This window comes from Conger conger, chromosome 8 (assembly GCF_963514075.1).
Source record: "Conger conger chromosome 8, fConCon1.1, whole genome shotgun sequence".
Lineage (NCBI taxonomy): Eukaryota > Metazoa > Chordata > Actinopteri > Anguilliformes > Congridae > Conger > Conger conger.
Genome location: NC_083767.1, coordinates 10,424,846 through 10,496,934, shown reverse-complemented (window position 1 = coordinate 10,496,934; position 72,089 = coordinate 10,424,846). Strand labels below are relative to the sequence as shown.

Here is a 72,089-nt window from a genome sequence, read left to right as displayed (position 1 = left end):
GCGGTACTCAAGGACACCTGGCTGGAAAATAAGTTACAGTAGCTCTGAAAACAAACAAAGACTTTCATTGACAGGAGCATAAAATATGACCTCTCTCAACCACTTAACTTAGTACTCCACTCAAATAGACCACTTATGTTTGGCTTAATGTTTTACTGTGGTTTTGCACATGATGAATACATGGGAATACTGTTTAATATCAGGACATCTCTAAAAGAAGACACCTCAGATGATTTAATGTACAATCGTTATGTTTGTTTGCTTCTGCAGAAAACCGCATCAGGGAACAATTCTGAATCCAAATCTAATCAAATAGACACACATTTGTTATTCCCACCATTATAGAAATTCCAAATCACCGTATAACACCAGTTAATTTGAAAAAAATGATTCTTTTTTTTTTCTTTGAGGAGAATGCAATTTTCTTTCAGTGCTGTGACTCTTAAAAACGTCATTTATTTTCAGTGGAAACATTATGAAAAAACATTTTCCACATGCTTCATGATAATTGGGCACTTTTTCAATCGCAATGGTAGATCACACTGTAATTCGCTTTTGCCAAACAGTGGAATCCAATTTTATTTCACTTCAATGGGCTGCAGTGCTGTGTGTTAAATGAATGAACACTGGGGAACTTTATCTTTGTGCACACTTATTAAAATAATGCTTCTACAGGATTGTATTACATATAGATGACCCTATAGACAAAGCGTTTCACACATACTTGTTACGACAATGAATGCATTGTATTTTATATCCATACTGGAAAATGTATGTAATATGTTACAATATAGTTATGGCAATATAAAACATGAGTAAGCCTACTATATATGGAAACTAGATAGATATACAAAGTTATATCTTTACCAGATCTTTAAGGTGCTATTTATGAATACTTTAGGTTCTGTTTTTTATGTGTGACTTTTGACTGTGTCTTTGAAATGTAACAGTTGCAAATGTTTAAAAATGTGTACCATTTAACATTGATAAAATTCAGCATTCAGTTTAAAAAATAAAATAAAAATAAAGAAATAAAACAATTTTCCTAAACACTTGAGAGGTGCTTAAAAAGAATATTGAACACAAATGAAATAACTGTAATCATAAATGTAAACATAATCATACATTCCCATTAGATCACTTAGTAATTAATGCACTCACACTTATGCAGTTGTTAATTTTAGTTGTAGTGTCCCCTCAAATTAATAAATGGTACTAGTGCATTGAAATAGTAATTAATCCACTCACACTATCATTTGTACCCTCAAATTACTACAATATTATTTCTACATTCAAATTGAACATTCCTGTTCATCATATTCCATGGCAAAATAAATACAAATAAATAAATAAATATAAATATAAATATAAATACACAATACTCAATACTCTGATATTCAATGCCTTATAACTTTATATATCTTGCAATATCTTGTATATATCTATACTCAATGTATTGCAGTTTTAGTGCAGTTTTAATTTGTCCAAATAGTTTTAATCTGCAATGAAGGATATCCAGATATTTAGACATTGCTGGTGACATGCTGGGTTTAAAATGGCGAGTAGGCGGTAGAGCATTTCAGAGGCTAAAGCATGAAACTCCACCTGTAGGAGCTCCAAAGCAGCTTTCACAGTAGTATTATGTGTACTGTATATGACCAGATTGATTTCATGCATTTATTCAGAATTATAAACATTTACACATTTTTTATATTGTGCTGGTAACTCTTTTCAGCGGAAAATAAACTACCCCTTTAAACCTGAGTTAAAGCATTTATTTGGTTCCTAGAGAGTTCAAATGTTTAATTTCAGGGCATCATTTAACATGCATTGGACAGGATGTTCAAGACAACTTGCAAGTCAAGAAGGAAGCTGTATACCCGTAATGAAGCAAATTCTATGAAAGCACTTGCAAAAAAGTTTGAGATTGTGCAGTGCAAAGTCTATTCTCATTGTAGACACTGTTTGTAAAAGGAAGAATTACACTGTTTCAGGGCTAAGTGAGAATAAGTGTGTCCCATTTGTCTCTGCTCATCATCATTCTGTGCATGTATGAATCCAGCTGAGGGAGCACATTACTAATATGAGGCTGCACATTATTAAATTGGTAGATAATAAATATTCATTTTCTGGATATGGATTACTAATGTGATGATAATTTATTCATGATATTTTTTAAGACATCTGAATAAATAGCCTGAAAAAAAAATAGCCAGATGAGGTTTCTTTTTATCCTTTTCTATATTTTGAAGGTAGAAAAATGTCAGTTATGGCACTAAGTGTATTTTGTCTGCGGGGCTGACAACACTGATTGCAGCCGTCATCAATTTACATTATAATATGCCTTTTGGCTCGTGGTACACTAAAAAAATACAAACATTGATTATGAATATGCTTCATCAGTGTCAATGGACTAGGGGGCATTCCTAAAAGACAGCTGTGGGATGTTGGCCGGCTTAAGCTAAAAAAGCGTTTGAGTCATAGGGGCAAGTAGTTTATTAATCCAGCCATATGTGGTGTATTGGAAATAAATTTAAATCAAGATAATGTGGCATTCCGTAGAAAAACTGAGCATTAGGCCACTCGAGCAGTTAATATCTCGTATATATTAATATAACAACATAATATATTAATATCATAATATCTCAAATCCAAATCCAGTCCTGGTTTTATTTTCCCCTGGGTAATTAACGGGACAATGAATCCTACTGATTGGCCGTACTGTCTTCCACCACCTGTCTCCCAAGTAAAAGGAGAGTGGAAAACCAGCGGTTTAACAAAAAAATTTTCCATAGAACAAATAACAACTCAATATTGCATTTTGAACGAAAGGCATATCTTAGGAATCCTTTTTTCTTTCCCCAAGACGATATGTTACGTTGACCACCTTTGTGTAAATAATGATAAATTATTCCCTGTACAAGACAAATGAGCAGGAGCAGCTGTCACCGATACCAGAGCTGCTGGATTGAACATTACTGGACGCTGTGGCAGATTTATCCAAACAGGATTTGTTACACCGTCCCTTTCATTACTTTTTAAAACCATGTCTGTTTGATTACCGGTGCTGCTCTTTGGTTCTTGTATTCCACTGGGAAATAGATCATTTTCAAATATGGATTTGGATGGCATCTCGCGTTGTCTTGGAAACCACTTGTTTTTGGGCATGGACTTACAACCATGTGGCCATCTGCAACAGCCCCTGGAGAGAAACCACTTATCCTGCTTCCAAGACAAAGACACAGTGCAGGTAGAGATCCATTAATATAAGCAATAACAACTGTTCTTGTCTTAATATATTCTGTTTCTGTTCTCTAGATATTTTTAACATTTAAATAGAGAACGTTTTATTATCCATATTATTACTTATTTCTCTGTGCATCCATTGTTGAACACAGATGGAAATTGTGCTACGCTATGGGTCAGAGAATTCATCAAGTAATAAAGTAGAAATTATGTACAAACAGATTTGACATGGGCTATGAGGTAGCTGATGGCCCAGGTGAAAGAGTCTCCTCTCAATCGCAGCCAAAAGTGCACTTCACCAAAAAATGCTGGCTCACAAATAAAATCACAACATTAAAGATGGAACCCATATGCAAAAACATGCACACAATCCTCTGCACACAATCCTCAAAAGATTTGGGGAAAAGCATCATAAGTCAAAAGTATGATCATCATGAACTGAATATCATCACTTTTTGAACATTTTCTTGCACGTATGTATAAATATCGTTATGTCTGTGGTTCATACAGGTTATGGGACTTCAAACTTAGGACATTACTGAGAAATGTCAGAGGTGAGCTCTAACAGAATGATATGAGTGTGCAAGCCCTGATTGATTGTTACATTATTGCCTAAGAGATTTTCCATTGGATTGTGTTCCAGTCAATGCACCTTTATTTGTTTTGTTTTGCACTACACGTTTAAAGGAGCCCAAAGGAATGACCTGTGTAAATAAATCATTTCAGTTCATCAGTTCAGCTTTTACAGGTAAGTTTATCCACAGAGAGAGAGAGGGAGGGAGGGAGAGAGAGAGAGCACTAGTGCAAAATGGAGCCCCAAGAACCCAGATAGGCACCAATGTGAGAGCATTTGTCAGCCCCGTCCGTGCTTGTATCTTTGGAGATAACTCCAGCTATTTAAAGATGCAATTTATAGCTTTGTGTAGCATGCAGGAGTAGGTATAAATTTATATTTAGACAGCTAGTATTCACATAAGTAATTAGCTGCAGTTGTTAGCATAACAGATTTTGTACATGACTTTCACATCCACAGAGTGTTGATTTGTTTCATTTGCAGGCGTTAGTTATCATTCTCATTCACCATACAGGATAGCAATTAACATTATCATTCTCATCCTTCCCTACTTTAACATAACGTCACTAGCTACTCCATCAACATAAGAGTTGAACTCTTCACATTATGCCTAACCACATCCATGGGATACAGTTGTATAAAAAAACATTTTTATTTAAATTAAATAAACTAATATTCTGTTCACTCAACCCCTCAAACAATATTGAACATAGGAATCAACTTCATTGTTTTCAACCAAGCCTTAAAGACTAATGAACAGTACTTCAACCTCACTGAAGGGTGATTTTCAAACAAAAGTGTTCGTTTTTTTCCTACTAAAATTGCAGTTTTTAGCTCATCCCATCACAACATTGTCTTCTGCCAGCTAGCATGCTTGACATTCAAAAAGCACTCAATCAACAGCTGCTCTGTTTTTCTCAGTGCCATATCTCAGGCTGTGAGTAATGCACATCAACCAGAGGGATCACAACTGAGCAACAGACCAGGGGAGTTCCCTGCTGACACACAGCAAGCCTGTCCTCCCATAGTAACCATACAGCCAGTTCCTCATGCCAGTGTATGGGCACTAGCATGGCCAGGATTCAATAGCAGGGCACAATAACCAGGATCTTTGACGGCAATGCAAGCCAGGTAGCCAAAAAGCCCTCCTGCTACAGTAAAACACTTTTCTTGCTAAGCTATGGTGTCATCTTAATGGCATCACAATAAACTTTTAAGCATTCACCCTGCAGTACAGTAAATGAGTGTACAATATGCGCAAATAGCACTCCAGCGTTGCCAGATTTCTGTCAAACCAGGTAAATGCGTTTAGAAAAATGTATTAACATGTGGCATTTGGTCTAAAGCAGTTTCACCTTTCTTAAAAGTACATTTAAAATATACAGAGTCAGTTATGTAATGCATTATAGATAGGGCCTTGCATTTTCAGTGACTGCGATTTATAGACCATAATTCCTTTAAAAGCCTCCTAAGCCCTCTTGCAGCTTACTTACAGCACCGCCTTCTCCTGAGCTATCTGCAGAATTAGTATTATCTGTGCGGTACCTGAGCAATATCAATCATTCATTTAATGATTGCTAATTATATTCCACTGCAAGTAGATTAACTGAGCAGTGATTATGGCTACTGGCAGATATTTTTGTGTTTTATTCAGCAGTATTCAGAATAATGTGGTAATAACACATTTATGTTTACTGGAAACAGAATTTTGATTCCTTTTTTGCGTAATAAGGAAAGGTAGAGGCATATTCCTAAATCCCCACTGACACTGAGAAATATATATATTTTTATTGTTTTGGAATTACTTTCAAACTTGGAAAAAGGGTAAATTAAATATTTCATACAATTGACATAGTGCCGGTGGCTCAACAGTGAATCATATTTATACAGTAAGTTTGCAAAAGGGGAAGTACAAATATTGAAAAAGATAGCTCTCTCAGAAAGATCTATTTCTGTTACGATGAAGGACTTGCTGTCAGAAGTACATCAAGATCTTTTGGTTTTATATAGTAGAACTAAATGTTTTTTGCACTCAGGTTAGGCCTGCCTTTTTATTTGTTTATTTTTGACATCCTCAAATTTAACAGCTGCATGTTGCCTCTAAAATGTAATGTTTTTTTTCTGTAAAACACTTTAGATGTTGTCTCTTCCTTTCCATCCTCATCCATTCAGCCACTGACCTCGTTATGATGAACTACAGTATAACAGCAACCGTGCAGGAGCATGTACTGTATTTCAACAGAATTACAAACTATTAAACCAGATCTCCATAAAATAGAGCAGTAATTAATGATAATGTAGTTATTCATGAATTCCAACTGTATCCAGTTGTGAATTATCCAGTTCTGAGGAAGAGATAAGAATCCAAGGAGTTTGGAACTTTGGCATGGTGTTGAGGGTAATTAAAGCAAGCACACTGTAATTTGGTTAAGGTGTATGTCTGAGGCTAAATTTAAACTCGAGCTGAAAAGCCGGGGAGGGTGCCAGCACTTTTGTGTGGCCTTCAGTAGATGCAGGTCCCCAATTTTCCAGCCGGTATACAGCAGCTGTCAAAGTTGACATGAAAGCGTAGGGTAATGATTTGGGATACAAGTGACAGCTTGGCTGGGAGACTGCAGGAGGAAAGCGTCGCCGAATGACTGAGTACAGATGGTGACAATAGCTGAAGGTACACTCGCTTTGCATGCTCCAGAGGTGACAAGCGTAGCTGCAGGACTTGGAGGATATGAGCTTTATGACTCACTGTCTGAGGCCCAGCTGTGACAGGGGCTTCTGGGAAGACTGTGGTCGCAGAAGTTGCCGTGACGATGGCAACTGCATCACTGAATGGCGGTACAGTGACGGTTATGGTTCGAGACAGCAGAAAACTATAACGTCGGTATTACAGCTATAAATATTTGAAAGCGCACATAGAACAATGTCTATCTTCAATCTGGAATGAATAAATAATGGGGAGAAAAATGAAAAACGGACCAGCATGAGTCTACAGTCTGAATGACCAATATCTCAGTAATGTCAAGGGCAACCTTACATAATGATTGTTATTTAATTGTGCAGCTTGAGGAAACGTCGACTGTAAAAATGTGTAAAAATGGGCCTGATTTCAGGAAAGGCTGTATTGTTGCTTGCAAAAATTGTCTGCACACTGTAATAATCTCAGATTCAGAGGTCTACAGTAGCCAAAACAAAAGACATTTCATCAATGCTTACCTGACAAAAGGTTGCAATGTTTCTGATCAAAGTGCAAACATACAGTAATCTTTGTTTAACCAATGCTGTCATCTGGTTTAAATACCTGTAAACTATTTCAAATTCTCACAACAGCACACGAATATCAAGCATGTATGCTGTGCCAGCACAAGCCCAATGATGCCATGCTGATGTGAATAAACAGGTCTATTGTAAATCTGGATGTAACATGAAAAATGATAAATACATTCACGCTTTTAATACTGGAGACTCAGGTCATTTATGTGGAACAGCTTGACCATAAGTATAAAGAAAGATATTTAGAGAGTGAATATTTATACACAGCACACTACAAATGATCATACACTGTACCATGTATTATAAGTATTTACTACTTAAGGTACGGAATTGGAATATATAGCTAGTTTTGCAGACACAATTTAAGCCTAGATGAATCACTACACTTTGGGTCATAAACTAAATTCAACTTTGGATGGAGATTCTTTTTCTTTGAAATAAGACAGATTTTTAAGAGAACTGTTCTCATCTCATTGCAATCCTACTGCATATATGTATCCACTGACAGAGGAATGCAGTGTATGTTATTCAGACACAGCATGATGTTCAAATGAAAAAGAACTACAAGCTTCCATTTTGAAAAACACCTGCAGTGTTACCCTCCCCTAGCCACCTCAGCTCGGAGATGAAAACGTGATGTTGTCAAACGGCATAAAGAATGGCCCAGAAGAATTCCTGGAAGGCTGCAGTTTGTACCTCTCCTCACACACACCTGGAGTGATCAATAAAAACACGTGAACACTTGTCAGAATCAAACCATCACAGCAACTGTATTCTCCTGGGCTTGCAGTGTATTAACAATTCACACAACGGCCAAGTATGTCAGGACACTTGTAGAGAGGACAGTTATCCACTTGTACAACCCTGACTGATATTAGTCATGGTAATAATATACATTCATGAGTGCATATTTCAACAAAAACCTAGAAAGAAACTTATTGCATTTCGCTTGCCTCAGATACTCTGCAATATTTCAGTGCATCTGGTCATGTACAATTTATAACCTGCATTCTGTATTCTGTATCAACAGTATTCTGTGATGAATGTCTAAGTTTTGTGTGTTTTGAAGGCATGGTGACTGGCAGACAGCTCAACCATTGGAGGCAGAGTGTGTTATACAGGTACGTGTTTCTGAAACTACATACTACCCAGATAGGTACAAAACAATCACCATAAATATTAGATACAAACTCATACTCCTAAAATGCAAATGAGTACTTTCTGTATTACATCTATTCTCATACAATGGATTATATTAATTATAATTATATGAATTTTAATATTCATATGAGAGCATATTCAGGCAAGTGCAAGAAATATACTAATAAGTGTTGAAAATTATACACATTTGTATTCTCAAATTAAACATACTGTAGAAGGTAGACAATCACACAACCTTACATTTTAGCAAAGCATTCTCAAAAGGGTACATTTTGGGTAATGTATGTAAAAGACTGCAAATACTGTTGTACAGACCTCATTTACTCCATAGTTGGTGCCAACTAGTAATATGTCCTTGGTAGGCCCCTGCAGATGTACTAAAGGCAGATTTGTGCAGCACATCCGGCAAATGAAGGCCCATAGACAAGGGACATAGCTTGTGTTTGGGGCTTTCTTTACGAATTAAGCATGAAAAATATCCTGCTGTAAAACTGATCTTGGATCAGAATACAGTATATATTTTACATTGAGTGGTTGGGGTCAGGATTACAGGTAGACAAGCTGATCTGGAATCTGCTGTCATGCACAGAGAGTGACAGGAGTTACAGTTTAAAGCAACTCCATGAAGAAATGTATGTATGCACATGCCTTAATCCTGTTAATCTGTTTTTCCAAATTACAAACCGAATGCTTATCAGAAACTTACTCAAAGTGCACACCAAAGAGGTTGAGTGCACGCCAAAGAGGCTGTCCATGGTAATATAATATATAATATTATATTGCATAATATATGCAAGTTTACCATGGAAAGAAAATAATATGGAAATAATACATAATAATAATATGTTGGACTTAAAATATATTATCCAAAATAATATGTTTGGTTAATTTGTGAAAAACCCATAAACCTCACCCAAATCTCAGAATACTTAGATGAATGATCATATTCATGTGCCGATGCTTAGATCCCTCCAGTCAGTGGCCTCTGGAACCTGTTCTGTGACTACTTCCAGCACCACTGTTTTCATCTCCAAGGGATGATTTCACCCAGAGACATTAGCGTTTTAGGATGTAGACAGATGACAAGTTAAAGAGTAACAATGTACAATACTGTTTTCCTACCCTTTATGTTTAGAAATGGATAGCTACTTTTTTCTACACGGTATTAAATAACAAGCCTCTTCCACGTGAATCAGCTGGGACGGATAACGCTTCCACAGAGAGAGAGATAAATGTTATACAAAGTGCACACCACTGTCACCACAAGACATTGCGAATGGGAGTATGCAGGTTTTTTGTAATAAATCAACATTAAAACAGCGCTCTTGGTCAAATACAAGTTTGCCCGCGGCTGCATTACCGGTGTGCTTCAAGGACAACAGTTCGCCAGCGAACGAAATGAGAGAAAGAAAAAAGAAAGAAAGGATGAATCTCCATGTGTGCTAGGGTACGGCTACCTGGGAGAAAAACATATTTCATCATTTTAAATCCTGCAGCCATTCAATTATTAATAAGAGAAATGCATATAGAACGCTTATAAACGCTTATCGAATATACATCGAATGCGGTGAGGGGTGTGAATGTTAGCATACATAGAGTTTTTGAGTGTTAGCATACATTCAGAAACTATAATCCAATGTCTTTTGTAATAATTGGTGAATGTGTTTACTTGAAATAGTTATTAAAGTGTCAAGACTGCTCCATCTACGTTTCTGCTTTCAGGCTCATTAAGTCTGGTGTGCTTCAGGGTGGCAATGTTTCAAGTTTGGAGGACCAAAACTTTTCCCCCTGTAACAATACGTAATACCTCCTAGATTAGCACATCCCTGTGAATATTCTGCCAATCAGTGTGTCCTCTATCAACCCACTAGGACATGCTCAATAAGACAAACTGTATGCACAGAAATATATTTCACATTGGCTGAATAATGAATACTAAATTAATGCTGTTGGCATGGGGGTACTGTGATCAAATGACAGCACAGCAAAATTAAATTTGGGTAAATTAAATTGAACAGTATTTTTTCTCTGTCTCTCGGTACAGAACAGTATTTACCCCTCAGGGGAACATTTTGAAGGGCATTGCAGGTATCACTCAAAATGTTTCTTCATGCAAATGATAACTCTGGAATTCCTCCTGTCAAAATTATTCCATTTTGCTTAACCACGGAAAATATATTTCCAGTTATTAATCTACAGTTCTGTGAAACACAATCTTTTAAATCGACATTGGTCTCAAATAGATTTTTTGCCCTCCTAATATAAAATTACCACATCGAAGAGCAAAGTGTGCATATTTACATATTTTCATGCATATTTTTAATACATATTTGCCATGTACTGAAATATCGGTCAGATAAATATTTTCCATAGCAGTGTCTGACCTTTGTGGAAATGGGTAAGCTTAATAGACATATAATATTTCAAACTTACTGTGTACCTTCTCTACTATGTACATTAGCTCCATCTCAGAGTAGTTCACTGTCACCAAAACAGAGTAGAACTCTCGTCCACTAGTTCAACTTTATTAGCAAAAACTACTGAAAGGGAAGAGTACAATTTCATAAAGTTTTTAAACTTAAATTTCAAGTGAATTGGAATATAAATCCAAGAAACACACAGTTCTACATTTGTTTTTCTGAAGACACGTAGGTGCTGTGGGTGTAGAGAGCTGAAAAGCCAAAGCAAACAGAGGATTGAACTCCTAGTGAAGGACACGTTGAACTCACCATGCCTGCAGACCAATGTTCTTGGACTACAGGCCAATCTACAAGCCAATGACCCAACACTGGGATGTTTTTACCCTGCTGTATTTTAACTGGGTATGATAAAAGTAGTTATTGTTCATTGGCTGTGCTGTACAGTAGGTGCTACGTGTTTGTGCAGTGTTGTCCTTCCTGTCAGTCCCTTCAGCGAATGGGAATGAGGCTACATGAGATGACACCCAGCTGGCTGTAGCGTTATTCATAAAGAGTTTCAGTCAGCAGTACTTCCCCCATTGCCCGGCCCACACTGACTCCACTGGCTGAGTTTATACCTGCAGACAGCCCTCACCAACTGTGCATGAAGTGGACTCTGCCAGGCCAGCACAATGACCGCACAGCTGCCGGAAGATTGAAAAGAGCCTGCTGGCTGCCTATGCTTTGGAGACGCACGTGGCTCTTTACTCTCTGGACATGGTGCCATTGTCTCCAGAAATATTAGCAGTAATGTGACAGGCCTACTAATTATTGTCTTCCATATTTGGGGAAACATTGAAATAGTGGGCACGAATCGGCCAATTTACGATTTGATCATTTCGCTGACCATTTTAGCCCAACAAATTTACAGAAGTGCATAGTACAAGGTAGCACCATACCAGATGTTGCCTATTTTGAAAAGACACTTGTGGAAGATAGGCCTACAGAAGTACATACTATACGTACGTATCGCTATGGATACAGTATATCTATGCAAGTGTCAATTGATAGTATTAATCCTGCTATTATAAATGAGATATACAATAATGAACATTTTAAGAATGACACCATAAATGCAATAGGATTGCCAAAGCACACAGTTGTACGTATGTACATGACATGGGGGATTGGCATAAATCTAAGACAGAAAGCATCCTTTGCCAGTGAATTATTTGCCTACAAATTATGCGAGCAAATGCAGTTGTCGGGGGAGAAAGAAATCACATTTGTTTATTCTCATCTCATCCACATTTTCATAGAATGAAATAAATAGGGTTATGTAGTCTATGCATTATTTCTGCCTTATCTGTTAACAAGCAGGACATGGTGCCGTTCCGACTCTTTGGGGAATAGGGAGTAAACTGCTTGGCTGAAGCTAATCAATTATGCTGCTGGCATGGAGCACTGACAGGTAACCGAGCATTTTGGAGCAGATGGAGACTCTTAACTCTGAATTAAAGAGATTAATAAATTGATGTGGCTGAACTATTCGACTGGCACAACAGACTTGCAAGCCCCTTCTTCAAATCTGAAATAATGAGATGCCATAAACAGTCCTTACTACATTTTGAAAAGGCGCCAATGAGAATTGAAAATAGATGCCCTAGAAAGTGACCATGTCACACTCAGCATCCTAACTGACAAAAGAGGACAGTGCATAAAATGTATGTGAACCTAAGAAAATATATATCTACTTTCTATTGGCCAAACTATGGTTTAATTCTAATGAAAATAAACATGACACATGACAATACCTCTGTGTGCAGGATAACGTGTAGAATAGAATCATAAAATGCTGAGAAATTCTTCCACTGTTCTGCTTTTTTCTGTTGATTTCTGAAAGCCAAAAATTCCTACCTCCTCCATAACTGATTAAGTTAAATGAGATGTCCTAGCACTCACTCACAAAGTATTCTTTGACAATAGAGAATACTTCCAATGAGTGAGGAGGGCTGTAGCAATTGCATTTATCTGCATAATGATTTGTTTTCATTTAAAAAGCAAAACTGAAACATAAAGAGCTCTCCGGTGGTAGGGGTGCATGAATCACAAAGCTTTTGATGAATATCTCTGTACATATGAAACAGAGATGTACACAATGTTGAATTCAGTGAGTGTGAGGTTTGAAAAACTCAACTAACACATATAACAATCAATACCTTCAGTTGTAATCTTTCACCTTGTAAAACAGCTTGAAGCGGTCAATATGTTGAGAAATCTGCCATTTGTACTGTAGCACTCTGCAGTTGATTTCACACCTCTCAGCATTGTCTGCAGCTAGTGGACAACAGAAACATACAATGCCCCTTCACAGCTGAAGATTGTAGCTGCTTTTGAGTGGTACATCTATAGATATTCTCACTTCATTGCGGAGAGGCTTTGAATATTATGTATAAAAGTTGCCATGGTCATTTCATCTTCAGAAAAATTTGTACTTAATCTTTTTGTGAGCTGTGTAATACTGTACTGTATGAAGTGGGGATTCTGGGTAAGCTAGCTCGCACATTGGTCCCCGAAACTTCAGGTCCCTCGATGTCACCTTCAGGATCAAGCCTCTCTGCTTCTCTGTTTTGTAGCTCATGAAGTCTGCCTTTGACATCTGCCTTCATGACGAATTGTCCACCAAGCCCTTACAGTACGTACACAGGTTCTTACACTGGCTCAGGTCCCAGCATTAGGTGGAGTGATAAAGATTTTTGCTTCGCCAAACTCCCCAGACTCCATTAAAGCAGCCACTGCACGGACAGAGAGTGGGCTATTAAAGGGCCTCCTCTACTCTGCCATTGCCAGGCGATTCCAGTCTGAGCAGAAATGCAACTGAATGTTTGCCTGCATTGTCTCCTTCAGTGTTAAATGGTCAAAAGGAGATGCCAAAATAAGCATTTTATCAAAGGCTTCACAAAAAAATAAATGTATCTCAAAAAACATCTGCTTATTTATTTGCTTATTCCTTTATGTTACAGTTGCGGAAACAAAGCTGTTTGTATTTGAGATGGAACTGAGATGGGTGTTCACACCAACAACCAAACTGACATGTTTTGTAACTACAAATTAACTGTTGATTGACATCACTGACATGCATAATGACACGAATGGAAGATATATCAAGATGAGAACAATGGGCATGTCTTGTAGCATGAGAATCATTTTGAGCACTTTCATCTCTTAATGTCAATATTTGAAATAGTATTTATTGTTCTCATCTCTTAGAACATTGCATTTCCTCTTTTCGCTTCAAACCCTTTTAATGGCATTGTACCACACATTTTTCTAACAGGCACCCATTGTAAACACAGGGCCATATGGCTGCATGGTGTCCTTTGGCATTCCACTGAATCTGAGTGAACTCACAGGTTGATCTTTCTCCCAGGGCTTGTGCTGGATTGGTTTACTAACTGAAACAAATTTCTTAACCCCAGGCTTACTTGGCATATTCCATCACAAGTAATGGTGTGGAGAATGTTGCCCTGCTGCTGAAATGGCTTGTCCCAGTCTACTGAACGCTGTCTCTTGCTGTATGCACGTCTTATCACAAAGGCAAGATCTGGCTTTTTCCACGGCCAAGCAATCTTTTTCAATAGAGAAGGGCTAGAAAATCAAATCAGTCAGTCGCATTGACCCCTAAACATATAACTCAAAAGAAGAGAATGTAAGCTTTCTAATGATACCAAGGTTATTATGATAGAACGGGTCACATATACTGTATGTTGGATTTTCTCAATACAACAGCTGGTGGGTATATCACGAAGCAAGATTACGGAGTTAGCTGGATAAGTTCACAGAGTAAAACCCTGAGCTGTGGAGCTTACAGTCCGTGTTCCAGTTTTAGAAGGGTTCCCGGTTTTGCTTGGTGAGTTTATCCAACTCTGTAATCCTACTTCATCATATACCCCCCAGTCTTCTTGGAGGGATCACAGGAAGATAATACTCCGTAGCAAAGCACATACAAGGATTTATGGTGGCAGCCATGCTCTATATTGTTCACGAGAGACTGACAAAACCAGTTCTCATAAAGATTTTATGTCTTTTTTGGGCTGAGGTGTAATGTCGAACAGTAGCTTGTGCCAGAACACCCGTATTGACCTTTGACTTGTGTAATTTAATTTGTTGTGGGCAATCAACCAATTAACCTCCACTGGGTATTCGAAACAATACCGTTTGTGTTCAGCATAAAGTATTATCAGGCCCACTGAAACATCGATAAACTGGAGCTTGTGGAATCAATCTCAATCAAATGCCTGCACACTGGTGCATAATGCTAACTGTATGTTACATTCAAAGACTTAAGAAGGAGAATTATGAGTTTGTCAGTCAGTAGAAATCAAACTGAGAAATGTCCCTGCACATGCCCATCAACTTTTTTTTCTGCCTCATCGCTCTTAAATTATACAAGTAAAGAAAGGAAAATCAGAGCCCTTGGGCAAAAGCAAAGAAGGAGGAATCATGCTGAAGCAATTTCCAAAATAAACAACAATGCTTTCTGTGTCAGCAACCGTGATGCAAGATTACACCAACAGACTTGCCAGCCCAGACTTCGCCTGCTGATTTAGTTACACTAATTGCCTCAGCAAGTTATGGAAACATATTTTAATTAATGTCATCTTGAAATTTTGTTTTGTGCTGAACTTTGCTGATCATCCAGTATTCAAATATGGAGAACATTTCCTGGGAATAAGAATAGGCTGTATTTCTGAGTATGATTTCAGAACTGTGCAGCTATACATCTGGCACTATTGCTTATATTATCCAGGTGAATGCTCTTATGTATTTTAAGTCATTATGGATATGACCATCTGCTAAATTAATGTAATGTGATGTGCATATCATTATATACTCTTGTACACACAAGCACGCACACACACACATACAGGCACACACACAGGCACACCTTGTTCAGTAACCACATTAATACTGAAACAGCAGATCTTAGAAGAAATGGGATCTAGTGAATGCATTTCACCAAGTTTAGGCAAGAAAAGGGGCCTTTGCACACAATGATGTCTCCAGAAGGCCTACATATATTTCTTTCATTATATTGAAAGAGATGTATTCTCTGTGTCCTCAGACAGCATGGGTGGAAATCATGTTGACTTTCTTGTCGCAAGCAACGTGCAGTCAGTGAGGAAGCAGTGGGAATTTCATTAGAGTAACTCAGTGTGAAAATGTGCCGGTTATGGGCCCATAGATAGTGCTTCCAGGACTTTCCTGCAATCTTCCAGCTATTATGCTGCCTCTCTTTTCCTTGTTAGGGTAGAGTTCACGAGGATGTTTGACAGTGAAATAATCCCACTCGTAATGCTCCAAACCTTCATAAATGTGACCTTTTGGCTCTCTCTGATCATTACCGATGCTCAGAACCACATTCCCATGTGATTTGCTCATCATCACTGTTCTTTCTTCATGTTTGACACCGACACTGAATCTACAACAACAGCATGGTTACAGGTATTGTATTTTTTGAAGGAGAGCACTGCCCTTCTTGTGTATTTTCTGTTTAATTTAGATACTATAGGTCGACAGCAGAGGGGATAACATGCAGAGATCACAGCCCAGAATGTCACGTTTCAGGTCTGTCTCGCCATGTTTTATGTTTATTCATGTTGTCTTAGTCACGTAGTGTCTTATCATGTATTATGTTAGTCTAGGTTCGTCATGTTGTTTAGTTATGTTTCGTTACGATTTATTTTCTTGTCATGTTTAGTTATGTCTCGTTACGATTTATTTTCTTGTCATGGCTAGTTATGTTTCGTACTATTATATTACCTTGTTATGTTGAGTGATTATCGTCTTAGTTTCGCTTTGTGTCATGTTTTGATTTATGTTTATTGTTACGTTAACTGGTCACTGTTTATGCATACACTTTTACATGTCTTTCCGCAAACCTTGCGTTCCGCCTTTTCTCTCTCTCTCTTTCTGTCATTCACTCCCTAATTGTTTCCTATTGTCTATTTACTAAAACTACTAACGCTAGATCAGGATTGGGTAGAAACTAACAAACTAATCATGTGTTCATGTTACCTTACGTTTCTCGTGCATGTCATTTACTAATTTACTAATGCTAGGGTAGGATAGGTTTATTACTAACGATTACTAATCTCCTTGTTAAACTTGTCATCCATCACACCTGTTTTCCATTTCCTTGCTACGCTCTAACTAATTGTCTACACCTGTCTACACCCGCATTTATAGCCCAGTCGCGCAACTGTTCACTGCGAAATTGTCTGCCTCTGTTTACCACGCAACTCTTGAGCATTTACCACTATTGATTACACGTTACGATCCAAGCCTGTTTACCGACCATTGATTATTGATTTCTGTTTTGTGACCATCGTTTGTTTTTTGACTACGTCCTCGCCTACCGTTTTTGTACTTTTGCTTTGCTGATTGTTTCATGGTTTCGACTCCCGCTTCGCCCACGACTACGCCTCTGCCTGCCGTCCGTCTGTTCATCTGCCCCGCTGACAGCTCTCCTGCTACCAGACCTCCCTGCACGTCTACCGACTACGAGTTTGCCTCTTCCCTCGGCACCGTGCTTTTTGTTTGTTTACTTTTTGTTTGGCTGGATCTACGTGTATGGACTTTGCTTGTGTTGACTACTCTCCTGGGATTCGTCCCGAATAAAGCCCTGAGGGGTCTTTATATTACTATTGTTTCTGAGTCGTGCATTTTGGGTCCAACCCCCATGCACCCGTCTCACAGAATGTGCCTTACCAGGGGGTCAGACCTCACCCATACAGGAGGACCCATGTATGGCATGATGGTCACCTGCCCTATGGAGCCATGACGTCAGGTATTGAGTAATGCTGGTCTAAGGTACATGAGTATGACCCAGAAGGTTGGTGGTTCAACCCCCGGTGTAGCCACAGTAAGATCTGCACAGCTGTTGGGCTCTTGAGCAAGGCCCTTCACCCGTGCTCCAGGGGGGATTTTCCCCTGCTTAGTCTAATTAACATTTAGTTGCTTTGGATAAAAGCAGCGGCTAAGTAACAAATTATTCCTACATCAGATTCTAGATTATAATATGTTAAAATCTCACCAATGTAAAGTATATAAATCTCCCTGCATGTGACTTTAAAAAAATGTCACTTATTCTAGCACTTCTGACTTAATGGCAAGCTGTAATAAATGGAAAGAGTACCCTCATTCATCATTTTCATATGTTTTCAAATCTTAAAATTCACATTGAAGCTGGAGGATAATGATCATTACATTCACTGAGCACACATACTCTTGGCAAAAGGATATTGCCTATGTATTTGCAGTGGATCTTGCCGTTTGATTTATTATGTCCCCAACAGTTCTGTCACTTACATTCTTATTGGAAATGTGATTGTGGAGTGTTTTGGGGAATACATATTCAATCAAACACATTACAATTTCTGTTTTGGTCAGTTTCACTGACTGTTGGTTTTCAGTTTTTGAGAAGTGAAACTCTGGAAATATTTCACCAATGATAATTGTAGTACCATTAATGAATGAATTATTCTGTACTGTTTAATACTCAATGACTCATGTTTCTTCTGTGAAATATCTGTGCCACAATTACTTTACTTTTTTGCTTTTTACATATTGCGGAATTTAAATTAAAACAGGACAGAGACCATGATTTGTCTTTGGACACAGCTTACTGTATGTTATTAAAGTATCAATGCTAAGTGCTTGCACTCTGTCATTCACATTGATTTCATGTTCTGTCCCCGTTAATTAGTGCACATAGTACAAACAGCCTTGCCATTGAATCAATTTCACTAGACACATTATTCATCACAGAGTGCAATGACATTGCTGCCATTTTTCAGAATATGAATTATATGTAAAACATAGGGGCAACGGGCACAGAACAAATAATTATCTCTTACTTAATGAAACGTGAATACAGCAACAGTATAATTCACCATGTTTGGTGGAATGATATACAGTAGCACACTGATTCTGCTGTGAACAATGTGTTATTTCATCAAGTTGAAGGATAAGCACTTCTGAGAAGGCATAAAGTATATGCCTGGAATGAAATACATTTTAAAAAGGCAATGGAAACCCACACCCATAAGAATTCTGATAGGGCCACACAATGCGCAAACATGCACACAGACACAAATGGCACAAACTCGCAAAACATAAACATCAACAAACATCCTTGTGTAGACTCACAAGCACTCTGATTTATACTGTACGCCTGTACTGTACAGTCTTGTGAAACAACAGACACAAGCACATTACACATTGTTTAAGACAATGACACAATTATGCATTACATAATAGCCTAATAATAATAACAACAACAACAATAATAATAATAATAATAATAATAATAATAATAATAATAATAATAATAATAATAATAATAATAATAATAATTATTATTATTATTATTATTATTATTATTATTATAAAAGTCAATGAACACAACTAGTATTTTGTAGTAGTATTTTCATGATATATAGGCCTATTATATGTTATGTGCTTGTATGCGAGCGCATGTCCTGCAATAACTGTTTGAGTACAGGTGTATTAATAAACACAGATAGGTCCCACGTCGCAACAGTGTAACGTGTGCAAATCATAGCCTTTGTGTTAATAAATAATAATAATTGTTTCGCGATTGGGGACTCCATGTATTCTCGTAATTATCTTTCCACTTTCAGAAACACGCTTTGTGTTTGAGGGCTTCGCTGCGGTGTTTCCAGCGTTAACTTGCCACGTGAGCCAGTTTTCAATATTCAGGGGTTAAGGAAATAAGCACGGCATAGTGATACAGGTTGCCTGTAATGCCACCGAGCAATGTTGTGCACTCTATTATCGCCAGACTAAAGTACTTATTCACATCACATTCCGTTGTCTTCTGACAGAGGCAGTTCTCCGACCGCACTACTGTACTGCACGTCTTAACAGCCGGGGAAATCTATTTTATCTTCCAACTTACCAGCTTCCAGGACTCCTATCACCGAGTTTTGTCAAAGATCCAGGGATGCTGTCACGGTTACTTCGTGGGGGGATTAGACAAAGGATCCGCTCGCATGTCTTTTTGACAGACTTCAGGCGTTCTTAGAGCGAGAAAGGCACCGCCAGACAGACAGTTGCAGTGACAGAGAGTGCTCCAGCCTTCGCTCAGAACAACTTTCTATGAGAGTAGCCTGCAGTAAGCTAGCATTGCTCCTACACGCTGCAAAGCAAATCCCCGCTCCGCAGTGGAAAAAGGCGCCGTTTCAAGAGGTACGTTTTTTAAATATATATATACATTTTTTACATGCCGTATTTATAGGGAGGTCTGAATCTACCAGATATTATTGGAGCGAAATGCTCAATATCCAACATTTGATGGACATTCCTAACAACTTTTCACAAACTTTTAGGCTGGTTCAGAATTTCACACGTGCACTGATTAAGATTAATTAACATACTAATAATCAGATATGCTCTTTATTTACTTATGTGGAGTATTATTTATTTGGGACTATACAGAAGAATGATTTTGCGTCAACGTGCACCTTATTGGTGTATTATTATCCGCGACAACTGATAACAAGCACGCCCAAGATTGCTGACACCAGGCACCACAAATCTGTCTAAAGGAACATTGGCAATATAACCGGTTGGTGTTTGATTAGTGACTAACCTACGTCGAATTGGGAATATGCTTTCACATTCGATGACAAAGGGGCGAGACATGCATTTGCCGTAACAGAACTTGTGGGATGCATTTCTGGGCGCTATGTAGTCCTCGGTCTGCCTCAGCGTCACTCTAGTGTCATGTATGCAGGCAATGCAACTCGGGAGTTTACCAAGACGTTCTGTGCAATTGAAAAGGTTAGGTTGTATTTGCATATTTACTTTGAGCATGTAATATTCCAATATTGACTGTTGACTATTTACCTGTTGATTTGATTTAATGTGCAGAATGAAAGGTACCATTGCCATTGTATATATTCTGTGGATACAGTCCGTATTTGAACAGTGAGGTTCAAATGCAGACTGTGTGGTAACTTAGATATCACAGCCCTTTTTACACTCCCCCATTTTTTTATCTGCATTTGAGAGGAGTCTGTTGCTGTCTCAACATGAGGACCAAAGAAGTCCATCAGAGACTCCATCAGCTGTTGGGGACATTGTTAATATGCAATAATGCTTGACCACTGTAGTGGCTGGATGAAGAATACTTTCAATTGTGAAGAATTTTTACTCTCAAATAGACAGAGACCACTCTCCATGATGTAGAGTAGGCATACATGTTTCAAAGACTGCCATAAATGGAAGACTACAGGAGCATAACCTCAGAGAGAACACTGCAAGATACAGACCACTGGTAAGCCACAAGAACAGCAGTTTAGAGTTTGCTAAAAATAAAAAAAACTACAGGGTTGTACAGCACTGCAGTCTTATAGACAGATGGGATAGGTATTAACCTATACTAAAGTGATTAAAAGAGGGAAGTGTGGAGGAAGAAAATAACTGCTCATGATCCAAAGCACTCCGCACCCATATTATCTGAATGTACCCTATGAAACATGGCAGAGGTAGTGTTATGGCTTGGTTCTGTATGGCTGCAAGTGGAACTGGCTCACGTCTTTATTAATGATTTGACTGCTGATCGCAGCAGCAGGATAAATTCTGAAGTGTACAGAAACATCTTATCTGCTCAGATCCAACAGGCTCATTGGAGAATAGGGAAATGTTGGGCAATGACCACAAACATTGTGCTAAAGCAACCAAGTGGCTACCACTGGTTAAGTCAAATACCTGACCTGAATCCAACTGATCATGCTTTTCACTTGCTGAAGACCAGACTGAAGACAAAATGCCCCAAAAACAAACAGGAAGTGAAAAGGGCTGCAGTACACGCCTGGCAGAGCATCACCAAGGAAGATATTCAGCACAGGTCATAGACTTTAGGCAGTCATTGAATGCAAACGATTTGCAATCACATACCCAATATGACGACTTAAAGATTATTGTCATTTGTCCAATTAATGTAATTTGGTCCCCAAAAATGGGGAAACTATGCATGAAAAGCGCTGCTATTCCTACATTAATCACCTGATATGGATGTAAGTACGGTCAAATTAAAGCTTTATAGCCTTATTCATGTGCAGTGTTTCTTTGCAAATCCTATGAGCTGAAGTATAGAGCTAAAGCAAGTATAGGTAAGGACTGCACTGTATATAAAGTATATGTGAAAGTTTACATTTTCATGTACAGTATGTCATGGTATATATCACACTAATAAATGAGCATGGCCTATGCCAAAATGTATTGTGACCTTGCGTGGCTATAAATGTCCTTTTTATTTTTTCAAAATTTTTTTCATTTAAAATCTTTTAGAATCATATTGGGATAAGTTCATGTTCCATGAATTTTACAGATTTATTGTCCACAAATCAGCAACCAATATTTGCCATACAGTAGTGAATATGAATATACATTTTATGTTCTTTCTTACAGTTTTATGGGCATCACTAGAAATCCACATACAGTGTAATAAGTAAAAGAAGACGTGATACACTTTATGTTACCTTTACCAAATACAGTTACAAAATATTTCAGAGCTATTGAAATAGTTGCAAAGTTGCAAACTTTGAAATAGTGACAGGATTTGAAGTACTTTATACACACGAAATGGATAAATGAGTCATGCTAGGTAATTATTTTTCAGAAGCTCTCTTGCCATACCCCTCACTTGAGGAAGTGTATCAGCCTAATGCTCTCCCATCCCACTCTAAACCATGAATATGAATCAGCTATAAAACGCTTCTGCAAACTTATCTCTGTTTGGCTGTGTTCTAAACTTTAATTCACAATCACAAGTGTTAAGTGGGCACCCGCCTAATGATATTCATGAGCATATTTTACTCTGAATGATTACCGAGATGCTCAATGTACTATATTTTACCAGTATGACTGAAAAAAGATCACACTTGGTGTAAACATATTAAACATAAAAAAGTACCACCCGTACTAGGGTACAGGGCACTGCACAAGAGCCTGAAAATCCTGCCCAATTCTTTCTAAGCCGATTTTCAACGCTGTGTTCATTTCTGATTTTCTTTCTCGTTTTCCATTGCCCCCCCCCCCCGACTGGTTCTTGGTCCCCCCTGTGCCACCTCATTTCAGAAATCCTGGAATCGCCCCATGCTTAGTAAGTGTTAAAGGTTTATCATTCATTCTGGCATTTTGTCTTCCGGGAGGCTTCTGAAGTTCATTATTATTATTTTAAACCAAAAAGGCAAATGATAATTGAGGATTAGTGCAGAATGCACATTCTATTTAGAAACATGATCCTCGGGGCTTGAGCAGATCTGGTCAAGTGTGGACTGTGGAGTATAAAAAAATGAATCGGATGAGGTTTGTGGGCCATTTCAGTATTCAATATACCTGTTATTTTAATTCTTTTGAACAGTTAGGAAGTGAAAATTCCCCATGTTTTCATTTGAAGGTTCAGATATTGATATTTCTATGAAAGGAGCAACAAAGAGGGCGCTGCTAGCCTCATTTTCTGTGATCGCCTTGTGGTCAAGGATTCACACAGTGAAATGTTCTGTGTTAATTTAACTCTCCCAGAGTACATATTGTCCAAATTGGACACTATTAGAGTTTAATTAACGCTGAACGTTTTACCCTGCAGTGATCCTGCAGAGGAAATGGATTATGTAACATACATATAACATATTGGTTAAGTAGCTTGTGGTAGGTTTTCGCAAATCTATGTCTCATGAGGGAACTAGCTAGAAAGGATTCCAGCTAGTTACTCACTGTCTATTCAGCTGTACAGCAAAAAGCAGGTATCTGACTAGCTGTAAGCATTACATTACATTATAAACAGTTTCAATTTCAATTTAAAACAAATCTCTGATTAGTAATCTTGTTTTTATTTTCTTCATCTAGGCAGGAATCACATACAGTAGTTCCCCCCCCAATGGTGCCTCAGAATCTCAGACATCCTCTTCCACACTGGCTCTTAGGTATAGTGACCTGCGGGAAGAGACAGAATCATGGCAATCTTATCCACAAACAGTGGATAATGAACAAAAAAAAGGTCCATGGTTAACAAGCAAAGCTGCAGCAAAATGTTTAGATTTCAATGTTAAGATATGCCATAAAAAAGGCCATAATGGAACTTTGGAGGTCTGTGTGTAGTCTGTGGCTATTTGAAGATGCCATTTGGCAGGAGAAGGCACTCTGATCATACAGTGTAATCAGGCTTTTTCAATCTGTATGCTAGTTCTGCTGGTGGTCATCAAGTGACCCCATCACTGCCTGAGGTTTTGACGGAAATTGAGAATTGGGTAGTGCAGGCATTGGTTGAACGTCCTGCTTCAAAATAGACTTCATTCCAACAAAGTAAATATAGGTAATAAGGGAAGGTCATGGCACGAATAATGGCCTTTGCGTGCGCGGTTACCGGTAGTCTTTATATAAAGTAAAAATGAACTAATAAGAGTTGAATTTTTTTGGGGAATGAGGCAGTGTGTGCCAGTAGTGAGTGATTGCACCATATTACTTTTGACAGGGCATTTCCCCCCTTTGGGATGGAATGTAAACTCTAGCCTTTAAAACATACAGTCCCAGTGGCATCGGTTGGGACTGATAGCTTAGACTGTATTTCAGCTCTGGCACCAGATTGCAGCCTGACACAAACCTCTTGGGAAGGGGGGGGTAAATGACAAGGCTTAAATATTTCCTCAGTAGAGTGACTGATGACTTTGGCAGTTTTGTGCGATTTCAGAGGGCACTTTACCTCTCTTAAGAAGATAAAGACATTTGCGTGATGGAAAACACCTGGCGTGGATATGGACAGCAGGAGGCAGGGAGGCAGAGGCTCTCCGGAAGCTTCTGCGATGGTTACAGTGAGCAGCCTCTGCCCAAATTCAATTTGAATAATAACGGATAATGCAAACAAAGGGACTGTTTTGAATGTGAAATGTATGCGTCAGGAAAAGTTACACAATTACATTTGTGTAATGTTATTACTATTACGTTTTTTTTGGAACTTTCTGCTTTCCTTTTTACTTTCTCTCCTAAGTGAGGTTCAGGGAAATAGCACTACATGGTATCCATAGTAAAGAAAGTGCCCTGATCACTGGCTGGCAGCGCAGATCAAAAATCCACAATAAAATATTACTGTAAATTACACAGTTATTTTTATAGATAAAAGTATGACAGTTTTATGTCATTTGATATGAGCTCTGTTATTCCATCTTATGTCATGTGTATGAAAGTGTTATGTCAGCCTTATGGCGAGGGGTTCAGGTTGTGTTACCCAAAAATGTATTTATGTGTTTCATGCATACCTTAAAACGTGCTATTTGCTATTATTGTTACCAACATACATTTACATATTACAGGACTCACTTTTTCAATGACAGAACTTAAGGCATGTGCAGTAAATAATTTGCGGTCCATGTTTTTTGTAGGATATTCTTCATTTTACGTAAAGTTTTAAAGGTACAATAGGTAAGATTTTTGTGTTAGATCATTGTTACAAGACCATTGTAAATCCCTTCCTATCATTGAAAAAGACTCACTGATATGTTGACTCACCCTCTGCCTGTGTTTATAGTCCTTAAATTCGGGTTTCAAAGTGTACATTTGTCGGGCCGTCAAATGTATCAAAACATTGTACAGCTGTACAACAATTAAAGCTCATTGGTTGAAAAATGCCACAGCCAATGGTGTAGGGCTTATTCTGATAATTGCTCTCCAGGCAAGCAAACACTGAAACTCTGTGTACTATTGCTTATTATCCAAGCAAATACTACATATCTAGTTATAAAATAATACCAGTTTGTTATCGGTAGCAACAAGTAAATTAGCTATAGTTCGCTTGAAGAATTTACAAATATCCACCTATGATAAAATGTAGGCATTTCGAACATAGTAGCGATTGCACAAGCGCTGTGCTTCAGGTGGATATTTGTACATTCAGGAAGCTAACTGGTAATCGCTAATTTGCTTGTTATAGCGAACTGGTATTGTTTTCTAAATAGATAATCAATAGTATACAGAGTTTCAGTAATCGCTTGTCTGGAGTGCAATTTGGGCAGATACACGTTCCTTTTGTCTCTTTATGTGTTCAATCATCCATAAACCTTTATTTCTCTCAAACTGTAAGTTGTAGTTGCATCGTTTGTGGTAGACTATCATATCTTAGTTATATAGCCGGCTAGTTATGCAGCCAAATAACTTGCTTGTCACAATATAGTTGGTCCACTAAAGTGAAAACTATAAACAGTGTTGTGTAGCACACCAAAGTCAAGATCTCATAAAGTCACCTGCTCGGCAAACATTTTCTTATTAGAACACTATGAAAAGACGGCAGGCGTTTGTCACTGTCAGCTTTCCAAAACAGTGCACGAGAACACTGAACTGTATAATAACGATTTATATTGTACAATATATTCATAGAAGCATAAACAGTGCTGGGTTTGAGGTTGCCTGTTGTTGCAATTCCTCTCTTGACCATTAGGAGTCCGAAATTACCTATTGCACCTTTAAGAAATGTGAATATTCAAATGATGGCCTTTTTTATGAAAGTATTACATTGCTGTTGTATTTTCTTTTGGGTGTTGAGAGAGGACTTTTTTAATCTCTTCATTGCTATAACAGCATTCTGTACGTAATGACACATTTCTAGTTACCTGAGGCTGGAGTAAGGAAATTAAAAATATTATGCTGATAGTCTAATAATCATACCTCCCGCAAGACATTAACAAATGTGCAAAATATCAAAGTGCACAGACATGACTACATTATTCTAAGTATGTATAATAAATAGTATTGTATGATATAAGCAGAATATTTATAGTCTGTAAGGGTTGACTGCTGGAAATAGTAGCTGCACAATAGTATCACATACATTTTTATATTATATAGTATGGTAATTTATGCATGTTACATTAATTATATTTAAACATGGAGTGAAGAAAATAGCTTAATGACAGACCGTGTGAGTCATAGATTTTTGATTTACTTCATCTTGGACGTTGTTTTCTTAAACATGAACACATTGGTATTTTTTATTTATATTTGGAAGTTAGGGTATGGTAACCTTTCCTGTGAGTCCTATGCGACATTCATGACCTGACAGAAAGATCTGGTGTAGTACTGTGCAGCCCGTGGTGTCCCATTGCCCCGGTACACAGTGTAATTTCCCTCAGGTGTGTATAGATGGCACGGCAGAGAGGCAGTTTGATTCAGAAATTCAAAATTATGGAGTAAAAAAGATTTAAATGAGAAGTTTTAACATTCTGTTTAAGCTTTTAAGGTGAACTTACTGTATAAGTAATGAACTCAAACACACTGGGGTCTAAACTGTGGATTGATGTGGTATTCATATTGCTGTACTGAGGCAGGTTGGATGCATTTATTAGAATTTTATTAAAACACTAATACACTTGCATATGAGCATTTTACATAATATAAGTCTAGCTACAGCATACTGATATACCGTATGTCAGACGCATAACAATAATGCTTACTGTTCAACCCATTATGATCGCTGTGTTTTACACATGCTACCTCCCACTGGAGAATGCGGGAAGATAAGAAATGAAAATAGTGTTGTTTTTGTACTTGTGAACTCACAATTTAGCTGTCTCCCTTCAAGCAGAAGAATAAAACGCCGTACAAATACGGTGCCCTGCAGTGCTTGGCCCCATAAACAGAATAAATGGTTTTTACATTGTTTTAAAAAGTACGCTTTTTATTGCTGATTCTAAAATAGCCCAGTAAACTGAGATTACATGTGTTCAGCAGCACGCCATTACACTAAACCAGTGCACATGTTGTGAATGGGATATTAATGTCGCAGAAGCTGAACTCAAACGGGGAAAATTATACCTGAGATTGTTTTCAAATCTGCATATAATTACATTTTAATAATTTCCCTGCTTTGGAAAGCAGTCCTTTATTTTTCAGCATCAACTTTCACAATCCCCATCAGCTGTGTGCCTATAACTTTGTTAGTTTCAAAGCTAAAGTGCATATTAATGTTTCTTTTTTTTCCCCCAGAGAGCAGTGCACGGAAAATGAAAGTGCATAATGACACTCATTTTGTATTTTGTGTCATTTTTCAGTACGACAAGAAATATTATATTTCTAAGCTCATCAAAGAAACAACATGTAATAAAATTGCTGAGTAATCACATAAGCACATGATAAATGTTTAACTATCTCTGCGAAAATGATATAATCTGTATTCTGTAGTGCAGCACTGTTACATCAGAGCATTAGTATGTGTCATTCTGAGACCTGCCATTGTTTGAGCATGCAGTAAGAGGTATGACCCAAACCTCTCTAGCAGTGTCATTAAACTGTGCCATGTTTGTCCATTTTGGAAAAGATCGTTTTATGTATTGATTACTGACTACTAAAACAATTGATACGAAAGGCTAACATAACACAGGAGACGGGCATATTGAAAGCCCTACCCTCACTCAATTAAACTTTTTATGTTATGAATCATTAGATAATGGAATATAATCAGTTTTGCAAATGCCTTTTCTAGTCAAAATATTCCAGTGAAATATATGTTTATGTTTCACATTCCTTTCAGGCTCCTATATTTGTGTGTGTGCCAGAAAACCTGCACTGTAGTTTTTCAAACTGTGGAGCCTCTTCTTCCCATACCTCTCTGAGAAATTCTCTCTGTCTAGAGCACACAATGAGATAAAATATACAGTTGATATCAAAGACTGTGAGAGAAGACTGGTTAGAATATCTGCGATTCCTCTTTTTCCATTCCTCCCTTAACCTTATCTGGGTGAAATAACCTTTCCCCAGAAAGCAGTGATAGGTAATCCCAGAGTATCTTTTCCCATCTTCTTTAAACCAGCCTTTATCAATATCTCTCGACCATGTTTGCCTCCTGCGATTGCCCATTTTTTTGACTCCTCGTTTTGTTCTTCGCACATTGGCAGTAAACTTTCAGCCACGGAAAGTCTGCTCCCGAAGTCATATGTCATTTATTTCTGCTCGTGTCCAATATCACTTCTGTAATGCACTTGGAAACTGGGAGAGCTCTTCTGTTTAACCATTTCTTACTTGATTTCACTTGATTTTAAAGTAAATTTAAAGTTATACTGACAATATGCTTAAATTCTTTTTTATTTTACTGTTATTGTAAAACTGGGAAACGTATAAAATGTTCAGTGTTTGTACGTGGGAAGTTCAAAAGTGGAATTGTATCTCAGATTCTTTGAAGACCCAGGAAATCTGAACCTGCAGGCATATATATTTTGAATCATTAATTCATGTATCCATTCTATAACCATGTAAGGTAACTGAAAAGAAGTTCTAATTGACAAAAAACAGCCTGGCTAAGAGGCCAGAACACAGCAGATGTCGACTGAGACATGTAAAACACATGTCGACAATTCAGCAATACAGGGTTAGATGCACAGTACAATTCACAATATTAAAACACACAGAACACAGTAAAATGTTCAGTGTTAAATCAACACTTACAGAGTACTTATGGTCCCAATTGGCGTTGAATTAACACTGAGAACAACAATCTTTTGAGAAGGATGTGTGAGAGGAGGATGTAAAGTCCTGTAGATGAGCTCTTGGAGAGGGAGGTGGGTCGTGATTGGACTGGACAGTGCTAATCTCTCACTGATTGGCTCATTCTACCATGATGGGGCCAGACTAGATACAGATAGAGAATTACAGTAAGTAGACGTGAAACACATTGGCAGGCATCTGAACAGCGAGTTCACTATGGGGTATAAATGAGAGAGACATTAGTCCAGACATGTCAGCTTTGAAATTATCACTTTGCAATAAATAACATTGAAATAATTTGAGTGGGACCACTTTATATTCTCAGAAGAATATACCCGGGGACCAACACCCCAACCCAATAATTGAGGAAGGGTCACTAGTGGTGCCGGCAGCTCACTTCAAACTCATGAATGAGAAAATGTTAATTGGAGTTGTGTTATCTTAGTGAACATTTTTTATGGTGAAAAGTATGTGAAATGCTGTTTTGCCATTCAGGTGAAACCTACAAATTGTAGGTTTTCTAACCGATCAAGATGTAGCCTGGCTACAGGTATATCCGGGTGAAACCTGAGCTATATTAGGGTCAAAACATGTAAAACTTCTAGACATCCACAGTCCACATTTTGCTCCCTGGGATTTTATTACATAAAGCTGATTGAGTTCATTATTAATCAGGTCACCTAACGATCATCTTCCAACCGATCCCTTTCTATCAGAAAAACAAAAGATAACCTGAAAAAAACCTAAATGCCTGATCTCCATGGGTGACCACCACACAATGTGACATCCATCCCACAGAGAGAAAACTTTCTCTTATGTACTGGAGTATAAGCTTCTGAGATGTACAGCAGGAAACAATTATTAAAGTTGCCTTTAAACTGATCATTGGTGCAAATCTCTCATTTGTTTTTCTTGATTAAAAAGTCTGTTAATTATCTGAATAATCCATCCGTAATCTCACTGCCTTCTCTTAAGTGTGTCTTGCATTTTAGTGTCTTCTTTTTCAATCCTCACATTATGGAATGCAAATGATATGGGGCAGATGGACTTTCAGCTTTAAATCAGGTTACATCATTCATCATTTCAATGTTAAATCACTTCAGCAGGTACACAACCCACAGCACATTTGAGCAAACTTTGGAATATCTGTACTTTTTTTAAGTAACTTCTAATTTAATTGGATCTTTATTGGACCTTTTAAATCAATATTTCTTTAATTTTCTGCCTTCTCTGTAAGTGCAGCAATGCATTTGCCACCAAGATGTTTTTGAAGAGCAGATAAAGTACTTTAAGGATAGGAAGACATGCTACACTTCTGAATACACAGATACTCCAAAACAGAAAATGAGCTGTATAGCATGCAGAATTGATTATGGTTGAAGTGTTGCTTGAAACCCAGTATCTCCCATTGCTAGCCTTTTATGTTTTTAATAAGTTAATTATTTATAATAGTATACACTTCAGAGGAATTAATAATTTGCTGTTCATTAAAAAAAAAATCATTATATCAATTCACAAACGAATTCAGATGCTGCTTTAAAATTCTTTATTTAATAAAGGACAAGTCCTTTACTGTACATGAGGTTTGCAGTTCATGTGGGGCTGGCCTTTGTTCCCTGGCATTTCATTCCTTCGTCTTTAACATTTGCAGCACATACATAACCAGATGCAAACATTTCAATGAAGGGGTTACCCTTTTTATTATGAGGGTCTTCCATTGCAAGTAAGTTATGTTCCCACATCTTCCAATGTTATTTCTAGAATGGATATTATAAAGCAATAAAAAGCTGTACTCACTTTATAGTATCTGCTGCTCTCTGTGTTTGTGTACAGCCGCCTCCTCAGATCCCTCCCTCAACCACAGTTTTATTTCAGGCGCCAATATCAGTAGTAATGTTGAAAATATTATATTTCTGGCAGTGGAATGAACCAGAGGGTTATTCATTTCTTTCAAAAACATATTTGAAATACTGTCTAGAAAGTCACTTTAGAAGCTTGAAAAGCAGAAGCTTTCCAGCTGAATCAGTGAACGTTAAAAACAAAATGCAACAATGTTTGGCTAAAAAGGCAAGCGCTAGAAAGTGACCACAAAGTGCCTGTGAATTCATTGTTGTTGTTGTTTTTCCATTACAGTTAACTGATTTTACGTGATCTACCTGTATATGCAATTGATCTTGTGTGATGAAGTAGTGAATATTGGTGGAACACCTATGTTATCTTCATGCTTTTGTTCCGCATATTATTCATTCCTGCACCCCGCTGCTCACAGAGGCAATATCTATTCAGAGCTGTGGTACAGCCTACTTTCATGGAACAAGCCCATGTTTCATTTCTAATATGTTCATGTAAAGCCTTTGAACTGCCCTGCTGGATCCAGCCTGGTCATGTTCGCATTATCACACATGGATTGTAATATACAGAAAAACATTCATTCGGCAGTAAATTACTGGTAAATATAGTTACTTTTCTTTTGGTATTTCAAATAAACACAGATGATGTCATGTTTCATATTACTCATGAATCGCCAAAGCAGATATCAAATCAAAGGGGGTGAAATAATGTGCTATAATTCTGTTCAAGAGAATTTCAATGTCTCATGTGTTCTCCATTTTCTGCCATCAACAAATGATGTGTGGTTCATATGGTAAACATGCAGTTGACTCGAGCCACAGAATCTCAGAAATAATGTATCATCTGCAGTTATTGAATATTTCTCACCTGAGGCACAATATTTGATCTTTAAATAAGTTAAATGCCCTATCAGGGGGTTATACACCATTGACATGGAGACTGCTCTTTGGGTTGAATGCCAAAAGCTGTACTCTAGATTAAACAGTAATAGGAACAGAGTGATAGGTTACATTGAACAACGTAAATCGATTGGATAATTTGTCATGTCATGTCAAAATTGATCTGTTTGCATAGATGAAACATAGGTGAAACATTTGAGTGCAGTCAGTTATAAACTGTGCGCATCCTGTGTCCTGCCTGACTACACATTTTTCACATCTGAAATGGTCACGGTGCTCCAGTCTACAGTCCCCAATATTTTGCAGAAAAGTAATGATCAGCGACAACATATTTTTAAGCCCTGATATAAATATATAACTGACTCCTGGGCTAGCAAGTTCAAGCATGTCAGTGAAGCCAAACAAAATGTAAGTGATGTAACCGTCTGAAATATAGTTGTTTTGACATAACATTGAGTTTTGGTACGGGGCTTTTTAAAAATACTGTTTCATTTGTGCTATCACGTCTGCAATGGTGTATTCAATTCAATGATTAAAAGAGAAAGGTGACTCTAAAATAGAATTGAGCATTAAATTAAATGAAAGATGAAAGATCTTTTGAACTGTCTGCATCCTGAAATAGCAAGTGATAATTAATTAATAATTAATAATTAATTTCCCAGCGGAGTATGACCAGAAATTTTGCAATAATTGTTTTAAATACAAACATTATCAGCATTATGTCTTTTAAATAAATGGCTGAGAAACTTAAATTATGGGAATGATAGTCAGTCATATTTTATCAGTAAATTATCTATTCTTTATCACATTGGCTAATGTTATGTTATATTGTGTGTGTGTACAGTAACAATTTTGGTATTTAGTTTTTTTTTCTAGCTGCTGTATCAATAATAGTATTACGGTGATACAAAAAAAGTACATATACATGAACAATTTCACTTATACAGTGTGGCTGGATTACCTAGAAATAACTATATTTGGTATTGAGACATTTATATTAACTGTACACTCTAGAGGTTAGTGTGCGTGAAAATCCCAGGAGATCAGCAGTTTCTGAGATACTCAAACCACCCTGTCTGCCACCAAAAATCATTCCACGGTTAAAGTCACTTAGATTCCTCCTCTGACATTTGGTCTGAAAAACAGCTGAACTTCTTGACCATGTATGCATGCTTTGGCTGATTCAATATTTGAATTAACAAGCTAGTGTACAGGTCTACCTATGATAATTATAGCAATCATAATTGTTAAGGTGTGGGTTATCAAGCGCCATAGCACATATGATCTGATACCTGATTGTCTTGCCATCTTTGATGAGTTTCTATGATTGCAGTCACGTCTAACCCAGAAGTCACACAGACTGGTTTAAGCATTCTGCTCTCTGAAGTGTATGGGCAATGTGATTACCAGTTCTCAGCAGTCATCTTTGATATCCTGCAGCCGATAACGGCCGCCTCCCAGCTCAAACCTGCCTTCTGCTGAGCCGCCCCCAGCCTCGCATATTTCCCCTGCCCGGCTCGCTCCTTCAGGAGTGGAATGCATTCATTTTCCCCACATCTCCAGGCTGAAATAGTGCACAGTCCCTGCGTTGAGGATGCAAGGGCATAGGTAAACATCTCCACAGGGGAAGGCTGCTGCAATCGCACTGCAATCCCGGGCTGATGCAGGCCGGCGTGGGTCAGGGTGCCGATTGCGACATGTCAAGAGAAGAAAAAGATGTTTTATAAATTGGAACTAAATTGAATTAACTGAATTGAATGAATCTGACAATTACTTGATAGTTCTATGTACTCCTGATAATTAGTCATACTTCTGACACATTAGCTTAAGTGTAATCTTTATAATTATATATTCCAAATATGGAGAAAAAAAAAAAAAGTATCAATTTCGATGGATGCCACCAAGTTTGGGTTTGACTATATTATAAATGCACAGGAGTTTGTTAAAACGTGATGATGTCAGTATCTATATGAACATTATATATTAGCCTTTGGAAATGGAAAATCTCACCTTTTCTTTCTTTTACTGCCAGTTTTACCCCCCTTATTTTATTTGTCTTCTAAAAGACAAAAGATGAAAAGGGTTGTTTTTGTGAAATGAAATGACTTAACATACTAATGATGTGAACAGTTGGGCTGGTAATCTCCAACAGCCCTGTGGGTCATGTGGAGATGGGCTTATCCCCTGTTACGGAGTGGGCCCACATAGTGTGACTGCTGCTTTTTTGCAGGGTTGTGCAGAAGGTTGCTGAATCCTATCCATCTGAACTTTATCTCAGGTCTAATAACCCAAGAATTCAAGATACTGTATCTTCACAAGTATCCCAAAAAGTGGAGGATGGCTAAAACTTTCTCGAGAAGGAACCCGTATTCTTATGCAGATGCATTGGACATTTGAAAAAACATTATGAAACATTTTCAAATAAATCTCATATTTGAATTTTGTTTCTCATTTTCATGTTTTTTCTTTCACAGGCAAGACAAGAAGATTGTCGAGCAGTCTGCTAAATATATTACACAACCTTTCTACAACCCTGCTACTTCTGACAAGGTAGAGTGAGCCACCTTACCCTTCTGTGAAGCAGAACTGCGGAGGTAGTGGGTTCAGCACCGCTTCTGCTGAACCTGCTTATTCACCCAGCCGTTTTTTCGATAATTGGTCTTAAACGTAGCTGCTCTTCTTTGTGATAAGAGATGTGCAGGGATTGAGCCACAATTGTACCATGCGTTGCAATAAAAATGTGCTGTAGGATGATGTAATATTCTAAGAAATTAAAATGAAGAACTTGAATCAATTGTGCCTTATTTGTTGGTAGGCTGCTCTCGTGTGACTGTTATTCAAAAGACCAGTTCCACCTGTTAAACTTGTCCTTGAAAGCAGCCCCCAGGAAGGGAGATTCTCTTTCAGTTCTCTATTCTGAGATTCAGCGAATCAGGATCAGAAATTGATGGAGGGAGCCGCAGTGAAAGCTCAGTATTGAGGAATGAAATTGAGGGGAAGAAGTTGTGCATGAATACCTCATGCATCAAATCATTCAGGATTAAAATAGCCAATCAGCAGGAGCCTTTTGTGTGGCACATTTCTATGGCAACTGCATGCAAACTGTCTTCATGCGGGTAGCTGAATATCCACTACATTTGTGTAACTCAACAAAAGATCTAATGTACTCTAATATATTTCCATAAAACTGAGCAGCTTTATGATTAACCTACACGGCACTTTATTAGCGTTTCAATTTCCTCAGTGTGAAGAATATGTCATTTATATTTCTATAAATCTAAATGTTATAATACACATTTACATTTAGGCAAAAATGGGTTCTGGGTTTTGTTATCAATCTGCTAGGCATTTATTAAGCTAATCCACATTTTTTAAAATCAAACAGTTGGTTCACTAACGTTAGGTCTCCATTATTCTCTTTTCAAGAGCCACTGTTAACAGACTGTAGTGAAACCAGTTGTAGCCGTTTGGTTAAAAAAGGTTTCTGTGTGCATACAAGTAATACTGACAGTTTGAGTAATACTGACAGCAAGAGCTGCATAACAATACGTACGTGCGTCTACTCAGTAGCCTCTCAATCATGATGTACTGTGGACATGCATTATGCTCAGATTATATACACTGCATGCTTTTTTTAATGAAATAAAAACAGTATGTAGGGCAGTGGGTGATTATGGTATGTATATTGGAGTGGCAGATACTTAATTTTGCTTCTTCCCATATTATTGCTACAGTGCCTCTAGCTATAGTGTCCATATTCCGTACACTCCATCTACCTTATCACTGTGCTCACAGACATTGGCTGAAGCAGTCAGAGCGGGGGCTTGCTGGTCTACCGGGGGCGAGATCATCTTGTCTTTTCCTCACTATGAATATACTAGAGAGACTCAAGAGTATCTGAGCCACAGTAAGTAAGCCCTAATCACAGTTAATGACTGTGATGATCGACATTTTAGAAGGGTTTAGACTGGATCGAAGTCTCACTAGGATTGACCTTACCACAGTAAAATAGTTCAAAAAGTAATGAGTTAAAAGACAATAGGCCTATATGTTCTACATTATATACAGGATATTGGTGCTTGCTCAGGAAGTATTATGTGACATTGTTTTTGTTGTGGTTTCCAAGCCACTAACCACTGATATAAATTATATTAAAATTGTGCAGGAAATTGTGCAGGTGCATAACATCTTTTCATGACCACAAATATTTAACAATATTTAATTATTATAAAATAAAAGAAATGTAACAAAAAATAAATGAATAAATAAATAAGCAAGATACAAAGCCAACTTTCTTCAACAATCAAGGCACATAACAAAACCAGTTTAGAAGGGCCGCGGTGGCGCAACAGGCTAAGATGCAGCAGACTTGCGGTTGCAGTTTGCTGCAGTTGCACACCGGGGACTGGGGTTTGATTCTCGGTCCTGCCAAAAGCCAAGTTTGGCCGGCTCACGTGGAGCAGCATAATTGACTCGCTGCTCCAGGGGGAGGGACTTGGCAGGGTTAGTAGATCGCCGCACAAAAAGCACCTTGGGTGCCTCGGGCGCCTCGGAATCACGGTTACCAGCATGTGGTGAGACGACTAGAAGAAGGCGTGTCGCTCTCGTAGGGCCACCAAGGGACGGGGTGTGGACGGTGTATCTAATACTAGCTCTAATTTAATTAGACGGGGTACAATTGGCTACCAAATTGGGAGAAAAACGGGAAAATCTGAAAAAATAAATAAAACAGTTTAGAAAAGTGAAATGCACATGCTCACAAATGCTAATTCTGCTGCTTATGTACAGTATGTCTGCTATTATGTCAAGCTTTACATTTTCTATGTAATGCAATAGCATGTGACTGCTCTATCAATGTAACATTGCGATCCGTATACCCTGTTGAGGGAAACATACTGTGATCAGTGGAAATAACTCAAAAATTAACATTTTTGTCAAATTTTCACACGTGCATTCAAGCAAGCCCTGGTTTGGCAAAGATGTGACTGGCACTGTTCACTGTTCATCGTGAGGCAGAGCAACAGACTCAGCAGCGTTTATCTTGTCAAGACCCAAAAGGCATTTCTTCCCCTAGAAAAACAAATAATTTCTGTAATATTGGAAAAATATGTTCAAATGTCGCGTAAGCTCATACTTCAAAGGTTTGGGAAATATTGCCTCAGTGAGTTGTATCTGATGCTGGGAAACATAGCGCTCGTCTGGTGGAACATGATTTGTGCCAGCTGAAACACTGCCTGCAGCTGTCTTAGTGGGTTATTACTTTAATCTGGTTACTTCATCCTCAAAGTGTAAGTTAGGAGGCAGAGGGTAAAAAAAAGCCAAAAGCCCGACTACCAAGATTATTTTGTTTTTAAGTTTCTTTTTTTGGACCACGGATGAAGGAATATTTTTAGACGTACCACACAGTACTGTTACTGGAAGGTCCAATAATCTTATGTCATTATGCATTCAGTATTATTTCAAATCAATATTTGCACAGAATCAACAAATGTAATTAGATGTTTTGTTACTGCCAATATCTACACTGGACCAACAAAATAATGCAAAAATATGTTTGCTAACTGCCAAATTGTGTCTCACATATTATGTTCCACATTTATATAATTTATTATTATTTTCTAATTATTTATCATTCATGTTGCATTGTCATTACATTTACAGACAGAAATGGCATGTTTTTAACAAGGGTGAGAAGGCTAAGTCTTCTAAATTATAGAGGCATTTTCTTATTATTTATAAAAAGTCTCAAATGCAATGCATATGCAAAGCACTCAACTTAGTTTCAGAGAGCCTATTAGTTTCAGAGAGCTCTCCCACCAGACTATGAAACCCACTGATGGCTTGCCCTGCTGGACAATTCCCTGTGTGGAGTGGAGAATAGGCTCTCAAAGTAAAACAATAATAATATACCCTGGCTACTACTTCTGTAAAAATTTTCACCACACCATCCATTCCCATGGTAATATGGATTTTGTTGCTACATTCCTACTTTTAGTATTTATAAATCTTAACACATGGAGTGGATACGGATTGTACAAAGCTCCATGCAGATGTTTTCATACTAACACACTGCACTGCTGGAGTTGGCATGCCTTCACCGTGTCCGTGTGGGTTTCCCCCAGGTACTCCAGTGTCCTCCCACATTACAAAACATGCAGTCGGGTAATGCCCTGTCCAGGATATATTTATGCCTGGGATAGGCTCCAGTGCCATTCCTGTGGTTTGGACCAGTTGTCTTCTATACTCAGGAGAGTTGTGCTCTTGAGGAAAAACTAGGCATTGCACAGGTATACATGTCTCTCATTAGCCTGAGATTTCTGGAAAACAAGGATTTCACACGCTACCTGTGAGTTATGCTTCTTGTGGAACTGCTCAAATATAATTTAGAGGCTAGCATTTGTAGAAAACCTTTGATAGGTTGCACATGGGCACTCTTGTGATTACCCTGGATATTTGCAGTGAGAAAATATAGCCGCATCTGAACACAGGGAAACTTTTAAAGGTTCATTGTTTATCTGCTTGAGTCACTTACCGGAGAGTGTTTGAACGCTGAGGGGTAAATTCAATCATTACAACTGTGACCTCTTTTTGGCAGCCCAGCTGCATCCAAAAAAGAGAATAAACAAATGTATTAAGTGATTATTTTAAAAGGTTAATTACCTTGCCGAAGAATGAACTAATTCTTTGCACGTAATTAGTGACTCGACTCCCCAATTAATATTCACAAAACGTCCTCAAAAAAGATAATGGTTAAAGTGCAGTGTGAGTGTAAGATAAAGATTCCGGGCATACGAGAAAACATTAATTTTGTGAAAGGGAACTGTAGGTGTTAACATGGTTGTCATATGTTATATTTTGAATGTAACATCTCACCCAAAGGAAGGACTTTAGTGTACAGTTCAACCACGTACAAAATTATCATTTTGGAAGTAATAAGATAATCATTGTGAGACATTGAAAAAAATATGCCATGTGGCCAAGCGGTGTATGAAATTAAAATACAGTATTGTGCTCAGTGCCTTTATTTCATGCCCATTTGAGTCCTGAGATGTTCATAATATGTCAGTTGATGATAATTAAAGGCTAATTAATTGCTGTGGTTAGTCATAAAAAATCAGTCTCCTAACTACATCCCAACAGAGCTCACTATGTTCAGGAGATTTTCACTGAAAACTCGCTTTCCCTCAGGCTCTCTTAGGTTGCTGTTTATAAATGCTGGGCAGGAACGAGTTTATAAAGGCAAGTCTAAAGCCCGCATGTAGTTAACAGTAATTGGCTTGAGCATATTTTCTGTCGCAACGATGGCAAATATCAATGCAAATAAATTCTTTTGATATGTGATTGCAGCCTCCACTACCCAAGGCCATTACACACCAGGTTAATTGAATTTCAGAATCCATCCTTTCCAGCGGGCAAATGGCTTCTGAAGTGGATGTAATTCTAATTTCTGCATTCACCACTTGTAGTCCTGTTCCTGTGCACAACTTGAACTGTTAGCTGCACTACATACAGTGTGATCACAGTAATGGAACTGCAGCCTGTATGGTGGTTTTTCAATTAAGACACCTGCTGATGCTTTAAAAACAAGATTCAAAATACAGTTTTGATTTAAGACTGAATGAAAGTCCCACTGGGGACTTTTTTTTTGTTGCTGAAAAGTGTTTTGTAGTAAACCTGTGATACTCACTCAGTGAGCAATTCATCAGGTAGAACTGTACACCAACATTTAACCAAATGCAAACAAATTATGCAGATTTGGTCAAGAGGTTCAGCTGTTGCTCAGACCAAATGTCAGAATGGGGAAGAAATGTGATCTAAGTGACTTTGACTGCGGAATGTCAAAGAATGTCAAAATTATTGTTGAGTATCTGCTGATATCCTGCGATTTTCACGCATAACAGATTCTAGAGTTTGCAGAGAATGGTGCAAAAAACATCCCGTTAGCAACAGTTCTGCGGGTAATAATGCGTTGTAAATGAAAGAGGTCAGAGGAGAATGGCCAGACTGGTCGAAGCTGATAGGAAGGTGACAGTAGCGCAAATAACCACGCATTACAACAGTGATATGCAAAAGAGCATCTCTGAACACACAATGCGTCAAACTGCTGAAGTGAATAGGCTACAGCAGCAGAAGACTTAATAAGTAAAAAAAAATAAGTCTAATAAATAAAAAATACCTAATAAAGTGCTCACTGAGTGTAGTCGCTTTGGTTACTGGACTAGTCTGACTGGATTCATCCCCATTGTTATGCTAGCTTTGAGAGCAGTGGGAAAACAAATGGACTCCCATGAAACAAATATACATGAACATATATTTACATGTGAACCCAAATTGAGCTGTTAGATGCATCATTTGCGTGACACATGACGGCCATTAATCTGGAGGAGGGGATGATTTGGAGGCAGGTCCGAGCCAAATTGGGGACTTTCCCAGTAAACATTTTTGTGGTGAGGTCATATTTCTTGTGTGAAGAAAATGTGGTGAAAGTTTTCTACCCACCTAGGATGTAGCCAAGCTAAACCCAGAGCGAAGTATATTGGGGTTAACCTAGTACAGTCTAGATTCTGGCTCAGTGGTTTAGGAAGTCAGTGCTCTTTGAAAAGTACCCTGGTCTGTAATCTGATATATCTATCTATGAATCTGTTACAGTTTTGGACATCTAATATTGGTAACACTAAAAAGCTAGCAATACATCAATTTATAGTTACCATCCCCTTTCTAGATCCATAGATTTAGCAAACCAAAGTGAAACTTTTTGGTGAGAGTAATCCAACGTAATGCACAACAAATTGGCTTGAAACAAAAGGAGAAAAAATCATCAAAATACATGGAAGATCTTGCTAGATAACCAGTGAAATGGAATAAAATGGAATGTTTAGGTCTAGCTGACAAAGTGCCAGAACTTCATCTTCCCTTGCCCCTTAACAGTACACCCAGACAGCCGGCCGGGCCAGAATTGGCACAGATCTGGCCCAAAGTCGCTGGCTATCTGGGCACAAGGTCTGTAGCAAAAACTGTGTGAGGAATTGGGGAAAAGGAGCTGGGTTTCAAGAGCAGCTGTTCCACAAGTAGCCTGTGGAAGCATACACAGGACAAAGAAAAAGGCAAGTCCATTACCTTGCTAATAGCCCATGTCCATCTCAGTAATATGAAATGTTATGGAGAGAGCCAACAGGTGCTGCACTAGTCAGTTTACATCATGGCACTATTGCGATTGAACTGCCAGTTGTTTGCAGTCGTGTTAGATTAAATTGGGAGGCACTGCAGCAGTTAGATGTCTTGTAGTATTTACAGCCTTTTTAAAATTGATAATGTTGGACGTGGTGTAGGCTGTTTGATTTCATTTTCCACTGGGTTGGAAGAAAGAGAGGGAAGTAAATTGCAAGCAGAAACCCTGTCTCATTTGGGCTTTTAGGATCTGAGTGCATTTTCCCAACTCGCTATTGATGAATATTCAAATGAGCTTAGCTACCGTGAGCTGAACCTTGAGGCGATATGAGAGATGTATTCGCTAAAAACAGAATGTTGCAGAATGCTATATCCGCTCATAAGCTTGCGTGTTGTGTGTTTATCGTTGCCGTTTTCTGGCTCCGTTTCAGAATGTTAATGTTGCTAAATTAAAGAGGGCAAGGTGATTAATCTGCTATGTTAAATATGCATAGCTTGGGGAGTCTCCAGGGTCCAATATTACAGCATGCTGAGATGCCTTTATGTGTGAAACTAACATCGTTCCTCCGTTTACCTTCACTGGTGTGGTAGTAGTCACCACCAGGCAGAGGGGAATGAGATGAGATGAGTAAGCCATTCAGAGGTCTTCAGGGAGAACGGGGGTAATGAGAAAATGCAACCTCTTCGCTAATGCGGTTTCTTAAACAAAAATTATTTTGACCCTTAAGACCCCAGCCCGCTATCGGATTTAAAGCTGTCTCTTGGCCTTTTGTGTGACAGGAATATTAGCATTCTCCTGTAGCGCCACAAACTGCTGTGATACAGTAGTTCAGCGATAATTGCCCGTTGATGATACTTAGGCCTGCCCCCATTATTGCATATGGCCAAATGCTAATGGGTCTGAAACGGTACCCAGTGAGCTCTGATGCAAACTGATGGAAGAGGGCACACCATTATCTCTCACATATCTTTCTTGGTTTGCACAGTCTCAACATTGCCACAACATTCGCTCATAGAAAGAAAGTTATTTTCAAAATTTTCAGCATTTTTTTTTTCGTTTTAAAGTTTTTACTCAACTGTGAGCTGAAGCTGCCTCTAAAATACAGATGGAAATGTCTAATATTTTGAGTAATAAAGTGTATTTATGTGCTTTTCTATATGCTTGTTTTGCTTTGTTGTTTTGTTTTTCATATGCTCCTTGTTATTAAGTCAAGCTGGAGATTGCAGCTGAGACTCATTCATTCACAGTGATCTTGAGCCGGCCTGAGTCTCTTAACTTCGTTATGGTCCTACAGTACTACACTAGACCATGTGCTTGTTTTGAGTTCCTAACCTACAGTACACCATGAACTCAAGAACTGCTTAATGGCTGGAATGTAATTCAAATTTCATCAATTTCATCTAATTTGGGGCAGTGGTAGCAATTCAAACTTTTCGGGATGTGAGGGGTTAGCATTGTTGGCTCAACAAGAGGTCCTGGATTTGAATACCGGCTGGCCAGACCCTATTTGTGTGGAGTTTGCATGTTCTCCCTGTGTTCACATAGCTTTTATAGGTGTGCAATGTGGCTACCCAATGCTCCTAAGTAACTAGAATGCAACAAATTACCCGATGGAGTTCAATAAGGTAGTGTGAGGTAGTATGAGGTTCTGCAAAAGGTATTGTGCATTGGAATTTTCACAGCTGCCATTTTTCACTAAACCCCACGATCAATAAAGTAAGCTATGCTAAAGGAAAATGGCCGTTAGTAATTCGATTTCTTTACGGTAACCATGTCACTTTCTTGTTGGCATTTATAATTTGGGTTACTTTTGATAATACATCGATCACCTTTTTTGTTCATGGCCATGCACACATAGAAACATAATAATTAGTTTATCATAGTATTTAAACTGCGATTGATTCCCACATTAAACTAGATGCTAAGTTCATCCTTTGCTATTTCAGCAATGACCTATGAACAATGCTGAAAGCTATCTGGACAGTTAATACCCTGCCATTGCTCTGCAAGACATGTGTAATTACTCTAATTAATACATTTGCACTCAAGTTCAAACTGTATGGAACACTGATTTCTGTGTGATTATTTAATAATGTGAATATTGAATGGATATCTTAAGATGTTAGACTAATTAACTTGAACAATTATAGATTGTCTTGCAATTGTAGAACATTAATCAACAGCTAATTTCAGACTAAGTCATGGCAGCAGCAAATAATATGCTTAAATTTAGTTGGAAAATCAATTAAGAAGTAATTGTTGTAAGTAAAATAATTTTAAGTACTTCTAAAAAACTTCCAATACATTGGCAAACCGTACATCAGAATGACCTTTACTGGCTGTGGTCTTTTGCAGTTTTGGGTATCCCCTGTTAAGACACTGTTTCAATGTGTGGATAGGCCCATCAGTCAGATCTCAAATCAGGAATTCTACACTCTCAGAAATAAAGGTACCAAAAGTGCCTGAAAAGGAACAAATGCTTGTTGCTCTTCCTATACATACTGTACATAAAATTGTACCCCAAGCCAGCAAAATACAATTAATTTGTTTTTTGCTGGAAAATATATTCTTGAGAAATCTGATCCTTGAAGAACATCAATATAATAAAAATGAGTACAGAAAATAGGTGTAAATGAAAACGATGCATACGTACATAAATAAATACATATACTGTAAAATAATTAGATTTTTAATGTGTTCAATGCTGAGCCCAAAGTGTTGCTCTGTGAATTGTGTTGTGGAAGACAATCTGTGGATCAAGAAGGCAATGGTTTCATGCTTACCTTTTAGTCCAAACAAAAAGCTCCTACTAGGTTCCTTGTCAAGAATGATCAAAATTCAAACCAAAACCCTATTCCTAAGCTGTTTTGATCCGGCCAAACTAATAGGCATGTACAGAAGATAAATGTATTATTTTTTATTGATCGATTTTCCAATGCAATAATGCAGTAAAGGTAATAAAGCACTTGTGTCCATTAATCAGTTACAAAAAATGCAATTAGACAGAAGAGTAGCAGTTACTGGGATGATGCGTTATGGGAAACAGTTAAAGTCCTGTGAGACACATGGATTCAGACCACTTAACATTACATCATGTTTTATTCCTTGGGGCTGCTGATTGTGGTAGGTGGCTTTTAATATTAGACTTTGGCATCATTAAGCGAACATTAATATCAATTACTCTGTCCTGCCACTGCAGCGGTATTGAGTGATTAAATAAATCTAGGGAGATGATGCAATTTGATGGAACAGAATAGCATGGACTCACAGTTTTCACCCAGGGTCCGAAATATGATATGCTGCGATTATAAAATGACCCTATGAGGGGTCAGACTGCTATCAAAACCAATGCGTCTACGGGAAACTGGAGCCAACATGAGAGTTCAGTTCCTGAGCCGGCACGGTGGAAACATTTCACAATCCACTCACAGGCTGTGGGTGGTGAGGCTGTACTGTTTCTTTCCAAAGCTTCACCTTTTTAAATAACCTATGTGGGCAATTAGTGTCCTGGTGATTCTGAAGCCCCTAGCTAAAACTGATTACCGTTACCCAACCGCAACTGGAAATAAGCCAGTGCAGCTCATGTCAGGGTTGTATGGTTTTCTGTGTGTGTAGGGCCCAGAGCCCATTGCACTCTACATTAAATGTAATTTCAGAAAGGTCAACAATAAACATACTCAACAGAAACAGAGCAGCTGTATGTAAACAGTGTGCTTTGTGAATGCCGAAAGAAAATGATGTATAGGAAATAACATGAATCGTGACAAAAGAAAGATCGCTGAACTACTGTACACTTTACAAATAAGGTAGACAATGATGTGCACCGGACCCAAGGAGGCACAGATACTTTAGCTTTCTGTAAACCTAAAGTGTAGCTGATCTTTCCAAAGCTGAAGTAAAATACCCCAACTGATAAATATGATTTCATATCATGTTAATATGTTTGCACTCCAAAACCAAGAGCCGCTCTGGGGCTATATGAAGAAACAGACACAATAATAAAACAATAGTTTTGATGGAAAAACATGTATTCTGTTATATACTTGCATTAATTTAGTTAAATATTGCCAGCTGCCATCAGATGTTATAATTTTGCATAAATGATAATATGTATAATATGCCGTCATAGGCTATGGTTTTGGGTGTTAACACTACAGATGTTGTGTGTCAGGGTGCTGATTGTACTGTTCTCCAATATACCATCACCACTGACACTTACTTTTGTACTCAAAGTATGTACACATATTGTTACTGGCAATGTTGATTCTGTATTTCTCTGTGTGTTGGGCTGCAATATGATTAATTCCTTTGTGTTATATCATGCCCTACCATGTACCTAGGCACAGGTTGCTCATTTATCAGCTATGACCACACTTTCAGCCATGAAATTGGCTCTATTATTTCCTTTCCAAATGGTCAAATCCCGCTAGGACAAAGAAAACCAACATTATTTAAAAAATGAATGAGTTGTGTTTCTAATACCCACTGAAGATTAGGAGTGGGCACAGTTACAGCTCTCGGTTAGTATTCCGGTTTATACACACAATCAATACAAAAAAAACAAGGCATTCCAGGAAAGACTGAATGAGTAATGTAATCAGAATGTTACAGGGTTTTTATTTCTTCTTTTCAGTAACAAGCAAATTCCCTGAATGCGTCTTTAAAAACTGAAAAGCAGAATGCAAGTATTACTCTAATTTCTATATGGTATTATCGAAAATATTATATTAAGTGATAATTACTCATTGGCTCCAGAATCTGTATATTTCACAGTACTTTGGAAAATATTGTCTCAATATTCAAAATTATCCAGTACATGTTACTGAAGAATGCAGTATCATGATCAGTCATAAATGATAACACATACAGCATACATTTTAATTAAATGCAATGCAAATATGAATTCCTTACGGAAACAGCATTGTTAGGCCCAACATATAGACAGGCTTTAAGAGAAGTACTTGGCAGTCATCCACTCCCTCTTCTGGAAGCCAGCACACACTACAGTTGATAGCAGGTACAAACATGGGTCTGGCTTGCGTAACCAACGGCAGAGTGAGGAGGTATGGCAGCTTCACCTAGCTGTATTAGCATAGGCCCGTGTGTTATGTTGACCCTGTCTGGTCAGGGATGGCAGTGACAGGCTTAAAGCAGGCTGTGCATCCCATTAATTCCCAGTGTGAGGAACCCCAGTGTAAAATCTCATCTGGCAGATGTTGCTGGCTTATATGGATGTTGGGTGCACCACGTGTTGGCACAACTTTTATTTTAGCACTACTGTACGGTAACACATTATTATGAAATAATATATTTCTGCTGCTCAGACATATTGTGTCAGAGGTGTGGCTTTGTAGATAGCAGTGAGAGGTAGCCACATTCCTGTGGATGTGAAGTAATGTTAGATCACCGTGGCATATTTCTGAGTCACATTGTCGGAATATGCTGCAGTAGCCTTGCGTCAGGCTGACCTGTTGCAGACTCAGCCAGCTCGGCTGAGTGTAAAATGGCAGCCTGGGAATAGGCGATACAGTGTGGGCTCAGTGACAGTGCTAGGAGTGGAGTAAGGGAATTTTAATTGGTACTCAACATTATTTTTTAAGTATTGCTAACCATCCGTTCTCAATTTGTTGTGCCGCATTAGTTTTATAATATCTGACAAATGCGCTTGGGAATTTTAAAAGGCAATTGTACAGCGGAATATTGGAATTTTAATTTTTTGTTGAGTGTTCTGTCGGTTGTTCTGTTAAGAGGGAATATTTTATGCAGGCCACAACATAATTTATTTTGCTAGCTCAATTATCCATTGTTCTGAAATTGTCTCATCTTCAGCATTATGGCTATCAGTGACTTACTAAAAGCGGTGTATGTCACTATACTGTATTCCCATCAAGCTACTGGAAGGATGATCCTATGGAAGTAAATCTTTGGCATATTATTGCAAATGTTTTTCATGAAATATTTTTTTATATTACAGTCATTGGCAAGTTTTAAGTCATTTTACAAAACCAAAAGGCAAGTGTTTATTTAATCCAGTGGTAATATTTTTTTTGATTTCTTTTCATGCCTGCAATGTATCGAGTTTGCTGTAAGGAGATGTGTTTTCTTGCATTAGTAACACTCAAAAAGGACATGATAGAGTGTGAATGTAAAAAATACTCTCAAGTCAAACTCCCTTTCTCTGTTGTGTTTCTCCCCGACCTCCTTTGTGGAGAAAGGTAAAGTACTTGAGAATGCAAACCCTTTCTGGACTCACTGGTGCTCACTTGGCATGAAGGCGCCCAGAGACGCAACACTGTCACGACAGCAGAAACCAGGTCCTCCTGGGAGGGCCCACTACCCAAGCGTCCAGCCACAAGCTGACATTTCTGCGCTTTTCTGTCTGAAACAGTGCTTAGATAGGTGGGGAAGAGTTGTGCTCCAAGCATTTATTCTGTGTTGGTCCATTACCCCAGCCTATTGGGTTGTTGGAGCTGACAGTCGCTTGGCTTGGCTGGGGACACTTTAAAATACCCTGGGGCAAGTGTAAGTCCCTGAGCTTCTCAACAGTTGGCACTGAAAAAGCACAGCGCAGAACTTATATGTTGACCACAATGCGGCTTCAAACAAAAGAGGAAGAAAAAGATTGTCTCAGATAAATGTTGTAAACAAAAAGTTCATAAAGTTATAAGTTAAAATATCTTTAAGATATCAACAATATCAATGCTGACACCATATCATTACTAAATATTAATTGTAATTTTCTACATTTAACAGATTTGATATTATCATGTAAGTAAATATCCAATCATGAATATCATCTGTTATCTGTTTCATCAGTTGTCTACTGTACAGGGATACATTTATTTTGGGACTGCGGTTGTTGGCTTTGACATGAATGTAGTAGGCTATGGCCGAAAGCTCTTCCCGGGGCCTGTGCTCCCTAACCAGTCCCGGAAAACTCCATGATCCCTTCGATCTGTCTATCTGCTGCCTCCTCATCCTCCAGCATCCGTGGGATTCCCTCCTCTGCTGGCGAGCTCGACTCACTTCCCTGTCAATTCACTCCCCTTTGAAACAGTGCTGCTTCCTCGTAGGAACTCTTTCTGCTTCCTGTTTTAATGCGTCAGACCAGCCAGCCACACATCTCGTTATGCACCTCCGTCCTGTTCGTTCTAGAACATTCACAGGTAAATCCCAGGTGGAAATTGCAAAAGGTTGAATAATTGTGAACAAACAGGAAGTCTTCTCTTATACCGCGATGCCAGTGGTCAGCGGCGGTGACACCGATCGGTCAAACGCGTTCCCTTTCAGACAGAGGGGCCACTCTGAGGCAGCGCGAACAGGACTTAGGGACGGGTATTTATTGTGCATTACATGGACATTAAATTTGTATAGGTCTCGAGAGGCCTGGATGGTGGGCTACTCAAGCACGTCTCCTTTCACTGGTCGCCGAAGATGGAAAGTGCGACTAATGCGATTGGCCAGTAAACTGCCAGGACAAAGGCTTACACGAGTAATGCATCATCACTTTGGAAACAGAAGAGGGACACAGCAGTGAGCTCAGTGTCCTGTGTCCTCTGCTAGTTCTGTTTAATGTGCTCCGAAATATCAAATAGAAAACACCCTCACCCTCACCACCTATCTTCCCATTTCAGCTGAAAGTTCAAAAGAATACAGCCTTTCTCACATTTATTCTGTGAAGAAAAGGAAATAAAATTACAGCTTAATGTTGATCACATTTTATTTGCTATAGTGAATTGCTTAAAAACATCGTCCTTGCTGAAACAAGTGTGCAGATGATACTATAGGCTCACCACAGTATGATGTATGGTTTTTCCATATTGCGCTGTAGAGGGGGTCAGCATCCGGTTCAAACATGAGCATTGTTCCAGAGAGCTAAGGCTGTCCTATGCACTGCATATATACCATATACCGTATGATATCTGCTAGCACTAGCGTCTGTACTTTTCCACACCAGCCACATTTATTATACAGAATTATGAAAGCAATGATTCATTTATTTTTGTTATTTATCTTTTATTTATCCAGGTGGCTCACCCTGAGATAGAAATCTCTCTTTCAAGGGAGCCCTGGCTGAAACCAATGACATAAATGAAACATTGTGTATTGAGTGGAAGAAAAAAAGAACTTTCTTTGTTGAAAGTTGAGGGTGAAATACTCTGGTGCTACATTGAACAGAGGTTACACTGTAATATACTGCGCCTTAGTCCAGTATTTGCTCTCTGTAGATCTCTTTGATTGATTTCCATTTTGTTCCCTGGATTGATACTAGACACTGGTTACTTACCTCATTGTGAAAAATAACTCATCCGTACAAGCAGCAGATGACCCTGGAAATGTGGTTTACAGTGTGAGTCCTACCCCCCCCCCCCCCCCCAGTATCAGAGAGCACTGTTATTCCCACAGACCTTTTATTGTCCGGCTGGAACCACGAGTCTTCCCAGCGAACCCTGCTCTTCTCATCTGTCTTTTTCTATCCCCCAGCGCGACTCCAGATAGGGTTTTTGTTTTATTTAATCCCTGATACATGTCTCTCTGACCGAGGACTGCAGCAGCGGTCGTGTTGCAGTTTTGGAGCGATGCGAGGAGCCAGTTGGATATTTGATCGGCCGCCTTTGTAAAGGACACCTCAGAAGGGAATTTGGACATGTAGAGCCGTATACGTTTTCTCCCCAGGCCAAACATCGCAGCACTGCCACAACTTTCTCTTTTCTGCACAGTGCAGAACTATCTGATCTATCTAAAGACCTTTCAAGACCATAGCAGCACTGCATCTATTGAATAAACTAAAGTTATATACTGTTATATAGTCAGAAATACTAAATGAAAAAAATCTGTGCTTTAGTTTTTTTTTTGTCATAATTGGGAAAGGTTCTCATATTGATATTTTGGAACCCTTAATTTAAGGCACCGGGTGAAGCAGTATCGGTGCGGCTGCTCATTATGGAAGCAGTCGATAGCACGCACTGTGAGAACATGAACGCGCTCCAGCCTGCGTGCCCCCTCGTCCTCGTGGAGCTGCTACACCTCTCTCCCCCATGCGGTGTGAGAAAGCCTCCGAACCGTGACCCCTCCTCGTCCCGCTGTCCTTCAAGGTGACATTGGCATGCAGCGCTACCCCGCGTTCCTCCACCCACGGTCGGCTGAGCCGCACGTCTCTACAGGCCTGCCTGGATTACGCAGCGGAAGGCTGTGATCTTCCCAGGAGGTCCTCGCTCATGCAAATTCCGCTCTGAGCCAGCGTCTCTGACCCACGACTGTGCTGCCAGCATAAACAATGAAATGTTAACTTTTGAAGAAGTTTTACAATTGCCGGTGTACTGGTGTTGTAGCAAATTTGTAGCAAACAGACTTTTGAAATGCCCTACCTTTTATCAAGCGGATATACAATTGTGCATAATGAATTACCATCTGATTTCATAATTTCTGTTATAAAGCCAAATTATGCAAAGTATCCTTGCAAAACTGAGAAACATATTTGTCTGTACTGTCTTTGTTTGCATACTAATCAGTTATCAATGGAATATCTGTTAAACAAATATGGAAAATAAAACTGTTTATACTGTAATACTGTAAAACCATCAGGTTGCCACACGGATGTTTCGGGGTATGAACTACCATGATCTACCATGTTGATATTCTTTATGACATTTTGAGCCAGAAATTCACAATTCAGTGAATGTTTCAGACCACAGTACTGACATGTAAGCGACAGCACATCACCATTGTCATCATCACACTTAAATATAATAATTTACTTCATCCAGTTTCCAATCATGTATGTCCTCATATTACATGCATGTAGTGCTTGTATATTGCTATTTAGATTACTACAACCAATGCAAGTTGTGAACTTCAAACTGATATGACATGCGTGATCTGCATTTTTTGTTTGACATCAGGCTATAATTCCTGCTGCTGTACTGCTTGAATCCCTCGTTGTAATGCTAATTTCAGTCTTCGTCACTGTCTTAAAGGCCTTCATTTCATAGGCAGGCGGAAAAAAGCGTAGATTAAACTGTCAGTTAAATTCAATGAGGAAAGAGTCCTCATGATACACGATCAGCCCTTCTGACAAATGAGCGTCCTGGAAATACGTGGATCTTCCTCTGCACCTCCGCTAAGCCAAAGAGAGAGAAACGCTTTCTCAACAGTGGAAATACGGTTGCAATTGGTACATTGTTCCAGCTCTAATCCTTTAATTTCCAAGTCAATGAAAGTAATGAGACACGGTTCTTGTTTCTAATGCCCCATTATAATAAATTGCTGTTGGTAGATTGGTGCTTTTACAAAGACCTTGAGTGAATCTGAGGACAGTTAATACGAATTTGTATGTGATGCAGCTTACGACTCCCATCATAACTACAGCAACGGATATGCATCCAAACAAGTACGACCGTGACTGCAAACAGACATGTGATGGGTGCCACTGTCACTGTAATGTCACTTGGTGCATCAGTGGTCACATGGCGCATCATATGTTCATTTTTGTTTATTGGAGGAGTATATCCATTAAGGGCATGAAACAATTTATTACAGATCCAAGTGTAAGTACATTCGGATGAAAATACCGATGAAGCTGTTTGTCTGTTCAAGATTATTGGCACATAATATGTAGCCAGTATGGTAGACCAGGCATTTACCTTCTTTGAGATTGTTACTGCCGCTGTAAAGTCACATATATTCATGCATTGTACAATCTTCTGTCTTTTATATGTAGGCCACAATCCTCTAACTTAAGTAAGGGAAGATTTCTTCTTAAATTAATAAAATTGTTTGGCTCTGTTGTGGTCTGGAGTTTTATGTAAAGGTGAACGCAAAACAATGTAATGTTTTGCTTTCACTGCTTAAAAACTTGCTCAAACTTGAAAAGCAATTATATGGTACAGGGCCTGAATCAAACCTCAAACAAGTGCATTGCTCTACATTAATGTGAAATATGAAATGAAGAGGGCCAGCAGCTGTACTATTCAATTAAACTCACTTGCAAGCTTTGAAGCCAAACAAGTCGCTTAATACAAATTATTATCCACTGCTTGCCAAATAAAATAGCATCTTTGAAATTTTAATGAGCACTTTGGCTTGGAATAGGAATTATAAGGCTTAGCACAATGTAAGCAAGTTTCAATGAAGTTTACATTTGCACTTGACTATATTGTTGTTATTATTATTATTATTATTATTATTATTATTATTATTACAGTTTTATTTGCTAGAGGTACATAGCCAAGAAAATAATTATATCCAGCAATGGCAACAACAACAACCAGCAACAACAACAGCACAATGACAACAACAACAACCAGCAACAACAACAGCACAATGACAACAACAACAACCAGCAACAACAACAGCACAATGGCAACAACAACAACCAGCAACAACAACAGCACAATGGCAACAACAACAGCGCAATGACAACAACAACAACCAGCAACAACAACAGCACAAAGACAACAACAACAACCAGCAACAACAACAGCAAAATGACAACAACAACAACCAGCAACAACAACAGCACAATGACGACAACAACAACAACCAGCAACAACAACAGCACAATGACAACAACAACCAGCAACAACAACAGCACAATGGCAACAACAACAACCAGCAACAACAACAGCACAATGACAACAACAACAACCAGCAACAACAACAGCACAATGACAACAACAAAAACAACAACAGCTAATTTCATTAGCCTGTGAGTTTGAGGCTGTTCAGGTTCTTATGTGAATTCGGTGAGTTCAGCTGGGCTGGATGTGTTTGTATTCTCAGAAGTAAGCCCGGATCACACTTAAACAGAGAACAACTGTTGCGACAGATTGGATGCTGAAATCTGGTCCAAAGTGGCTGGGCTGAGCTGATTACAGCAGTTTCTCCACAGATCATTCTGACAGGACTGTGACAGAAACAGGATATAAAAAGATCCACATATATAGAGCATTATAAAAGAGATTCCTTGGAGGGGAATGGTCATGTAGTGAAAATCAGTAAGGGAAGGCTACTGCATGCTGACCCCATGTTGTTTACACATCCCAGCTTGCCACTCATTTATTCATACAGAAAAAAAGTGGCTTAATTCAAAGAGTAGCTTTGGATTAAGATGTTTTTTTATTTTATTTTATTTTATTATTTTTTTACACCTGTCAATTTGGTGGAACTGCTTTAAAGGCCAAGACAATTAATTTGAGCCAGCAGAAATATGTAATTGTGGATTCTGCGGGAATCATCTTCTTCTACATAATTTCTCCGGGAACTGAATCTTTCAGTCCTCCATCTTAAGAAACCACAAATGAAATATGACATTTATTTGAACACTTAGTACTTTCTCTGCAATTCATTCCACTTATTGGGAGCCATCGAGGTATATGGTTTCCTTTTGTCTGGATAGCTACAGTAATGTAACACAATTTTTTGAACCAACTGATGGTAAACTCCAAATTAATCATTAGCCTAATTAGTCCTAAAATAGAGAAGTCTCACTTTCAAAAATGATTAAATATATTAAAGAAGGCTGGCAATATATCAGCCATAAGGCAGCCATATGCTTTTGTGGCAAGGGATAAAATGCTTTTTCTTTTTAAAAAGTAAGAAAACATTGTGTATCTGAATGTTTTTTTTTAACAAAAATTTTGGCTTTTAATGCTAATTTCTGTCCTGCACAATTCCTAACACTATGAAATATACTGTTTTCTAAAAGGGCATTTTTCAAGCAGTCCTGTGGTGGTTGAAATGACTGCTTACTGTAACTTTATGTTCAAGGCCGGCGTGTGCTCAGACTCCAGCATTTGCTGAAGCGTATGCCCCCTACCTGAGACAGCAAAAGTGCCCTTTTGGGAACAGTGATTTATTTATTTACATTTTTAAACCACAGGTGCCCTTTGCTATCCCCCCCCACCCTTTATTATAATCTCTTCCCAGTCTTACGCAGGGCAGCACAGCGGCTACAGCCGCACCCTATTTTCAGCATACAGTACACCCTCCAAACCGCTGGCCCTGGTTCAAGGCATGTACAGTGTGGAGAACAGCCTCTGATGCATAGGTCACGTTTATTCTATAGCAATATTTAGCATTTTGACATTAAATCATACCCACATGATTCCCGAGCAAATACTTATATCATAATAAACTAATAAACAAATAAATAAATAAGCTAAATAAATAAATACATAAATAGATAGATAGATAGATAGATAAATAACTTGATACATAAACAAACAAATAAGTTAATAAATAAATAAATAAATAAATGAAAACCGAAGCTGTCCCAAGACCGTAATGAGTGTGTGCTAAAACATTTACATTCCATTAACACTATTCTACCCCAGTAATTGCTAAGACCTCATCTTTATTTTTGCACACTGTACATCACATTGAGGGGTGGCGATTGAATCGGTCATTTAAGTGTTTCATAAAGAAGGGGATGGAAACTTGAACGCAGCACTAAAACTCATTTGTCTTCCTGAGATGTCCTCCCTTTGACACAGAGCCTCACCTCGCTTGGGAGCTCTTCCAGAGCCAGAACCCCCCCGCCCCCCCCCCCCCCCCAACCCTCCACCCCCCTCCTACAGTCATAAATTCAAGTCATCCATCAGATGAGGCTAAACAACACCAGATATAGCCTCACAGCTCCGCTGCACCCACTGTACCCCTGTCCGCTGAGCTCTGTACCAGCAGAACGACGGTTTGCTGAGTGCTCCGCGTTATTCTGTGGGCAGGGACGAAGCTGACCACGCTGCATTCAAAACTTCACAACTTTTAGAAACGCCACCCCTGCACGAAAAATGTAAGCTTTAGCATTGAAAGAAATGTGATCTAAGTGACTTTGACCTTGGAATGATTGTTGGTGCCATACAGGGTGGTTGAGTATCTCAGAAACTCTTAAGTGGATAGGCTACAGCAGCAGAATAAAAGAAGTCTCATAAATACCTAATAAAGTGCTCACTGAGTATATATTGTTTGACAGCAATATACGATGAAAGTCACTGGTACACATCAATTATTTTTATTTTTATAATGTGTTCTGTTGTCTAAGATGTATGTATTTAGTAACTGGAGACCACAGAGCTGAAACGGCCAGGTCTTCACCACTCCCGGAATATTCTGGAAGAGCAGACTAACCACCCTTCTCATTTGCCCAGATGGAGTGGCTAAGGCCATAGATCTGAAACACAGCCAGGGTAATTAATAGGCACATTTAGCTAAAGTCAACTAGCATTCGCGTATGCTCCATTCACACGGGGCCATTTATAAAAAGAAAAGTGAAATCTGTCCAAATGTGTGGCTGCAGTTTTATTGTGCACTTTTGTCCGTTGGACAGGGATTGTGTAAAACACTATACAAAGCTGTCTACAGTCTGAGCTTGCAATTAAACCTTATAGTATTTGCTAATCATTGCAGATTTGTTTGTCCTAAAACTGCTATTGAAGGCTATATGACACATATTCTGGGAAGTCTGAGCAGTACTGAAAATTAAATAATTTAATTCTTCATTAATGTCTGCTAATATATCGGGAGATAAAAAGAGAATTTCAGCAAATTGAGCTTGTAGTATGTGTGCATAGCAACAGCATAATGCATATTTAGAATTTAAACTATTGGAATGACTTCGTAACTTCTTTACAGTTAGTAAGCCATATTCCTTCCTGTGTTTGTATGTGCAGTACCACTCCTTTATAAAATTCAGGCTTTTGCTCTGGCAGTAGCAACGCAGAGCCTAGACCTATTTTAAATCATTAGCCTCCCCAAAGATAACTGCTGTACCGCAACCCAAGAGGGAACAGAACCGGCAAACTTCTGACCATCCTGACACAGCTTCCCCGCAAGAGCGATGGCTACAGCTCAGCGTTCGAGAAGCTCTCGTCTCGGCTCCTGGGAGCGGCGCTCACCGGAGACCGCTCCTCGAAACGCGGCTAGCCCGCTCCGCACGCCAGGGAGAAAATCCCTCCCGAACGCGCTTCCCCTCAGTTAGCCCGCGAAGACGAATTCCTAAACAAACACAATCACTCTCCCCCGCAGCCGCCCTCTGTGGCCACGGCAGGTACTGCGTAATGAAGACGGAGAGCCGCGCTGCTTCATCTGCTTCTTATTAACTTCCCTGCCTTCAGCTTACGCACTGGGTACGCAGTCCTGCGGGCCTGGGGGGGGGCGTAGCCGGGCCTAGCCGAGGCGGCTGTGCTGTCTCTGGATCACCGTTCGGTTTGAGCTTCCTCATCATTATCCCTGCGGGCTCCCGGGAGCTGGAGCGATCCACTCTTCCTCCGGCGCGTCTGCGGGTCACCCTGCCCGAAAGCCTGGGACTGCCTCTGGAGGATCGGGGACCGGGACGGGGGTGTGGGGGTGGCGGAGCGGGGGTTTGTTTGACAGCCGATGTCTCCGCAGCACGGTACCCGCAGGCCTGCGCTGGCTGCCTGAGACCCAGCCGGAGTGCCTCTCCTCTGGGGGAGCGCTCGCCTCCCCTCCCCTCCTCTGGGCCCCTTCGCTCGGTCCTCCACAGCTCAGCCTTCCCCGGCAGCGTTCACGGTCGGACACCTCCCTGCGCACCCTGTCCCAGCTCTGCAGTGTGAACCTTGCCCAAGAGGGCCTCACTATACATTACAATACTAGGCATTAAGCACTCACTACTGAATCTCCAAGTTTCTCTCTCTCTCTCTCTCTCTCTCTCTCTCTCTCTCTGACACCATTTATTGGTAACATTGCCAAATTAGTTCCAATATCCAAAAATATATGGAAAGTAGTTTTACAGTTATTTATTACTTGACTTGACTTTCATGGTCGAAACCCCAGTCAGTGAGCTGTGTGTCCTGGCCTTCATAAACTGTGATAAACCGTGTATGCAGGAGGGTCTTGTTTTATACTGCTGTAGGAAAAGGGTATTCTCTGATCAAACTCTTGGCATTACATTTTTCTCAGATTGAAATCGTTTCATAAAGTTTTAACAGGTCTTATATAATTATTAACGCTTTTGAAAAAAATGTCAGGACTGTGAAATGAAAAAAAGGATCATGGTACCTCTATATTTTGGCATAAATAATAATTTCATGATAAATTACTTTCCATTGCAGCAGCATTACATATTGAACTTACAACTAAGAGTCTGCAGGTCATTCAGGGTGTATGTTTTATGCATGACCAGTAGATGGGGCTAAAGTGTCACCTCTTACAATGGAAAGTGTGCTACTCAGAAGCCATTTCACTCCAAGCAGACATGATTGTATGCAAATAGGCAACTAATGATAAGCAATACTTTGGATTCCATTTTGCATATAAATGAGTAATTTGTGTGGTGCAGCCTCTTATATTCTTAGGTGATGAAATATGAATTGTACTTTGTTCTTCAGAACCAGACGGATTGTAATATCTGCAGGTTTCCATCTCGTTTTATTTCTCCTATATCTTTCCCCCAGATGGCATTCTTGAAAACATAATAAACAACAAAGACAAAATCCTTGCATAATTGTAATATATTTGCAATTTTTTGTTAATGCCAAATGATAATTACTGTATGAACAGCATGAACTATTACTGTATAGTGTTTTTAAATCGCAGTAGAGTTTATAAACTTTGAGCTCCACGGAAGCCATATTTTTGTTGTTCCTGATAACCCATGGAAACTGCCAAATGCCAGTTCCATCCAGGGAAGTTTACTTATGTATTTATTTTATGATTATGATTGACAATTGTATGATTTGTGGTTCCCAGCCAGCTCCTGCTGGTAGTTCTTAATTTGATAATCATGGAAGATTTACGCATAGCCTTTGTGCTGTACGGGCATACTTCACACCATAGGTTATTCCGTCACCTATGGACACGGCTCACTAAACGCTATGGGCGGGGGGGGGGGGCTATTTCTCACATGACCTGACGTATGTATTTTGCGTAATTATCGGATGATGTTGCTAAATGTTAGCTGGCGCTCTGGGGGCAGGTTAGGGACTTCCTCACTGCTCTTTGCCAACGTTTTCAGCCGTTTTAGACACTAAAACCAGGCGAGTGAGATGGGCCAGATGCTGAGATAATGGTCTCAATGGAGACAGCGACAGCCATGAGTCTTCCCCTCAGCCCTCAGAAGACACAGGCTTAAGAAACGGAGAGGGAAACTAGCTGACATGAGTGGCAGAAAAATCGTTCTCAGTGAAAAATCTAACTTGTAAAAATGTAACTTGAATTCACTCTTCGGTTGCCTGAACTGTAAGTGTCCTTGGGAAGCAGTATCGTGTCAGTTTGGGATAGTTTTAACTTTTTTGTTGCTGTTTATGGATAATGTGCGAGACTACAGTCTCTGCGAAAGAAAAGATGTTTTAAATAGAAGATGTTTTATTTGCCCATCTGTTCAAATGGTAGACGTATTCTATGTGGACTCACCTTTCCTGAATTAAATGGAGATCAGTCTGAAAGAGTACGGAGTGTTCAGCTGTTATCTTTGTTTATTAGATCTTTCAGATGCACAGTGAGTGGTAAGATTAGCAGGAATGGCTCATGATGTGAATAATTAAAGCTAATTTTAAAAAAGTTTATATTGATTACACTTTGATCATTATGAAATGGCATGCCAATTACTATTTTCCTTTGTACATAAAGGTAGCTTTATATGTGTCATTCTAAGCGGGTCAGATGCCTGTCCTGGCATGACAACACCTTCATTAAGACATCAACGTCAGATTACTCACCTGTGAAATGCGTGAATGTCAATGAATCCTCATAGTCTATTGTTTTCAGTAACTAATTATAAGCATTGTTCTCCTCATGAAACCAGCCACAACCACAATCATATACTTTTCTCACATTCAGGAGAAAAGCAAAAGCACCAGAATAGAACCAAGGACAGAAGGATCATTTTAATGTGTTTTCCCATTATTGGAAATAGTCTTTTGTTCTGGTGAAGCATGAGCAGTCCTCTGACCCTCTTACCTGTGAGCCAGAGACTATTTTTCCTCTGTAGGCAACACAGCACCACAGGAGAACACTGTAGCATGTTTTTTGGTGAATTACAACTTTTAATGTTGCTGAGATGCTTTGAATTCAACATTAATAATAATAATAATAATAATAATAATAATAATAATAATAATAATAACTACAACAACAACAACAACAACAACACCAGCAATAATAATAATAATAATAATAATAATAATAATAATAATAATAATAATAATAATCATGATGAATTATATGCTTGGCCATTCTGATTGAAGAATAAGCTGCCACAAAAATAAGTTTTATATCTGTTATTGTCCAACTCAGATGAGGGGTAAGGATTTTTTTGCATTCAATCCTTTTTTCAGCCTGCCATTTTCAATCACTATGGTAACAGGATATACCATTAAAACTTGCAGTTCTATCTGTATAACCTGTTAAGATGCCATTGCTTTAACGACAACAGTTCCTTATTTTTTAACATCTGGGTGATAAAACAAGTGCAGGGAGACCTTCTCTGAATTTTGGAAATCCACACACTACAAGAAATATGGTCAGTGTCAGTGTCCAGCGGACCAAATGCATAATAGTTCTAATTAAGTCTCCAAATGTCCTTTTTAGAAAACTTCCTAGACATAGATTAGGAAAAACAATACAGAATGTTCATTGTTGGTAATATTGTCCTCAAATTTTGAACGGTATTTGTCCAATGTTGTAACGGAAAATCTTTTCATTGAGAAAGAAAACGTCCACTTTCACTGTGTTTGAGCATCTGTAACTTTGTTTCAGTAATATTATGACTCTTGGAATCAGAATTATGCCTGTAGTCAAAAGGGTTCAAGAGTAATAACAATTTTATCTTTGGTATGTCATTGTGTCAAGAAAAGGGGCAATACTTAAGGGGTTAATATCAGTGACCTGTGTGGATTGAAGAGAAAAGTAATTGTATTGCACAGGATCTAATTGGTTGTTAATTCCCACTTACATATCTTATTTTTGAGCATAAATATGTTCCTTAAAAAAAACCTCAACAAAGAAAAAGCAATTAACAAAGTAGTTTCTCTCTGTGCTGATTAAGAAGCTTTGCTATGGAAGTGTTGGTCCATTAAAAAGAACTGCAAGGGTCACCTCATGAAGAAAATACTGCACACATTATTAGTAATTATCACTAAATTCCGCCAATCCTTGTGTATGAGTGAAGGGTGAGTAGTTTATGATGAAAAGTCATCATAATTGAAATGATTTAATTAAAATGGATTTGCAGTGATTGAAAAGCAGTATAACTACCGACTTAAATGGCTTATCAAACTAGCCAGGCTTGAACAAAATAGTAAAATAAAAAAATAAACTTTGCTGTTATTTGGGGCTCTTTTGTATTATTGTTATTTTTTGTTGAAACTCAAACAGTTTTGGCCGTGCAATGGGATTATTATTCAATTATGATTTTTCAGCAGTAAATGTATATATCCCTGCCAATATGGTTAATTCAATTTTGCTTTTGGATATGTGCCTGAAATGGCTGGTGGGAGCTGGTGTGGCAGTTTGTGATGTTCTGTGCGCTGTTTACATGCTGTTACATACGATGTGGTGTTTACATGCTGTTACATACTGTTACATACAGTGCCGCGTTTACATACTGTTACATACTGTGTGGTGTTTACATACTGTTACATACTGTGCGGTGTTTACATACTGTTACATACTGTTACATACTGTGTGGCATTTACATACTGTTACATACTGTGCGGTGCTTACATACTGTTACATACAGTGCCCCATTTACATACTGTTACATACAGTGCCCCGTTTACATATGGTACATCAATTCAAGTATTGGTTGGTACTATTAGTGTCCCCTTCAAATGCTAAAGAAAATATATCATATCAGGATATCATATCAATTGCTAAATGTGTATCATTAGTTACTGTGCCTGTCCCTCAAACATACAGATTTATGGAATAACTGGCTGCCAAGTAGCAACGTATTGAAGGATAGCGCCTCATGCATTTTACTTGAGATTTCAATTCAGTTTCACACACATGAGAGTGGGAGGCTTTGTGGAAGCTGTGGACACCATTGCTGCGTGTCATTTCCTGTCTGGACAGAGTAGATAAGCGTAAGTTGTGTAAGGAGTGAGGTAATATACCTGCAGGAGCGCTGAAAGCCTGTAGCAGTGTCATTGAGGGGGATATTTACTTTACGCTGCAATGTAGCGGCTGTGGAACGGTGTCAATAATCCAAGCACCCTGGGATCCTCCGAATCGGTTTTTAATCTAGTGGACAACAATGATCTATTCACTGATGTTATCCCGTGTTATTAGTCCTTAAGTGTTTCTTCCAAGTGGAAAAACGTTGGCTGTGTGCCTGCGTATAACAAAGTATAAAAATGTATACCGCATAAAAATATATATAATAAATGCTTTAATACAGTAGAATGCTTGGAAACCCAATTTTAGCAGTGGCCCTGCCGGTGTGCTGAACCACAAACACAACATATTTACATTCTGTTCTGTTTTATCCTGATTCCTAACAGGAAAGAAGCCATCATTGTCACAGGTAATCATAATTATGTGTCAAATTGACTGTTGTAAATTGACATTGACTGTTGTAAAGCATTGACTGGTATACATTATTTCTCAAAATGTAGATGGATACTATATATACACAGCGCTGTCCTAAGGGTTTTGGTGGTCCTAAACAGGTTATTGTGCCCCCAAAGTGCTCCAAGAAAGAACAAAGATGCAAATACAACATGAAAGGGATAGAAGATGAAAATAAGGGTCATACGTGGGTGATACTAGATTTGAGCATTCCTGCAGAGGAGCAGTGTTGGAACTAGTTCATCATGTACATCGTACATGGTTGTCCTCCTTAGAGAAATGCTGGACTCAGAAATAACATAACTGAATCTATAGCTGCCATTTTGTCAGTGCAGTTAATAAGGTGATTCAATACAACTGAAATAACCAAAATGTTCACCCAATGAAACAAAACAGTGTGAAGGGGTTACATGAGAAGTTTAAAGAAAAAAGTAAAAGACCCAGTGAAGTTTATTCCACTGAACTACCTGAAATTATTCTAGTGTGATTTTAATTATGCCTTCAAAAATTGGTTAAAATTGTCCCAACTCTTTTAAGTATGAATGAGCACATCCTTTTGGATCAATTATACTGATAGCAGAAATGTGTGAGTATGGAGCAGTAGAAGGAATAATATATGTAAGAAATATTTAAAGAGATCATTTATTCTTCATCTTCTCCAACTTTGTAGCAGACAGTATAGTAGTAAAATGTTCACACTTGGGTCATTAATCAATTTACAGTTAACTTCTGCTTTTTGTTGAATATTTTCCGTTTGTTTTAAGTCCGAGTAGCTGCTGATATGTACTGTGTCTTAGAACTTATCAAACAAATAATCACTATTAAGCTACTTTGGACATCTTTTCTTCTGTTAATCCAGAGGCAAAGCACCCATGAAGCAAGCTCCATCATTTCAGAGTTAGCACCACCCTGATGCAGATCAAAGATGGCTGACTCTGAAATGCGAAACAGACCTGCACACTGTGTTTGCATATGCAACGAGAACATGTTTTATTCACTTACATGGGTGCAGAAACAGTGGTCAATGCATGCATTAGTGCATACTTGTCAGTGCTTGGACCTTCCTGGTGGTGAACAGACCTCTCTGGGCCTGTGGAATCCCACTTATTGTTGGACTAAAGAAGGCTGATGAAGCTCATGACAAGGGCAATCTGCAGCGACGTGAGCTGAAGAAAGCTAGTGCTGCCAAATGCCACATCCGCTGACAGATTGTCATTAGACAGGCTCTGAAAATGTGCTGTGGCCTGCGTGTTAGTTCATCTTCTCCACGCCATTCAGCCATGCCAAGAAAGTGGCTGTCCCCAAACGTGCTGAAGGAGCAATAAAGACAAGGATTCAAAATAAAAACAAATGGCTAAAAGTGAATGCTGTTTTTATTAATTCATTAATTTATCTACACGTGACACCAAAGGGTTTTCACAGGAAACCTTAGTCTGGCCTCAGGTGTATGGGACAAAGTGACATTACATTACAGCTACAGGAAGTAAAGATTTTACTCTATTCTCTAAGAATAAAATCTGTAATTGGCAGATTGGACATGGAAATAGAAGCAATGTTCTCAATGTATGACTCATTTATGAGTCAGCTGTGGACCTGAAGAAACACACCACTAGTACAGGCTGCATCTTGAGTTGCAGCTGCATATAGTTGGACAGTTAGTTCCTCTTAACTTCATTTCAGTTACCCGTAACCTGACCAGTTACAATCATCGGATGAGCACTAGCTCTATTATGTAACACCTGTGTGCCATCTAGAGTGGGAAATGATTACTGTTCATTGAGTAAGTGCATCAGAGGTGGGAAATTCAGGTTCAGAAAGTAAAAGTCCTATTCTATTGTTCCCATCACCTGGATTTGCTCATTAGCACTATTCTACAGCCAGGAGGTAGAGCTAATTAGCAAAATCAGTTGGCTGAGTTCATGGTTGGACGACTTTTACTTTCTGACCCCTGGTCTTTCTACCATTGATGAGAGGAGAGTCGTGGCCACACATCCTCTGACACAGTCGCCTGGTGTCCCTCTCGCCTCCCACAATTGGTCGCTTATAGGTGCATTCTGATTGGTTATTGTGCCGTGTTCTAGTAATACCAGCTTTCCCCAGTCACTAGCTATCCCAACATGCCTTGCGGATGGAAATTTGTCTCATTGGAAATGAATGCAGGCAATCTCACTTCTCCTCAGAGGATATGTGGCTTTACCCTTCCACAGGTGCAGGTGGCTCACAGGCGTAGTTACAGCTTCCAAATTGTGGTGGAAAAGATACACTAAACCCCTTCACTTGCATTGGAAGCTTAGTGATTTGCATCTACAATAATAGATGTAATTATATCCTTATATACAACTGAAAAGCACAGGAAATTAGTTTTCTTTTGAGTTGTTTCTGAGAGACAGGTACATTTATGCCCTTATTTCTTGAGTGAGATGAGAATGATTTAAATGTGGGAATAGACTTAGATTAGACTTTGAAATCTCTTTAACCCCTTGAGTATCGCTCCTCTTCTTGACACAAGTTTAAAAATGACATACCAAAAATAAAATAGTTGCTATTCTTGAATCCTTTTGAGTACAGGCATAATCCTGGTCTCTTCTGAACGGTAACCCTTTGGGGTTTGTTTTCCAAGACTCAGAATTACCACAAATATTACTAAAACAAAGTTACAGAAGCTCAAGCACAGTGAAAGTGGATTTTTTTTTCTCCCTGAAAAGATTTTCTGTTCTGGATACAGATTATTGTAGCTGTGGCTTATGCGCTTAGAAACACATTGTTGCCAAGTCACAACATTGGACAAATCCTCTTTCAAATTTGAGGACAATATCCCCAAAAATGAGCATTCTGCATTGTTTTTTTCTAATCTATGCCTAGGCAGTTTTCCAAAAATGACACATGGAAACTAAATGATAGTCTGGGTCTCATGGGTCTTACGAAACTATACACTTTCTATCCTGAAAAAAAGGATACAATATCGTTACCCAGGTAAAACAAATTTTGTGCTGTTTTATGCAAGCCAAACAATGCCAAATATCGAAATGATACTAAGAAAAAGGGGCACTTATTTGCTATACTTTGCTCCCACCACACACCTATGAACGGGAGTATCTTCTCTGTGCTTCTGTTAATGGAAAGGCCGGTGACTGAAGCATTCAGATATATCTGTCATCTCTATGACAGGCCGGTAGACACGTCTGCTTTCCCCACTGTGAGGATCTGTGGAGGATGTGAGCTGATAAGGAGTAGGCCTCACCCGGGGTGGAGGTATACCTGGAGGTACCGTGCAGAAAACCCCAGTCCTTTTTAGCTGAATCGGATAGTGGAAATGCCACATAATATCCCTCTCAGCTACAGTATTGACACCTGTCAGTGCGGCTGCTCTTCCCATCCTTCCTCTTCCGTGAACGCGTTCGGTCCCCTGGCATTCCTCGGATTTCTCAACGCACCGTGGCTCCAGATCCGGCTTTGGAGATTCATACTCCTCTTGCATCATTCCTTCATGATTTTGAAAGATGTTGAACTGAACCTCAAGGGGTGGTATTGGTTCATTTGAGTCCAAGAGGTTGTGTGGTTTGGCTTAGCTTTCCTCAGTGGTAACTCAGTGATAATTTGATAGTGGTGATTATCTTGAACATAATTGCGCTGGGAAACATTGAACCTGCCCTAAACTTTAAATGTTATGCATTATCTTGAAACTTGTGCGAAAAACAGTGTGTTGTCTAAATGTATCTTAATGTCTATTTAAATGTTGAGCAGAAATCCAATTTTAGTTTGAATGAAACTTGTATGTGATCTTATCTGGTCCTCTAATGATATTGCCAAGGTGTGGGTGAATGGCATAAAGGGATCTTTTACGTTGAAGTTATGTTGAGTACATTTTAACTGGTGTAGAGTCATTCAGTGTAAAAAGTTAGAGTTTAATTATGAATATTTACAGTCTTTCAGTGCTTCAGTATGAGGACATTTGAAGCATCTAACTTTCCTTGTGCAATAGCAAAAGTTAGCATGTGCCTCATCTGTTTATTTGATGTTTGAAATGTGTGGAAAACATACACAATTCCAATTGTGCCTTGTACACTTCTAATAGTACAGCTTACGACACAAGATAGTATAGTTAATCAAAAGTCCAATAGCAGAAATTGAATTAGGACTGTGTTTGTTAGTTACAGCTCTATAGGGATGGCTCACGGTGTCGATCAGCAATGTTGAAATTAGAATCGTCTTCTGCTTCACATGTTGACCACAGGGGAAATGCAAATCTCTGTGGAGCACATCCACCATTTTACTGTGAAGAGTTAATTAACAGAACAGTAGAATACCATTATAGGAACACCAAAATTAGACAGTCAATCTGCAAATCCAGATTGAATCCTAGCAGGGCAATAGTTCCTGTTGAGTCCTGACAAGAAAGGCACCTCTGGCCCTCTAGGTCTAATTTCAGAGAGCGTGAAGTGGAGAATTTGTGTATCCTTACACTGCACAGATAGAAAACTCAATCTTAGAACAAAGATTTTTAATTCCAATTAAAGGTCTTTAGACAATTTGGTAATGAAAAAGAACACAGTTTTTAAATTGGTTGTCCTGAAAGCACAAAAAAGTTGTTTTTCGTTAAAAGCAGGTAATCGGTATTGACTTTAACTTAAATTAAAGCTGTTATTTTAATTTGTGCATAAATTGCTGTTAAAGGTTGAAAATTACTAAAGGATACACTTGTTAATGAACAGCAGGATGAATATCTTGTTAAATCTAATTTGTCTGCATAATGGAGGTTGGCAGAGAGGACCGCACTTTGTCAGTCATGAAACTAATGATTTTGATCTCTAAATTGGATGTGTTGGTATCAGTTCCCAGACTAATTGATAAATGGGTTTATTTTGGTCCTTGTTGTCTATTTAGGCCGGTTTAAACTACATATTTTCCCTCAAATCTTGTTCACACAAATGAATGTGGCCATTTTTTCTCTTGCACGCACTATTCGGCAAGTTCAGCTTTCTCTCGCCAAGCTTTCATTCTTAAATGAAAATGTTGCTTGAATCCAAAATTCTGTATCTTTGTGTGATTAGCAAGCTATTCAAAGAAGACTTTTATTGAATCAGCACAGCAGAACATGTTGGATGTTCTATGATACAAAAAAATGATACAAATATGCAGCAATTCTGAACATAAATCCTGTAAATCTTGTATGTCACAATATGAGATGATGTGTATGATAAATGAGTAGGCCTGTCCATTACATTCATTATAAGTGCCTGACCTTGTGGGCCAGTCAATAGACAGTTGGCAGTTGTCAGTTGTCACACAGTTGTAAGGAGTGAAGATCAACATGATTTCACAGAATTAATCATGCAGTTTCTTCTTCAGTGGTTTATAAAGGTGTTTGGTGCCGGTGAGAGTGAGGAGATCCTATGCCCTTTGCCCATTGAAATGCAGACATCAGTATATTGCACCTAATTTAAACCGCTGTTTTTACAACAACAGGAAAAACCTGTGAGCGAAGTCTCATCTGCATGTCAGTCAAGTGGCAATAGATGTCAAAACAGTTGGGTGAAAACTACTCTTGTGAGGCTGTCTTTGTTCTCAAACAGACGCAAATATGGAACAGCTTGACCCTGAGGTTATGATGTATGATGCATGTCATTTCTCAGACATGAAAATGCTGTTAATTTCCTACTTTTCTAATACATACAGTTATACAGTCTGCCTGCAAGGGGATGCAGAATGCCTTGGAATGCAGACAGAATGTACTGATGTTGGACAAAAAAAGAGATCAATTTCAAATAAGTAGAATCTGATGAGAAACTATTCTGTTTCATTGTCAGTTTGGCTAAAATTATGTTGTTTCGCTGTACATTTTTATGGATTAAAGCCAACCTCTTGGTAACAGTTCAGATGGTGATGAAATACTGTAGCAGCTCCCTGAACAAAACTAGAAAAACTGGTATCAGCCAGAAATCAGCCGGATTAGGCTTCCAGCCCATTCACTCTTGATCTATACAGTTATTTCATTGCAATCGCTATTGAAACTGTATTAGAAACTGTACAAGCATGATCCATGCTTATATTCTCATGATCACTCAGTGAGATCTTTATGAATGCTGCTGTTTTACTAGTATTGCATGTATTGCATGCAGTATTTGCTATCACAAATACAGATTAAATAGTTTAATTCAATAGTCTGATAGGCTGTTAAATATTCAAGGTATGGCAAGGTTTTTGTAAAGGTTTTGAATTGGTCATCTGAATTTGCCATATTTTGATAGGCAGATCAGATTTCTATATTTCATATGCAATTATGAAATTCAAAGTATTAAAGCTATTTCAGATATTCAAATCTATTGTACAGACATGAAAGTAGTATAAATTGATAGAAAACAAAACATTATGCTGCATTGTTTGCAACAATAGCAACTTAACTAAAATGCAGGCATTGCTTATACTGTATGGGAGAAGGTATTTCTCACTGCTTGAAAAAAGCATTTCTTTGAAGATGTACCACAGTCAAGTTACAACACCCACAAAGGGAGCAGCCCCCAGCCTGCGAGCTCTAGGCTGACGTAGCTATTTTATGACAAGAAGAAAAGATAGTTGAGTTCTTCACCCTATAAAATCAGCAACTACTTCAAGAGCCTGACAGAACTCCGTTTTCCTTACTGTATATTAGAGAGAGCATTTTGGATTTAAATTATCTTAGCATTTGAATTAATCAAAATATTATATATTTTAGGCCTTATAGTAAATAGTATTTTTGGAATGTACAGCACCATTTTAAAAAGCCTGGACGCCTGCACTATTGTCCTTGATTGGCATTTTTTGAAGCCATTATTTAATTTATCCTAATAGCTACAATTCAACCACTGGCTAGTTGTTTCTCATTGCTGGTCAAATTTCTCTCTTTTAGGAGCATGCCCGTACTAATTCTCTGTCAAATTTGGATATCTTTTTTGTCCAATTTTTTTGTCCTGATTGAGTCATGGTCTAGTTGTATGCAGTTCTGTTTCAATAAGGCTGATTTACTGTGGTGAAAATTCTATTCATTGCTATTAGCCTTCAGATGTTTCTTTTGTAGTAGTTGATTAATTTATTCCTGTTCAATTCATACCAATTTCCGTAATCACAGACACCCTTCAAATACATAGTCCATCTATAAAAAAGTAATTCTATGTAGGAATGATGAATATGTTATGGTCAAAGGAGCCTAGAAAACTGAGACCAAGGCCCAAATTGAACAGATTTGATGTCATTCGAAATCATGCATACTTATAAAAAACATTTTTTGCCTTTATACGGAAGCAGTCGTATGTTTCCAACTGTGCTATGACAATTTGCCTCTCCTGTCCTCCCGTATTCTTATGAGCTAATGTACACCCCCGCTTCTTCGCTACGCGTGTAATATATTGGCACAAACAAATATTTAAAAAACATGCTTTGTACAGCCAAGTGGATGGCTAATCATTATTAGCAGAGGTGGTGTTACTATCTAATTTCCAATTTAGATGAAAGCTTTGTATACGTACCAGATATTTCATTTTAAACAAAGATGCCTTTTCATAATCTTAGTATAATTCATTAGCATGGACCTTCTAATGCAGATGTATTGCTGGTGAATTGAACATGTACTCTATACATGCAACCCAAATGTTGATATTCTAAATTGCATGATATCTATTATACTTTTAGGCACAATAAACACTGCAGTGAGCCCTTCTGCATTACATATATGGCCATTATGCATATAATTCCCCCCTTAAATGCTACAGAAGAATGACGTATTAGAAGAATAAAATTTTAGTGGAGAATAAAAATGCCCTAGTGCTTTGAGCACGCTCCGTACAGCAACACACGCTTTTTTCCGTCACAGAGGCTCTGAAAGCAACGCTGAGGCATCCACCCCGGTGGAAACAGGGACATGAATTTAATTCTGCAAGTTCAGAGAGATTTCTTAGTTTGACATGCACAGCAGGGGGGCTTTGAGAACCCGGCCATTTTTTTTTCAGCCCGGCGAGCTTTGAAAGCCTCTCCTGGCAACAGAGCTGCTATCAAAAGCCAAGGATAATACACCAAACAAGGTAAAGGGTTCTGCTGCAAACGTCTGAAGCTGTTTATTTATTAATCATAGCGTCTCTGTTGGTATACACCAGGCATCTTAAACACTGAAATGCATGGACGTTGTTGATATGGAGAAACATACTAAGTGTAACAAGCATCACTCTCACAGTATTTCTCATGGTACGCGTGTCCGGAGGAATCCGTAAGGACGACACCTTGAAAGTCCCCTCAGTCTTTCAGACCCCCTTAGTTCCAATCTGTTAGCACTAGAAGTGTATCGTTAACAACCGTGCGAGTGACACAAGTTTCGCTTCGCTCACATGGTTACCTCCTGCTGGGCAGCAAAGATGTTATTTTCATGTCATATTCTCAAGGTGACCAATTAATTCTTGCCTGGATTGTATCATACGTATGGTGCAACAAAAAGCAATACTGTATGGAAGTGAGAGCTTTCATGGTAGATGCAGAGAAAAACAAAATATGCAAAGTGTCATGGTGTCAGAACAAGTACTTTACACACATCAAAGCAACTCCGTCGCAGTGTATCAGAGAAGACAGAAGCCTCAGAATTATATATATATATATATATATATATATATATATATATATATATATATGTGTATATATATGTGTGTATATATATATATATATATATATATATATATATATATGAATCGTGATTCACAATTCAGAAATCAACTGGAAATGTGAGCTTCACAAGAAAGATTAAGGGTTTTTTGTTTTAAAGCAAAGCCAATCATAACCATGCCATAGCTGTGTGTGTGTGTGTGTGTGTGTGTGTGTGCTGTATGTGTACAATAGACTATTGTGTATGAATGCATGCATGTATGCACGCATCTTAATAAGTCTCTGCTATTAATATATGAGTATTAGTCCATAATTTTATAAGAGTGAGAACCCCATTGTGTCATCAGTGATTTGTTACAGTTTCAATATATTTAATAGGCTTTTTTACAGAGGCTGACCTTGAAATGATCAAAGTGAAATATGGTGCACTTAAGAAACATCATAAATACAGCATTCAGTTTGCATTATGAATAGAAAAATGTTTTGGTTAGATGAGGTTCTGTGCCTTTGGTGTTCACCAGAGCACTGGGAAATAATTTATATAAACAATTAGTTTTGTAATATGACAGCTTAAAAATGTGCCAGCACTTTTAGTTTAAGACATCCTTTATTAAACTGCTGCAAAAACACTGTTTGCAAAAGCATTATTTATTTCTTGCTAAAGCTGTGCGGTATGTGTTTGCAGATGCATTTGTGTTCTTTGTTACCGATGAGTTGTGCAATCAAGCAGTGACCTAACAAACTGCTTGAATGAGGTTGAGGCTGGTTAGTCCTATGCATTCACCAAATTTCAAAGTAGTCAACTCCCCCTAATGTTTTGTAATAATTCCAGCTTTCAGTCTGCATGGAGATTTTCCATATAAAACTCACTATAATCCAGGACTAAGATGAATCTGTGTCCATGAAACTGGCCCTAAAAACTATTCCTAATCCCTTACAGTTGGTCTCATTGAATCACGGAATGACATCCACGATTTTTATCATAACTGTATTTTAGCGCATCGTTACTTTTTCTGCAACATTATACACTATAAATGGAGAGAACGTGGGCCTTCTTTTTGAAACCTTCCAAAGAAAATAACAGTGTGTTTGTGTTATGATTCACTAAAATACAATTGATTGAAAAAAAGAGTTTCCGTCGCACTGTACCTTCCATTCCATCTGTGTTGCAGCACTCTCCTTCCTGAACCATAGACATGAGAGAGGTCACAGTGAAGGATGCCCTTCCTGTTTGTCACTATGGCGATGATTGGGTTTCTGCTGGTGGTTCTCTGAAGGAAGCCAAACAGTGGCAGTGATATGAGTCACCATGAGCCCTCTGGAGCAATGCGCTTACTGTGACTAGAAGCTTCTGACAGCCACAAGCAGATGACTTTAACATTGCTCACGCTCAATCATTGCATCGCCTCAAGCACGCAGAGAGGGGTAGAGTAATTACAGATTTTCTAATTAAATAATAATGAAGTGTAAGCCTTGCCCCACTATGGGGAAGATCGTACCGGCTGAGTTATGTTTTTCTCCTTGTTTTCTCATTTTGAGCTGCGGCTTCTAGTCCACAAACAGTGGAATTTATTCAAAGCCTACTTCAGTCTATTTTATGCACAATGTCCTTCTCAAACAACACACTCGTGTTACATCTGTGTATACATCAGATTATATATGTTCTTGGTGAAAAAACAGTAGAACAGGCTGTTCAAATACTCTTGTCAAAACAAATAGTTACATGATTACATGCACATACAATATATTTAACTTTTACAGTATATTTACAGAAACGCCCACAACAGTTACAGTGAATTGAAGGAAAAAATGATGCA

At 38.5% G+C, this 72,089-nt stretch overlaps 1 long non-coding RNA gene across 1 annotated transcript; it reads left to right on the top strand.

Moving 5' to 3' along the window:
- Positions 1-19,555: 19,555 nt before the first annotated feature.
- LOC133135508 (uncharacterized) lies at positions 19,556-62,725 on the top strand. Its single transcript, XR_009709403.1, has 4 exons — positions 19,556-19,920; positions 34,430-34,505; positions 61,584-61,606; positions 62,510-62,725. It is a non-coding gene; the product is annotated as an uncharacterized LOC133135508 (long non-coding RNA).
- The last annotated feature ends 9,364 nt before the right edge of the window (positions 62,726-72,089 follow it).